This window comes from Lactuca sativa, chromosome 7, assembly GCF_002870075.4.
Source record: "Lactuca sativa cultivar Salinas chromosome 7, Lsat_Salinas_v11, whole genome shotgun sequence".
Taxonomy (NCBI): Eukaryota; Viridiplantae; Streptophyta; class Magnoliopsida; order Asterales; family Asteraceae; genus Lactuca; species Lactuca sativa.
Window position 1 is genome coordinate 163,574,858 of NC_056629.2, and position 72,089 is coordinate 163,646,946.

Consider the following 72,089-nt stretch of genomic DNA (forward strand, 5'->3'; position numbering starts at 1 on the left):
TCATACAAACCCTAATGCTTGGATCTAGGTTTCTCTATTATACATGCAATTCATCCAAGACTATAAACCCAAGATCTAGTGTATGATAATCAATATAACATATAAATAAGGGTTTAGATCATACCTTGATTGTTATGTAGCAATAACAATCTCAAATCCTTCTTGTATTGACTTTAGAAAGCTTAGAGTCACAAATGTCACTCCTCTAATGGTTCACAAACACCAAGAGCAAGAGGATGAAGAGGAGAAGAGAAGAAGGTTGCCCAAAACGTGTGGAAACCCTAGAAGAAAGCTTTTCCACGTTTATGGGGCATAAGGGCTCTATATATAGTGAGGCTATTAGGGTTATCTAACAAGGAAACCCTAATTTGGATGCTTAAGCCCTAAGAAACCCATGGACTCCTTTCCTTAAAGGCCTTGGACGATTTCTAATGGGTTTCCCCATATAATTCGTCCACTCCTTAATATAAGGCAATCCATAGCCCAATTTGCAATTATCTTATAATTACAATTCCAGTCCCTTAAGTTTAATTAATCTCTTTTAGTCACAAACTTAATTCTTATTAATTCTTGACTGATATTAATTAAACAATATGATTTCTCCTTTAATATATTATTCTCATAATATATTAATAAATCATATTTAATCCTTTCTCTCCATAATTCATCCTATCAAGTTGCTTTGGTGAAGGCAACCCAAAAGGACCATGCACCATCGGGTCAAGTACATACCAAAATAGTTATGGACTTAGACACTAATCCAACATCAACTTAGACATTGTGATAGTTTCATTTTATTTACTTCTTTTTATAAATTATTTTAGCAATTGTCATTTGCATTTTAGTTAATTTCTATGCATATTTTCCTTTTTGTTACTTTATGACCATTTCGGGTACTTTCTAGTTTCCTGAGCATAATTGCAGATTTTTTGGAAGATTAGCGGAGCGGAATCTTTGGGAGGCGATTGGACTTTGAGGACAACGAGGATTTTGGGCTTGATGGCTATAGAGGTGATTCATGGATTGGGCATGTCAGTTACTTGAAGGCTTGGATGAATTAAACTTTAAATTTGCAAGGTGCGGGAGAATTTTCGAGTGTGCGGAGATCGATGATCGGGCGTTTGCAGAAGCTATGAGTGATTTGGAGAAGGAAAATTGGGATCAAATTGAGTACATCTTGAAGAAAAATGGGCTAGAAAACTGATCGGGCTCAAACTGGGCCAATGGTTAAGTTATGGAGGCCCAAGACAAGAAGAAGCCAAAATCTTGAAAACCTCACGCAGCCCACGTAAGGTTTCCACGTGGCCTACGTGGATTCCTGCAGGGGCATTTTCAGGATTTTGTTTGGAGCTCTATATTGGGAAGGTTGGTGTGCCACTTTAGCATTATCTTGGACATCCGATTTTGGAGTGTTTTCTTTGGAGTTTGGAAGACTTTTGAAGGCCAAGAACATCATCTTTTCACCTCTTGATTCTTGTTAAATGTTTGGTACAATCTTCTCTAACTTTGTTTCTTTGAGTTTAACCATGCTTGGCTAAACAAAACATTGGTTGACTTTGGTGAAATCTTTTGACTAGTTGTTGAATGTTGAAGAATCCATAAATTGTTCTTGAATCTTTATGGAATGTTTTGTGTTTTAACATATTATCACTACTTATACGTTTTTATTCATGAGTTTAAATGTGTTTGTGGTGATTAGTTGGCTAATTTCTTGATTAAGTAAAAGATCCTCAAATTAGCAAGCAACATATGATTTTTGTGTTAGTTTTGCTTCACACAATCATAAAAACATTTCCTCTAACATGGTAGTGAAAGCATTTGACTCCTTTTGGATTTGGTGACTTTTTAGTTCTTAATGCTAGTTGACTTTCACTAAATACATGCTTAATGGAAATTGTGACTTTGACTAAGGTAATTGTTATGAGCTTCTCTAACAAATTTTAAAACCTAAGAAAAGTCTAGGTAATCTCAAGCTTCTTGGATTACTATAGCCAAATTAAAGGTTTAAAACAAGTATTGCACCATTGGATTCTAATGATATGTTCATCAAAAGTCAAAGTGAGGAAACCTTAAGTCAACCATCTTTCTCTTATTGATTTTACATCAAACTCTTATTTGTGTTGAATTGTCTATTTAAATCAAAGTTTAATCCTAGTTTATTTCAAGTATTTCAAAAGACCAAAACCCCCCATTTTTAATTTATTGTTATTTTTACAAGTATTTTTACAAAGAGATTTTCGTTGAGTTATAAAATTGAACCAATCTCCGTGGATATGATCCCTTTACCGCTATACACTATTTTAGTGTGCAAGATTTAGGGTTATTAATTTTGTTGGCCTCGACAACCACCACATTGGTTCTGTAATTTGGGCTCAGTTCGTTCAAAGCACCAATTCATCCATCCGTCGTACCGAAATTTCATGTTCTCATTTTTGGTTGAATGTTGTCAACAAAGCCCTTTTTCATTACAAGGTTCCTCGGATGAAAGATTCTCTTATTGCTGAAATTCCAACCCTCCAGACCACTACATCTGTCATGTTGGATCCCAAGAATTTTGAATTTGTTGGATCAATTATGGAAGTATTGCTGAAGAGAGTTCCGTTGGACAACGCCATTATTCGGGCTTATCAAAAATTGCCCTCTTCTGGTGTTCGTCCCATCCCTGCGGAATTAAAGAAGGTCATTGATGAAGGTGAAAAAATGAAATGAGGTGGTAAAATGAAAGCCAAGTCTATTCCTTCTAAAAGCATTAAAGTTACAAAGAAATCAAAGAAGTCGGTTCCGAAACCAAGGTCTCCATCACCGGTGCTTCAAGATAAATCTGCAGAAAGGACTGTAACAAAAGTACAGGAGGATAACTCTTTCAAAAGGTATCTTCGGAACTACCCACTATCGATACATTTCTGAAGGTATCTTCTCCTCCATCCTCTACCATTCCAGAATCTGATGTTCTTGAAACTATCATGAAGGAACCATTTTCGAATCTCACCACTCCTCCACCTCCACCTCCACTAAATCCACCAACTTTACCCATGTCAATCTCACCCATTACAAATTCCATTCTGGTTTCCTCCATTCCTTCTCTACCAATGATGAGTTCTGTTGAAACATCTCAACCCTAGATTTCTTAACCCCAGATTTTAATCCCACTTTCGACTCCCTTTTTCACATACTCAATCGTTCCTACAACAACCTCTGTTACAACTTCACCAGAAGTTCCTATTATCAAATCCATTTCGGAGGAGATTAGGACTTCAAGCATCTCAGGTAACACATTTGATGTGGAGCCAAATGCCAATATTGGTGTGTCTTCTGAACCATCCACCTCTATTCCACCAACTTTGCATGAGGATGTTGATATTATGTTTAGGGATGACCAAGAACCTCTTGATGATTTTGTCTTCCACCCATTTACCGTAAATATCGATATTGATAATGATGATTCCCCTATTACTAAAGGTCAATTCAAGGAACTGAAAAAAGCTTGATTCCATTCTGGAAAACTCGAATGCCTTTTCTTTCACCAAATGGGAAAATGTATTGACAACTCATAGAGAAACGGTGGAAATGCTAACATCAACAAATGCTCATGTTCTTGAACAAACAACAAAAACTGCTCAAGCTTCCGAAAAGAAAATTATAGAATCCACTGAAAAGGTTAATAACCTGATAAAGGAATTTCAACAGTTCATGTCTGCCTTTCGAACCTCCTCAGATAAAAATACGGCTGATATGAACATGGTCATTGAAAGTTTTTAGACTTCTCTAGAAGCAGAAAAAGAGGTTCTTTCTGTTCTTAGATTTGGAATTCAAAAAGACAATTTTGATCTTCACACTTCCTTTTTCGAATGAATCCACCAGTTACAAAATGACTTGGCTGTTGAAAACAAGATCGTGGATGCATTGACTGAGCAAAATCAAAAAACGAAGGTTCTTCAAGAAAAATTGAAAAACACATCAATTGATATTGCCAAACTTGAGGAAGAGAAGATTTTAGTTCAAGGGCGTAACTTCGAAATCAATCAACGATGATGCATATTGAAAAACGCATCACTAATTATGTTGGTCAAATTCTCAATGAAAAGTTGAAGCATGTATTTGAGAAGCTCAAAGAAGTTCAGAATGTTATAAAGAGCAAGGCTCCTTCTCAATAGGGGGGAGAAAATGAGGTAAATATAAACAATTTGTATCATACTGGCCCTATGGAAACTAAAGAAGTTGATTCGACCAGGTTGGAAAAGCAAACCTTGTCCAAAAAATACAAGAATATCAAAGAGGTCAAGACTGGTCGGAAGGACCATGTTTATTTGGGGTCAAGGAAAGGGAATGTCAACATCATTTCGGAAAAAGGCACTAAAGAAGATCCAACATTGACTTAGAAAGAAAAAGTTGAAAGAGAGAAGATGGATAAACAACTTGATGAACTCAATGCCCTCAGGCGAAAACTAGATGTTGAAGAGGCTAAGGCTAGGAATTCTGAAGTGATTCTTGAAAATAAGAAAGCCTTATTCCCAGCCTGGACGTTTGAACGAATGCAGAAGGAAGCTATTGATGAGCCAAACACTTTTTGGTTAGAACCAAAAAAAAATTTGATATCAAGAATGAAATATAGTGTCAACTCTATTTTTTTTATCACACCAAGGTCCTTTCTCGTCATATGTTTTGAAAAGATAGAGAAATCTTTAATCTCCAACAACACAACAAACAAAAAGCTCTTCTCATTTTATCTGAAATATGCTAAACCTCAGTATGATTCTTAGAGTCTAAACAGAATCGTAGCTCTGAAGGTTAGGCTACCTGTTCAAACGGAAGAATTTCTGAATATACAATTCAAGGGATTTCGGGGTGACAATCATATTCTTCATGAGTTCACTTTGGTTGATCTGCCTTTTATGAACCCATATGAATGGATTTCGTTATTCTACATTGTTATAAAGGATGTGAAAAAGTTCGAGCCAATTTATAAACATCTGAGAAGGATGATCCAATGTTACATCTAGGAGATGGCGAAGATGGATGTGGAAATTACGTCTGTTCTTAAAAGAAGACCTACATTAACGCCTGCTGAGCATCCCCAAAACATTGAAAAACTGAAGGGAGGATCGATTAACAAGGAACATCGGAGCATTGTCTATAAGAGAAATAAAGGAGAATTGATTAAGAACTGCATGTTCTTTCTGAGAAATAAACACTTGTACTCCATAAATCCCTAGAAAACAGTCTTATCTTCGGCCAAATCAAACAATCCAATTCTACTGCCGATGTCAAATGTGTATCTGATATGATCCGCTAGTATCTTTCTGTTCGGGGATCCATTATGAATATTATGGAGAAGATTTTTGAAGATTCGAAGTAATAAATTCTACATCATCCCGATTTGACACAAAGGGGGAGATTGTTAAGTTATTTTTAATGTTGTGTCAAAGTAGCTATTTTCGAAATTTTGTCTAGTTCCGATTCAGAAATCAGCATGTCTGTTTTCAGAATTATTATCTTTCATGTCTATAATAGCGTACTGTAGTTGTCTTTTTCAGTAGTCTTTCCGAGCATAGACAGAATAGTTCTGAACTTGTAAACAAATTTTGTTCTTATGCTGAGTGAATGAAAAATTGTCGCACTTTAATCATTATCGTTTCAAATCATTAGTTCATTTGTTACTTTGTCATTTAATATAGAATCTATCGATCATTTTAACTCTATCAAACCCTCTACTGGGTGCACTCACCACCCTACGACTCAGTGTGTAGGCCACCACGTTGGCCTTACCCGGGTGTTATAGGATCTCGCAGTCATAATCCTTGACAATGTTAAGCCACCTTCTCTACCTCATATTCAGGTTCGATGGACCTCGTATAGATAATGTCTCCAAATATTTATGGCAAAACCACTGCCCCCAACTCCAAATCATGAGTAGGGTAGTTAGCCTAATGAGGCTTCAACTGACGTAACGCATAAGCAATCACTCTACCCCGCTGCATGAGTACCATGCCCAACCTTGTGATGGAAGCATCACAGTACACCAGCATATCCTCCATACCCTCTATAAGGGTCAACACTGAATCATCATACAATCTTTGCCGCAAAGTCTCAAATGTCACTTGCTGCTCAGGCCCAAAACAAAATCCACACCCTTCTTAGTTAGACGAGTGAAAGGAACAACAATCTTTGATAAATCCTAAATGAATCTCTGATAATACCCGACCAAGCCCAGAAAACTCCTGATCTTTGAGGGAGTTGTCAGGACCTCCCACTGCATCATTGCCTCAATCTTGTCCGAATCGACCAATATCCCATTTTGGTTGACGATGTATCCAAAAAACTGAACCTCACACAAATAGAACTCGCACTTGGAGAACTTGGCATATATCCTCCCCCTCCTCAGAATCTCCAGAAGCTCCCGTAGGTGCTCCTCATGCTGCTCTCTGGTCTTGGAAAAGACCAAGATGTCATCAATGAATACAATAATGGACCGATTGAGCATCGGACACACCTTGTTCATCAGATACATGAATGTTATCGATGCATTAGTAAGCCCAAATGGTATCACCACAAACTCATAATAGCCACAACGAGTACGGAAGGTCATCTTCTCTACATCCTCCTCTCTAACTCTCATTTGATGGTACCCTGACCTCAAATCAATATTGGAGAACCAACATGCACCCTTCAGCTGATCAAAGAGGTCATCGATCCTCGGGAGTGGGTAACGATTCTTCACTGTCAACTTGTTCAGCTCCCGGTAATCAATGCACATCTGACGGGTACCGTCCTTCTTCTTCACAAACAATATCTATTCTCCCCAAGGCGAATTCTCTCGGTCGAATGAACTGCTTGCCCAACAGCTCATGTAGCTGAGAGGACAACTCCTGCATCTCAGGCAGTGCAAGACGATATGGTTCTTTCGCGATCGGGGCTGCACCGGGGATCAGATCGATCCTAAACTCCTCCTATCTCTCTGGTGGTATACCAATAAAATCCTCCAGGAATACATATGGGAAATCACGAACTATCAAAACATCTGCTACTGAACGTATCGGCTCCATATAAGTATCTACCACATACGCCAGGTAAACCGAGCAACCGTGTTGAATAAATCTTCGAGCCCTCACTGCAGAGCAAAATGTTGAACCAACCCTGGTACCCTCACATATATGGTCATATCTCTCCCACTTGGGGCACGAACCACCATTAGTTGTCCCTCACAATCAATATGAGCCCCCAAACCGGCTTAACCAATCCATCCAAAAATACGCTGACATCCACCATGGGAATAGCGACCATGTCGATCGGGTATGACACCCCAAAAATCTCCAAAGTACAATCACAGAAAACACTCAAAACAGGGACTTTATCCTTGCCGACAACGGAAATCCTCATATGATGCTCCAATGCATCAAGAGGAATGTCAAAAATCCTACTAAAGGTTGCAGATACAAATGAACGAATCGCACCCAAGTCGAATAACATTAATGCATGTAAGGGGTTCATGAGAAAAGTACCTAACAGAAGCATGAATCATAAGCATAAAGTAAAATATTCAGACAGAAACATAAATACATACGTACCAGTAACGACGTCCGGCGCCGCTCTAGCCTCCTCAACCGTCATCTGAAAAGCATGTCATCTGGCTCTCGGGGCCTCATCCCTCCCCTAACATTCGTCTATGATCCAAAGCGTAGTCGGGGGTCGGTTCTTGCGCAGGAATAGCAGCAAGCATAGAGCGTTAGGCCATCATATGGCCCACCTAGTCGCAATGGTAAAAAATGCCTGCACCCGATGAGGGGGTCTGTTGTTACGGCTATCAGCAATCCCTCGCAAAATGGCCCTGCCTGCCATAGTTGTGGCATCCTGACGTTGATTGACAAGCTCCCTCATGTGTCTTCCCACACTTACCACATATGCGGCCACTATGCCCTCCAGAGCGTGAATCGGCAGGTTTGACCTGCTTTGTCGCCGACTGCGACTGGACTTGAGCTTGGCACTGCTCCCTAGCCTAAGTCTTTATCTTAATCTCTCTCTCCTCCGAGCAGCAGACTACAGCTCGGAAAGAGTCTGGTACTACTGTGTAGACACAAACTTTCATATCCCAGTCTTGAGCATGCTCAGATATCGCGACATCTGAACTTGCTCGGACAAAGCATACTCAGGGCAGAAAAATGCCCTCTCAGTGAACATCTTGGTGATCTCCGTCACCGACTATGTCGTTTTTCTGAGTGACAGATACTCCTGTGCAAAATGCTCTCTCTCTACTAAAGGCACATACTTTGCACGAAACACCTCTGTAAACTGTCCCCAAGTCACTGCGGCCAACTCTGGAGGTGAGTAAGAACTGGTCATAAGCTTCCAACAATCCTTCACCCCTAAGTGTAGAAGGTTCAGGGCGCACCTGAACTTCTGGTCCTCCGGACAAGAGCACGTGAAGAAGCGACCCTACATGTTAGACAACCATATCTTCGCCAGAATTGGGTCCTTGACCCCTTCAAACTCTAGGGGCTTCATGTTACTAAATTACCGATACTGGAAAGATCCTCCTACTCTCGCCCAGCGGCGGCGACGGTTGGAGTGGTTGCGGCAGCAGAAACCTACATAACGGCAGTGTAGTGTCGTCAAAGAGCTCAATCATAGCGGTTTTCACCGACCCAAACATATTCGGGATAACACCATGTACATCTGTAGCTACTTCAGGAGCGATCAAATCACTAATCTCAACATCAAGCACAATCAACCTCGCTGGCTCACCATCTCCTGAACCACTAGCTCCGGATCCCGAACCTCTAGTGACCGCTATGTTGAAAAAATAACCATAAATTCATTAGATCATCAGAAGATTAACACCCCAAAACTTACATATCTCAAACCTTGGGTCTTGTGGTTTCCTTAACGAACATATAGGTCATGTGCTTTTAGTAGTACGGGTCCATACTACCTTCTACACCTACCCGTATTTGTCTCAATAGTCGCCACAAAGCCCTTGGGCCACTTGCTTGGTGCGCACGCACCCTAAAAACACTCTTAAGAGTGACCATGACTCCTAGTTACACTAGGACTCTACAAATCCCGCTCATGAACCATGAAACATCCACTAACACTGCAGTCACCTCGCATATGCTAATCGTACTTAACGCCAGATCCGATAGACAGTCAAATAAGTGATTTTACCCTAAGCCCACAACCAAACAAGAAATAGGAAGTAAGGCTAAATCAAGAATTCTAAGGCTATAAAATCCTAACCATATACAATTATAACGCATATACTCAGCTAATAGTAGCAAAAATGTCGGTTTCAAACCAGATATTCAAAGCAACGTCCTAGGCTATAAGGCATCATGTATCAAGAACATCTATCATGCGATTCCTGAGAATCCTTAGCCTACATTCTAGCATGCAGTTCTATTACATAACATATCAACATATATACATAACATGTGGCATTATTCTTGGGAACTTTCCTTGAGCTTCGGCTGATTGTACACAACGCATCCTCCTTGTGGGTTACTTTGAAAGCAAATTTGAAAATCTTTTTTCAGATCCTTAGTTTGAGTCTGGAATCACAAGAATGCTCATCCAGTTCGCTCAAACCAAGGCTCTAATACCAACTTGTAATGTCCCAAAAATCAGAGTACAATTTTTCATTTTTAAAACACAATTCCATACATACATAAATTACTCAAACATTGTTTACAAGTCATAATAAGTCAAAGTATTGAATCAGAGTATCAATCAACATAAATTGTGGGGTGATGTGTACAATCATGCCTTTGCTTTTCCCCACTCATCAGTAGTACCTAAAACATTGAAATCCAAATTGTAAGACAAATTTTAGTGAGCTTCCCGTTGGTTTACAGCACAGAGCAGTAAAACCTCAACCCAAACATCTAGGGTTTGTTGGCATGTGGCCTCAACCCAACAAATCAAGTTTGTTGGCATGTGGCGTCAACCTTACCATACCGAGTTTGTTGACCTCCAGTCTCAACCCAACCATATCAGGTTGTTGGCACGTGGCCTCAACCCACCCATCTATATGTCGATATATACACATACAAATCACACATATAACTATCATAGAAATCCTACATTTTAGGATATGTAAACTTAATAAATGGGTCAGCTGTGGTACCTTAGACCCATTGGCATAAGTGAGAGAATTCACCACTCAGTCTGAATAAAGCTGAATAAATCTCAGCTCCGAATACCGGCTCTACCCATCACATATTATTCAAATCATTACCCAACTTAAATTTAATATTAAAATACCCAAAATACCCTTTGGTTAAAATTGGTCAAATTCTGATAAAAGTCAACAAACCAACCGAGTCAACCCAATCGAGTATGTTGGGCGCTCCCAGCTGAACGCAAGGCGTACTCGGATGTTGACTAGATACGGGGGCTTGACTGCATATCTGCAACATACCACTTGGTATGCCCAGCGTATGCAGCTGGATTCCTTTTTAACTTATTAAGTTCTTAATAAGTCCTTACGTCCAAATTACAGATCCATGCCCCAAATGTTGTTCCTGACCATAAAGTTTCCAAAATTATGGTCTTGCATGGCCATTAAGTGCTAAATACTAAAAACCCCAACATCTTAAGCCATTAAGACAACCATACTCGTGCATGAAGAAGAACTAAGAGCCAAGATCATATTTTTATGGCTCTAGACATAGTAAAATGTCAAAAAGGACAGCCCAAAAGTTCTATAGCATGCCATGCACAAGAAAGTCATAACTTGGGGACAAAATCGCATAATATCATCATAAATACAAGATCTATCAATTTAATCACCAAGGTATGAACTTTATACCTTCTGTAGGTTGAGATTGATGCAAGACTTCCAATTCCAAGCTTGCTTCTAGCTTCCAAGCTTCACCGTCACCTTCTTCTTCCTTTGAAATACACAAAAACACACTCTCAAGCTTCAAAATGCAACAATGGGGCTAGGGTTTGCAAGGGGGAACGTTTCTAGTGATGAAGGTTGGAAATGGGATGGGGGAATGGGGTTTAAGGTTCAATATATAAGGTCCAAACCCTAAAGATTGGTGTTTATGTCTAGACATAGTACACCCATCGTACTCTCCAAAACACCATCGTTCCGTCTAATTCCCTTTATGCTCAACATACCGTCCAAGTACTCCCCGCGTAAAAGCCAAAGTTGTAAAGAGTACCAAAAATAAGGGTGGAAAGGGAAACTTACTAGGATTTAGGCGTAACAGGCACCTTACGAACTGGACTTACGCACAGAAAACCTTGCATTTTGAGAGTTGATCCACAACCCTATCCTCCTCTTGAAGCTTCAATAATCCTTTACAGATGCTCAAAACATAGCTCCAATAATCTCAACATATCTATAGACTCTCCTACCCAAAACAGGAACAACTCGACGTCTCCTTAGATACACCTGATCTTCTCAAATCTGCATTACATATTCCACTTGTGACATGGCTTTTACCTTGGCCATCGAACCACAAGAACAATCGAGTCCTGAGTATCTCCTTGGTGCAAAACAGAGACAATATATTGCGAACCAGGCTTCCCTTACTTTGTGACAGCCCAAAAATAGTGATAAATTTTTTCATTGAAAGACTATCAATTTCATTTATTAATTGTTTCCAAAAACCATCACCAAATATAATATCCAAAATATCATAGTACAATTATTCAAAATACAAAAATCATGAGGGGAGGATGATGTGCCATCACGACGGGCCCTTCCCTTTCGAACCAAAAGTACCTAAAACCAAAAACATAAACTATAAGTCCAAAGCGTAGTGAGTTCCCCAAAGTACCACATAACAATAATACAATTGTGCTTTAACCCTGGGGTATATACCAACATAATATACATATATGGGCCCAACCTGGGGTGTATTTCAACCTGATCAGCACATATGGGCCCCGCCCTGGAGTATCTTTCAACCCAAATCATATAGTAGTGTGCCCCGCCGTGTGGTCTATTTCAACCCGAACATATGACAGTGGGCCCCACCCTTGGGTTTATTTCAACCAATCATACAAATTTATATAAGCCACATAACAACTATCATTCTAAATAACATAATAATAGGTCGGTATTGGTGCCTTCGACCCATAGATACAGTGATAAGACTCACCTCACGGACAGATGAAAAAGTTGAAATAAGACGTTGCTCCAAAATTAACTGCCAGTCACCTTTATGAATATAGTGACCAAAACTCAAAATACCCAAAATACCCCTAGGTCAAACTTTGGTCAAAATCTAGGTCAAAGTCAACCGAGTCAAGCGGGTCAACTCGGTGAGTATGTTGGGCGTACTACGTGCTTGACCAAAGTCGAGTGGCTGACCACGTATGTGCAGCATACCCTTTGGTACGCCCAATGTACACGGCTGCAACCCATTCTTCTAATTTAGAGCTTAATCCTTAAGATCTTTCGTACAAAATTCAGATCTACCACTCAATAGGTGTTCTTAACCATAAAGTTTCCAACTTTATAGTTTTACATGGCTATTAAGACCTCAACATCAAAAACCCTAGCCTCTTGACCCATTAAGATAACCTAGATCATGCATGGAAAGAAACTAATGCCCAAGATCATATTTTTATGACTTATGACATCCTGAAATCTCTTAAAGGAAAACTAAAAAGTCCTGGAGTATTTCGTACTCACAAAGATCACGATTTGGGACAAAAATTGCCAACTTTAAGCTAAAACTATATCTTAATGAAATATTCATCAAGGTTAAATCTTTATACCACCAGAAGATGCACTAAAGAGAGTAGTTGATGGATCCAATGTATTGAGTGAAGCACCACAACTCCAAGGTTCTTCCTTCACTACCAAGAGCACCAAAAATGACTCTCCAAGCTTTAAAATACACTCACACACTTTAGGGTTTTGAAATGAGGGCAAAGAGGGATGGAGGCTCGAGTTAAGAGAGAGTATGGGGCTATAATGATGTTTAAATAGGGTCTAAACCCTAAAATTTAGGGTTTGCACCCTAGCCACATATGCCCAGTGTATGCATGCATGGCCTAATATTACTAAAATGCCATTACGGACTAACTTTGCAAACAAATCACAAACGAATGGTCAAACTGGAATACATAGAAATCAAGACGTTACAACTCTCCCCTAATTGAACTAGAATTCGTCCTCGAAGTTTTTTGTCATGAATAAATCGAGGTAGTGCTCTCGCATCACCGTCTTGAGCTCCCACGTCCATTCGTAATGCCTCTGATACTGTCATTGGACCTTGACCAAAGACACTTCTTTGTTGAGTAGGGACTTTGTCTTCCTATCCAAGATCGTCACTGGTCTCTCCACATAACTCAGGCAATCGTCAACCTAAAGGTCAACCAAAAGAACAATCGTGGACTCATGAAAAGTATTGTGGAAGTGAAACGAACATCCCGGTCCGAAACCACCGAAACTGGCATGCCATGTCGAACCACCACCTCCCAAATATAAATGTCAGCTAGCTTCTCAACAGATATACTCTCGGAAATCAGTATGAAATGTGCACTCTTGGTCAATCTATCAATAATGAACCAGATATAATCAACTCCATGTGCCATCCTTGGTAGCTTTGTGATGAAATTAATGGTAATATCTTTCCACTTCCACATGGGAATGGGTAACGGTTGCATCTTTCCGTGGGATCTCTGATGTTCAGCCTTGACTTTCCTGCAAGTCAAGCACCGCTCTATGAACCATGTTATCTCCCTTTTCGTATAGGGCCACCAATAACTCAACTTCAAATCCTGATACATCTTAGTGGCCCCCGTGTGGATTGAGAATTTTGAATTATGAGCTTCCTCCTGAAATGTCTGTCTCACCCTACTAGTAGTCGTAACCCAGTCTCTACCACACTGAGTCAACAACCCCAGATTGTCTCTAACAAATAAAGGAATGTGGCTCTCGGATCGCTCAGCCTTCCAATTCTCCTTTTTCAATCCCTCCACCTTATCCTTTTTGATCAAATCCATCAAAGGCGGAGTAACAACCATCCTCAAACAAATATCCCTGATAGGAGCACTTACTGGCTTATGACTCAAAGCATCGACCATTACATTGTCCTTCCTAGGGTGGTAATGGATCTCATAATCATAGTCCTTTACGACATCCAACCATCTCCGCTGCTGCATATTCAAATCCGGTTGATCCATCAAGTACCACAAACTCTTGTGGTCAGTGTAATAATACACCTAACCCCATACAGATAATGCCTCCAAATCTTGAGGGCAAAACCCACAGCCCCCAACTCCAAATCATGCATAGGGTAATTCGCATCATGATGCTTCAACTGCCTCGAAGCCTAAGAAATCACATGACCCCTCTGTTGGATAAGGTGTCTAAGTACATAGTTATATTTAGTATGTACTTGACCTGATTTGGCATGGTCGATTTGGGTTGCATGGCATCATAACAATTGGATAGACAAAATGAGAAAAGTGACACTTATGGTTTGTTAATATATTATAAGTTCTAATATATTAATCATATTATTTAATTAGTATTGATCAAGAATTAATTTGGAATTAATTTTGTGATAAAAAAGAGACTAATTAAATATATGGGGATTGATTTGTAAATCATTCATTCTTATATAATGGGCTTATGGTCCATGATTCACTAGATTGGGCTAGGACCCATTGGGTGCTCCATGGAGGTAAAACCCATGGATCATGGGGGAAATGAAAAAGCCTTGCACATTAGGGTTTACATTGTGTAACCCTACATGTGGCACACTATATAAAGAGCCCCATGGCAAGTAAAATCGGCACAAAGACAAGAACAAGGAGGGCTAGCCGATTTTTGTGATCAAGTGTTTCTTCTCTCAAGTTAATCCAAGAGTTGTGATGTTGTGTGAAACATTTGACGCATGGGGTGCTAGGCTCACAAGGTCTTGAAGGAATCCAATCTACAAGAAAGGTATGTCATTCTACTAGTTTTATATTACAAGTACCCCATGCCATGCTAGTTAGGATGAGAACCTTGGAAAATGAAATTTGCATGAATATTAGAGAAAACATAGATCAAAGGTTTCTAGGGTTGCATGTACACCAAATGAGTGTTAGAATGCTCAAACCCCATCAGTGGTATCAGAGACTAGGCTTGTTTTCTTTGTGTTTGATGCAAACTGCTTGAAAAATCGAGAATTCTACAATCTGAACAGTGAACTCGCCGAGTCCATGGGGGACTCGACGAGTCCATGAGAAAATGCATCCTACTCGTCGAGTAGGTTCTTGCACATGGCAAGTAGGAGCCCATGTGTGCAGAATTTCGAGTTTTGCTGCTGGAAATGGACTAGAATCATTACCCTAAACTGTTTTCGACTTATAAAACCTGTTTTTGATGGTGTAATGATTATGCTAATCCATTTTAAATGGTTATCATCAAATTTTCAGTTTTTGTATATGTTTATATGATTCTTGAAATAATTGATATGAATTTTTATGCTTATGAGTTTCAGTAAGATCATAGGAATTATTTGAAAATTGTTTGATGATGTAATTCTTGATCTAAATGTTATTGATGGAGTCCATAATTTGTCCTCAAGTCATGGATTACCAAAAGTCACTTCTTTAAAGAGTCATTAAAGAACCATAGGTTACATAAAATGAAGAGTCTTCATTTTAATAAACCATTAAACTCATAAGTTATGAAGTTGAAAAGTTTTGAAGAGTTTCAAAACTTTCCCTCAAGTTTTGGAATTTGTAAAGTCACTTTAGAAAACTTTAATTCCATACCCTAGAATTTTAAAAGTTAAAATTCAACCCTTATACTTTATAATATTATAAGTTTATATATATATATATATATATATATATATATATATATATATATATATATATATATATATATATATATAAGAACAAGTCAGTTTTACCGTTAGTAGGCCTCATTCACGAAGCTGGTCTATAAGGGGGGTATAAGGTTGTTGCTTATAAAATGGCAGCTTAATGGGTGTCCACTCTTACCCACCGCTTCTTTGATTGGTGGGGGGTCGTTAGCCGAACGGGTAAGACAAAGACTATAATTATCGTTAAAAGTATAATGATAAATATAAAGTAACTAAACTTTTTATAAATTCCCATTCTTAGTTACTTTAGGAAAATGTGAAATTGGTGCTAACCCATGAAATTACACTTTGTACCTTACCAAGTCGTTGGTGGAGCGTGTGTGGGTAACCGACACACTAACATGGACTAGTAAGAGTGGCAGAGGGTGACTTAATCTTTATCATAGATCGGTGGAGAGCGTATGGGTAACCGACACATTGATTAGGTGATAAAGATTAAGTGTACCAAGTTAATTTGCATGGTTATTCACACCTTGTTTGTGATCCTCGGCATCCCAGTCACAAACTTGAGAGGGTACAATCGAGATTTAAACATGCCGTTGAAAAGTTCAATGAATCTCAAAAGAATATAGGAGTTTCAATCCAATTAAAACCTAATACCTATTTCATTTTTCATGGTGGAAATTGGTGAATCGTCATTCACCTATCTTCAAATATTTTATAGCTTGGATTACGACATCCTTCTTCCTAGTTATAAAGTATTGTGTCTGGTCTTATCCTTAATATTACATTTGGGTGTCTTATTAAGGATCCTATATCTAATCTAAACTTGTCTTTCTTCTTTTTAGATGTCTTCCAACAATGCTGCTTCTGGCTCAAACCCTACCGGCTCCTTCTCGCTCATGAACCTTTGTGGTAGAGTCATCTTTGATGGTTCAAACTTTAATGATTGGATCAGGAACATCAGGATGGTCACACGTCACGAGGACAAGGAATATGTCTTCGACAAGGAGCTGAAAGAAATTGGTGAGTCTACTACTACTCCAGAGGAGATCGCTGACTTTAGGGGACTTGAGAGAGATGTTACCAAAGTAGCATGTATCATGTTGGCCATAATGACAGCTAAACTCCAGAAGTCCTATGAGGACTTTTACCCTTTTGATATGCACATGGAATTGATGGACCGTTACCATCAAAGTGCTCGTCAAGAGAGGTATGAGATCATCTCTTCCATGATAACAACCCGAATGAAGGATGGTGAATCCATCACGGGCCACATGCAAAAAAATGCAAAGGTTTGTGGATCGTTTGCTGAAGTTGAATGTGAACTTCCTTGAGGAGTTGGCTATTGATATCATATTGCACTCCTTACCTACTTGTTATGATTATTTCTGAATGGCCTATCACATGAACAAGGAGGAGGTCACACTCAGCAAGCTTCAGCAACTTTTGAAGACCGTCGAAACCGGTCTCAAAGATAAATTGATTGTTACTGCTCCTACTCCTTACACCGCCCCTGTTTTGGCAATCGGGCAAAGTAGAGGGAAGAAGAGGAAGAACCCTTCGAAGGGTACCAAGGGAAAGTCTCTTGATGGCTCCTCTTCAAGTGGAACCAAAGGTGGTTCTGTTACTCCTTCTTCCAACCCAAAGGATGCTCACTTCTATTGTCAGGAAAACGGGCACTGGACACAAAACTACCCCAAGTACCTGCAAGATGTTAAGGATGGGAAGGTCAAACCTACCCATGCAGGTATTTACACTATATTGTCTAATAACTCACTGCATACTAATTCTTGGGTCCTTGATACTGGTTGTGGTATTCATATATGTTCTGATTTACAGGGCCTAAGAAGAAGTGAGGATGTGGAGCACGGAAAGATAAACTTGATCATGGGGAATAGGAAAGCTTCATTTGTCACCAAGATTGGAGTTTATTCTTGGTTGCTAAGTAGTGGATTAGTGTTAGATTTGAATAAGTGTTGTTACTCGTCTGAAATGGCGAGAAATATTATTTCCTTTCATGGTATGTATAAACAAGGTTTTACCTTTTCATTTGATAATGAACGTGGTAGTATTAATGCATTTTATAATAATGTTCTTTATTTTAAAGCATTACCTTGTGATGGTGTATATGAAACTGTGTCGGTTGTAGACAACTTAGGAAATAATATGTTGTATATCGATTCTTCCACTAGTTTGGATAAGACATCCTTGTGGCATTGTCGTCTTGGACATATCAACAAGAAACACATAGGCCAACTCCAAAAGGCAGGAGTCTTAGAGTCATTTGACTTAAGGTCGAATGATAGTTGCGAGTCTTGTTTGCTTGGAAAAATGACAAAGTCACCCTTCACTGGTACTTGTGCTAGGGGTGAAGGTTTGTTGGACCTCATACACACAGAGGTGTGTGGACCCTTTAGAACCTCCACAAGGGATGCTAATCACTTCTATGTGACTTTTACTGATGATTACAGTAGATATGGTTATGTCTACTTAATCAAGCATAAGTCAGAAACCTTTGAAAAGTTCAAAGAGTTTAAACAGGAAGTGGAGAATCAGCTGGGCAGAAACATTAAGATGCTCTGATATGATCGAGGAGGAGAGTATCTTAGTACAGAGTTCCTTGACTATCTTAAGGAATGTGGAATTGTTTCACAATTGACACCTCCTAGAACACCACAACTTAATGGTGTGGCTGAGAGTCGCAATCGAACCTTGTTAGACATGGTTCATTCCATGATGAGTCGAGCTTCGTTACCAATCTCATTATGAGGGTATGCCTTAGAGACTGTCGCCCATTTCCTAAATCTAGTCCCTACCAAGAAGATTGTCAAAACACCTCACGAGATGTGGATTGGGAAAGTTCCCAATTTAGACCACATCAAGATTTGGGGTTGCAAGGCTTTAGTGAGACATGAGACTCAGGACAAACTCAAAACTCGTAGTGAGCAGTGTATTTTCATCGGCTACCCACATAAATCCTTTGGTTATCTCTTCTACAGACCCAGCGAGAATGTGGTCTTTGTGGCAAAAAGAGGGGTCTTTCGAGAGAGAGAATTTATAAGCCAAGGAAACAACGGGAGGCTAATTGACCTTAAAGAACTTCAAGAGTCAAGCGGTGGAGGAACCTCAAATCCTAGAAATCAACCTAAGGAGGAAACTCCTATTGATGAGTCCGTACCTCTAAGGCATTCCACAAGAGTTAGGAATCCACTTGAGCATTACTATGCTTTTCATATTACTGCGAAAGGTGATGCATTTATCAGTGATAGTACACTGATAAATTTGGATGAGCCTAACAACTTTAAGGAAGATATGGCATGCCCTGAGTCCGCCAAATGGAAAGAGTCCATGAACAACGAGATTCGGTCCATGTATGACAATCAAGTTTGGAACTTGGTTGACAATGTACCGGGTCGTAAGACGGTCGGGTGCAAATGGATCTTCAAGAAGAAGGCCGACATGGATGGGAATGTACACACTTATAAAGCACGACTGGTTGCGAAGGGATTTACTCAAACTCCAGGAGTTGACTATGATGAGACCTTCTCACCAGTTGCGAAGATTAAGTCTATTAGGATTATGCTAGCCATAGCTGCATTTCATGATTATGAAATATGGCAAATGGATGTCAAAACCGCTTTCCTTAATGGAAAGTTGGATAAAGATGTTTACATGAGTCGGCCAGATGGTTTTGTTGATGCAAATCACCCTAATAGAGTGTGTAAGCTTGAAAAATCCATCTATGGATTGAAACAAGCATCTCGCAGATGGAATCTTTGTTTCGATGAGAAAATCAAAGAGTTTGGTTTTTCGAGGAGCGAAGATGAGTCTTGTTTATATGTTACGGCTAGTGGGAGTATAGTTAGCTTTTTGGTATTGTATGTGGATGGCATATTGCTCATAGGAAACGAAGTCCCAACCTTGCAGGAGGTTAAATCCTGGCTTGGGAAGTGTTTCACTATGAAGGACCTTGGAGAAGCTGCCTATATCATAGGGATAAGGATAATGAGAGAGAGGAGTAAGAGACTAATTGGACTTAGTCAAAGTACCTACTTGGATAAGATGTTGAAAAGGTTCAACACGCAGGATTCCAAGAAAGGTGACTTACCAATCTTGAGTAACGCCAAACTGAGTAAGACTCAGAGCCCGAGTATAGAGGCTGAGATGGCTGAGATGAGTCGAGTACCATATGCTTCTGTTGTAGGCTCGATCATGCATGCTATGACTTGTACTCGCCCTGATGTGGCCTTTGCTTTCAGCATGGTCAGCAGATATCAAGGGAATCCTAGCAAGGCTCACTGGACTGCGGTGAAGAACATTCTCAAGTACCTGCGGAGGACTAAGGATTGGTTCCTTACCCTTGGTGGGAGTGATGACTTGAGAGTAGTAGGGTATAGTGATGCCAACTTTCAGATTGACAGGGATAATTTTGCTCTCAGTCGGGCTGGGTCTTTACCCTAAATGGAGGAGCAGTTACTTGGAAAAGTTTCAAGCAGGAGATAGTAGTTTATTCAACTTTTGAATCAGATTATATAGCAGCAAGCGAGGCGGCGAAGGAGGCAATATGGCTAAAGAACTTCATTGGAGACCTTGGAGTTGTACCAGCTATAAAGGAGTCTATGGAAATTTTCTGTGATAACAAGAGTGCAGTTGCCTTATCCAAGGAACTAAGGGATCACAGCAGATCCAGGCACATTGACATAAAATACCACTTCCTTAGACATCGAATAGAAGAAGGAGTCCTCGTGGAAAAGAGAGTATCATCGGATAGAACCCAACAGATCCCTTCACGAAGGGACTGTGTAGGGTTAAGCATTTACAGCATGCGAGGCGCATTGGGCTGAAGGATGATATTATTTTTAGTAATTAGATAGCTTTCGAAACTTGTAATAGTTGAAATGTAATTGACATTTGATGTTTAAATAAAAGGTGTTTTTATCTACTAGTATGGTACTGTCTTGTGTCAATCATTTAATATTGTTTCATTTTGCATGTTTTGACTTCCGAAATAATTATATTATTCAAACTATCCACAGTCGATCATACTTTGGAAGTAGGTATTGAAATAAGACTGTCATGAATTGGGTTTGTAGATTTGTCTGAATTGTATTATACATAGCAATTGTTGCTGCAACATTCATGAGTGCTCATAAATTTTGAGTATTGGATTCAACCCACACTCACTTGTATCACTTCATGGAATTTATCTCGAGTGATCGTGAGACGATAATATCATATAAGTCTTCAAACCAAGAGATATGAGTTGTTGACTATGAGTTGGTTGTACATTGATAGTACGAAAACGCATTAGTAACTTGATGTTATAAAATGTGTTGTGTACAATTTGATGATTAGTTAGTATAAGAATATGAGTCAAATTTTATCTATTCCTTTTAGTCCTTGGAGGATTAAAAGCGATATCTTGGGCCCCTTGATAATTTTTTTGACTTATATGTCTGACCCAGTCAGAACTGAATTGATGTGTTTGATTAAGTTCTATGTCAAACAAATCGGAAATTGGGAAACAAACTACTAGACAATAAGTACGACGTTGTTCCATGTATTTGTTTGGCTGATATCTTATACAGAGGATTATATGATCACTTATCTAAAATAGCACAACTTAGTTCCACGAGACTTTTAAGAGCTACGATTGCTGGTCGGATCCTGAAGTCGTACTTGCAGCTATAGTTATTAGACTTATCCATGTGGGAGACTGTTGGATAAGGTGTCTAAGTCCATAACTATATTTGGTATGTACTTGACCCAATTTGGCATGGTCCATTTGGTTTGCATGACATCAGAACAATTTGGATAAGTTCTAATATATTAACATGAATTATTTAATTAGTATTGATCAAGAATTAGTTTGGAAATAATTTTGTGATCAAAAGAGGCTAATTAAATAAATGGGGATTGATTTGGTAAATCATTCATTCTTATATAGTGGGCTTATGATCCATAGTTCTTCATGATGGGCTAAACCCATGTGGTTACCCATGGACACTCCATGAAGGTTAAAACCCATGGATCATGAGGAATGTGGAAAGGCATGAGTTACATAGTGTAACCCTAATATGCACACTATATAAAAAAGCCTCATGCTTGTAAAATCGGCACTTAAGAGATACTAGTGAGGGCTAGCCGATTTTGGTGCATAGTAATCTTATCTCAAGTTATTCCAATTGTTGGTGGTGTTGTGTGAAGCATTTGAGGCATCACATTTGGGGTGCTAGGCTCACAAAGTCTTAAGGAATCCAAGCTACAAGAAAGGTATGTCATTCTACTAGTTTTTATATTACATATACCCCAATCATATGCTCAAAACCTTGGGAAAAAAAAAGTTTGCATGTATAATAGAGAAAATATAGATCCAAGGTTTCTAGGGTTGCATACACACCATAGGAGTGTTAGAATGCTCAAAACCCATCACCTTTTTCTCACTCAATAGAATTCCAACAAGCAAAAAGTGCCATAACAATCTATGGAATTCCTCAAACTCAAGAACATCCATAAAAGGGACCAAAAAGCTCTCAAGACAACCCAAAACCTAGATCTAGCATGAAATGAGCATAAAGGTGGAAGCTTTGCATCATAACAAGGTCCATAAATGGTTGGAAGAAGATGAACTCCAGGAAAAAACGACTTTCTAACATAATGTGGTCCTTCTTCTGCTTCTTCAATCTTCACATCTAAGCAGCAAAATCATCAAAACTTGTAAGGAAATTGAGAGGGAGCAATATGGAGGCTAAGGATTGCTCCCAAGGAGCTCTCTAATGTGATGGGGGTTGTAAATGACCTAAAAGACGGAGATAGTGCCATTAAATATTGGATTAAACCCTAAAAATAAAGTGGGCTTGGGCTTCCAGGATTCACGTCGTGATTCCCTATAGGTCGCGTCGTGATTCCCTATAGGTCGCATCGTGATTAGCATGGTCCAACAAGGCCCAATCAGATTAAGCCCACAACGTTCTCAGCCAAACTAACCCTTTAATTCATAATCCTAGCACATTTAGCCCAAATCTCAATCCTTTAAGGTCCAAACAACATCCCTTTAAGCCTGAGACCTTATTTTGATCAAAATAAAGTCTGCAATTCTGAAATAAGAAACATCCCAAAACTGGATGTTACAATTCCCCCCCCCCCCCCCCCCCCCCCACTAAAACAGGGTTTGATTAAAATAAATTCTGCAATTGGCTAGAATTGTAGAAGACAATCCCTTATGCAATCCTTATGGCTCTCCAAACCACTCAAAATCGACAACTTCCAATACCGCAAACACAAACCAAGTCCAACGATGGAGTTTACAAGACTGAGGAGCCACCATTCTAAAGCGTTGGAAATCATACTTTAAGACTGACTAACATCCTTTAGATGTACCCATTCCCTAGTTCCTATGACTGATAACACTACCATACCATTCTGAGACAAACACTTAGAATGTTCTGATCGCAACACTCAAACAATCACAGATCCGGAAAATACATGTTGGAAAGGTCTCAGATGCACACTTGATTCCCTAACAATTCACCACTATCCATTCGTTCCCACGAGTGTACAAATGGTCGAATCATAAACTCATGTCGAATCCAAACTCCCGTTCCAACTCAGACGCAAAACTACCTGATAGGCCTTCCAAGAGCTACCACAGACCCATGGTTCGAAGCTCTAGAACCGTTACCCAATACAAACCCCTAATAAACAACCCTTAAAATAATAGAGATCCAAGGATGCAGACACTTAATCGCTATTTCCGTGAATTATTTAGAGTTTTTATATGAAATAATGAAATCCTAGTGGCAATTCTGCCAAAACTATATTACTCTATTAGTTAAAGGGGTCTATTCTTTCAATCACTATTCTCAGTAAATTATTTGAAGTTTTTTTATACGAGTGATGAAACTTTTTTATGAATGTTGCTATCAAAATGAATAATTAATTAAGACCATTTTTAATTTATTATCAAATGTTCTTTTAATAAAAGCTAGAATCTACTCACAAAAAGAAACACACGCAAATTATAAACTAAATCAGCATATTTGCCATGAGTAGACCATTTAACCGAGTAGGTTCAAATGGCTTGGGACTGATATATAATTAATATTTTGGTGTCTCATAAATAAAATAAAAATGGATAATAAATGAAGCATCACTATCCGTATGATGAATATAGTGGACGCTCCACGCCCAGGGGAGGTCCCTATTAAGCCTTGGTACCCCACTCGTTACAAATAATGTAAGATATTTAAGAGTGTTTTTATTTTATTTTTTATGATTTTATATTTTTTATGGTTTTTTTTAATCACAATATCTCCATGCAAAATGCTATTGTACGATAGTATTCATAAATATTACTATTGATAGGATCTAAACTCAATTATTTTGTTCAAAAATTCTTAAATTGCGAGCCAAACCTGAAACCAATTTCTAAAATATACAATTAAAACCTGAATATAGCTAGTTTTAGTTTGATTTTTCTATTTTAAATCCAGACCGATTTTTGTTAACCTTAGAATTCTAACATAGATAGTTACATGGGAATGATAGTATACATTTATCCAAATAAAAATTGTTATTTTCAAATTTAACATATAAAAAAAAGTTGTTTGTACATAATAATTTTTTGTCATACGCAATAAATCTATGTTTTAGAGAGGTTGTATATATTATGTGTGTCACACACTCAAACCTAAACAAATAAAGTTCACTGCTTGATTGCATGGGGAAACATGGTCAATTCGACATGACCATAACCTAAAAATCAATATCTTTTTGTATAAGATATATACTAGTCAAAACATAAAAATTTATAGAGATTTTTAATTTTTTAAAATAAAATTATAGTGAATAAAAATGCATAAAAATAAACAAAAAAAAAAATCAATATTAAAAGACTTTTCAATTCTGTTGTGACTCACCTAATTGTGCAATTAATCCATATATTGTTATTTAATAAGTGTTCTTTCTAAGCTGGTACTAAAACTATTAACCATCTAGCAAGTCTTTTTAACCAAATTATTAAACTAAAACAAGTTCTTTAAGTTAAACCTAACATTTTACTAACTTAATCAAATAAGCTCTTAATTAAATCAGAAAAACAAGATTATCAGTGTAAAATTCCAAGCAATATGCAATATTTCTCACAAGCTCGGAAGCATAAAAATATGTGATTTTCAATTTATAACATAATAAAATTTCAACACGGAACCAATATGATATTTGATCATTATTATCAATCGATTAAAACAATTATGAATTTTAACAACCGATTAAGTAGATTGACTTAATCGTAATTCAGGTGATCAGTCTAAATCGAACTAAAATCAAACATTCGGTTAGACCAAAACTGAAAACACTAGATAGAAACACGGATTAAAAACAAAATCTAACGATTAATCACATAAAACGTTGAAATCTTTGCAGAACTAAAAACTAAGGTGTTTACCCAAACGTGGCTCAAAACTGATTAAAACAATAAAATCTAATAACTGAAAAGTAAATATGAATAAGATAAACTAATTGGTCGTGTCATGTTCTTTAGATCTTCATAAATGACCAAAAACGCCATAAATGACTAGGAATTTGTCTAGATAAAGGTTTGGAACAAGTCTTGTGTGGTGAACACCCTTTAGGTCAAAGAATCGGCTCTATTTATAGATTTTTCAAAACCTATGTGTCATGCCAATTGTAATTAAGATGAACAAGACACGTAAATTAATGCGAAAAATTCTCCATGATCATATTTAAAGAAGAACGTTGCCATTTTTGGGGCCTTGGGAAAGTTACACGACCATGTAACATAAAAACACAATCGTGTAAACTTCATATGATTGTGTTTTTAGTCATGGTCCTCCGGAAGTATTTTTTAAGCTATGAAAATGTTGTGGAACAAAAACACGATCACGTAAGCACTACACGGTTTTATTTGAATATGTTGACCTAATGAATTTAATTTTGGTTTAATTTGTTGTTATTTTGAACTAGTCACTTTGGTATATTTAGAGTGAACAACCTACGATTGTTCATGGTATCACTAAATGCTAGAAGTTGTAATCAATTTAGTATATACCCGTGTATTTTGTAGTGTTTTTTTTTTTTCTTCTTTTATCAAAACCGTCAATATTTATCGAGTAAATTCTACAAATGGTTATGTACTTTCCTGTTTTTCTTTGTTACATTAAGTGTGTTTGGGGGTGTTCGAGATAGTACAAAGGTAATATAATAATCTGTGAGCGGCCTCTACGTCATCTTGAGTAGTAACAACCTTGAAATAAAAAGCATAGGTAGTTTTTTTTTATAAAGAAAGCTATCTAAAATTCTAGTGGCATATATTCGTAAACAATGACATTCTCTTCTCTTTAGTTACAATAAACCAACAACAATGGTAAGTTACATCACCTCATTTTAAAATCAATTCACTTTGGAGGCTCTTGAGACGAATTGGCATGCAATCGTCTTTATAACACATCTCAAACCCACCACTACCAATGACTAACTATTCATCAAAGTCCTTGGTCGTTATTTGAATTTCTTAAAGCGAACAATGGTGATATGCTTGTGTCTATAATAGTTGATTATGGTTCTCATTATGTTTTTGGTAAACAATATGTTGCCTAAGAAAATGAAAGGGTAATAACAACGTCTTGTGATCAACGTAATTGCCTTAATACCACATGTAATTATTTTTGAGTTGATTTAATTTTCATGGATGAAATTATTCAATAAATTGATGGCCAAATCAGAAATGTCATTAAGTAACTAATAAGGTAGTTCATGGCTATGAAGTCGATTCAACTTATGTGTCTTGACCTTAGTGTACGAGAAAAGCACTTGGGGTGTTAGAATAATGTCATAAAGAATGTGATACAAAAACCAACCATAGGTTGTTCAATCTAAAGATATCAAAGTAATTAATTAGAAATAACAACAAATTAAACAAAAAAATCATTAGGTAAAATACATTCAAGTAAAATGGTTGAAAAACATGGTTATTTAAAAATTAACTTAAAATTCTTAAATACTTAACATAGAATGGTTTTGGGATACACGATATGTAAACATAAAATACCTAAAATATAACTACAAATATAAACTATATGTTATAAAGATAATAACATATAAACTATATGAAAAGGAAAATATTATCTAAATAAATTACAGATACCTTGGGAGTACCTCGAGACTATATATGTACAATAGAAATAGAGCATTTTAAGAAAATTGTATATGGTGAAGTAGAAACATTTTTTATTTACAGTATTCTAAATCCCATTCTAGATTTTGAAATTTCGCCCTATGTTTTATCTTGGTGCACGACAATGCCACATTTGTTATCTTTTAGGACATTATTTGATCTTGTTAAAAATCGCGTTGTTATGTGCTTACCATAGAGTAGCCGAAAGAGTAGCTGTTATGTTGGTACTTGTTGACGCGATCGCGTTCTTTAAATAAGAAAATATGATCGTACATATTGATTGAGTTACATGATTCAGAAACGCGTGATATCAAAGTTGAATTGTTTTATGTTTCGACATCATGATTCATGCACAATTTGTCATTCTTATTTAAGTTGTTAGACCTAACAACTTAATACACGACATAACTGACATGACACTGGTTTAAAAATTCATGTTTCGTGTCTATAAGTGTCGACATGAAATGTAAAATTGTGTCTCGTGACTTACACGTGTGAAGCACGAATTTACTCGTTTAAACACATAGAAGACAATAATTAAATTTGTGTGACACGCGATACATATAAACACGTTAAAACAAAAATTAGGTGCATATTTTCTTAGCATAAAAAATGGTATTATACAATGACCGCTAGATTTATGTAAATCTGTGTTTTTATGTAACATGGTTAAAAACATATATATTCATGCCGGATTAATTACATAACGTGTTCATGTTTGATACCTAAAACATATTTTTATAGTTTGTGTCGTGTTCATATTTCACAAATCCGTGTTGTATAAATTCGTGTCTGACACATATACACAACACGAAAACACGAATTATCAGGCCTAACTGCCATAAATCCTTCGTTTGATGTTAGAATGACATGATTTTTTTCAACATGTAGTTTATTGCTTGTACTTCAACTTAGTCTAATTAGTTCTCGTCCGGTTATTTGTTCTTATTATTGGTCTAAACTAGTTTTGATCGTCCTAGTTCCAATTAAGCATCATTGGCTTACTCAGACTTTATCTAACCAACTATCTAATAATGTACAGACTATCAAACAACAATAGCAGACTCAGAAAAACCAAACCATTTTGAGACCAACCGGAACCTTTCCAGAACCGCTAATTAGTTTAGGTTTTGTTCAGATTTAGTGTCTTAATTTTTTTGTCCATATATTACCATTAAACCGGCTAAAACCTATATCAACCGGTCATAAGAATGTAAAGTTAACAGTCCAAACAAGTTCAATAATAACATGTGAACAAAAAAAAAGACTTAATAGACTAAATGTGTACAAAACCAAAACAACGTTACCCTTATAAGTTATTAATCTTTAAAAAAAAGTATGTTACTATATATATAGAAGTCATCATAAAAAATACTAAAAATACAGTTAAGCAAAAAAAAAAAAAAGTACATTATTTTTTTTGGTATTTTGACCACCTACAAAACCATATAAAACGGAATCCTTAATAAGTTTCAAAAATATACAACGATTTAATAACTACAAAAACACTTAAATGGCCAAATCAATAATATCCCTCTTATTTGCTCTAATAAACAAGCAAAAAAAAAATCAAACACCAATAAACTATCTTTACAAAATTTATTGAGAAGAATGAGCATAGAAGGACAAGGACAATGAACAAATCTTGTAATTAAAATACAAAAAAGTTTTAAGTACCACTTATAACATATTTGGTACAATTTGCAAGGTCCAAAATTGATTAAAATTTCCTAAAGCTCATTCTTGTATCAATCTTGCAAATCTTATCACAATGATGTTCCAAGACCTATGGAAGCAAAACTCAAGTTAGAAAATAGACATGTATACAACACAATGTGCAACTTTAAGGGTATTTATGTAATTTTATATTTGCTCTTTAGAATCTAATTATTCTGGTCCTAAAAAACCACAATCTGCATAAAATTCCCCAAAACTGTAATAGAAAGAAACAAAAGTATGATGCTTTTATATACATATTAATGAAAGTACATTGTAGTTTCTTGCATTTAGCCCTAAAAACAAGAACTCAACAAGTGACACAAAATACAATTTCTTACTCAAAACCTAAACCACCATTTCTACTTCCTTAATTACTACCCTCAAATTATGGTTCGCATTATGAATCATCAAGAACTAAATCTTGAGCTCATTATAAACACTAAAAAGGTTCAATTTAATGCGAAAATATATCAAATTAGTTGTCGTTACTCTTTATAAGCTACTCTAATAATAACCCCTAAAGAAATGGAAGCAAAATTTTTAATTCTGCCTATAAATTTATAACCAATTTGTCAATTTACGCAAGAATCAATCCCAGAAATTCAAGCACAAATTGAAATTATCGCATAAAACAGGAACGAGAAGTACCTTGTGAAAGCCAGCTCCAGCAGGCGGAATCAACTGCAAGGCTCGATTTGAGACGAGCAGATGCAATTGCGCTGTGAAGAGGCATCATGGATTCAACCATTCCCAATGCCCCAACAATCCTGAAGAATAACACCACAAAGTTTAAATCGATTTCGTAGAATTTAGAAATAGGGTTGATTGTAGTGCGCGTTGCAGTGTGTTTTTGTATGTGTAATCGGTAAAGCATCTACCTTGAAGCTGCACGAGGGAGTGTTCTTGTAGATGAAGAAAATGGAGAAATGGGTACATGTTTTTGGGCTAGGGTTCTTGATATTACGGTGGTTTGAGATGCGATTGTTCGCAAACCAGACATTAACGCTGATCTGCTTGCCGATGCCATTTTTTCCCTCTCCCTCTTTCTTTCTTTCCCTCTTTCGTAAGGGGTTCTATATACCCTAAACATGATCTACACGGGTTATACTTCATGCTATGTTTGTTGTACTCTAGCGTAAGACAAAAGTATTTGGGTCTTGATATGGTATTTAGGTAAAAAGATCTATAGTTTCATCTATTTATACACGTACGATTTTAGTCCATTAAACAAATTAATTTCAGTTATATCTCTATTATAGATGTGTTCTATTTGTGAGTGTTTCTTCTTGAGGGTGGACATACGGACACGTTAGACTTGATTCATGATTGGACCGGTTTGTATTTATCAAGCTCGTATTGGTTCTCGTTAATCTATAATTCTGGTGTTTTATCAGTTTTGGGTAAAAATCGGTTTTGTATTAGAAATTTTATGAAATTCTTTAAACTGTCATAGTTCTTTCTTTTGAAATTAGAATGACATAGTATTTTTCCCAACATCTAATTTTCAGTTTGTACTTTATTCTATATTATAATTTCACATTATTTGGTTACATGTTCCCCGATAACAGGTATTCTTTAAAAATATTATCTTATGATTGTATGATAAACATTAGAAACATCATTTTAAGTATATTATATATTTCTTTAATCATTAAATATATTCAAGACGACAATTCAACTAACTATCTAAACTTGTGAATATTCAAATAACTCAAATAAGCCATCTAAACCATTGGATAGCAATTGCGTCATCAGCTTTTACCTTCTGTCTTGCATGATGTATCGGTTCCAACCAACCGATTCAAAAATCAGGACTGACACCAATACCGGTATATACTTGATGCCCGGTTATTAGTCCATTCATCCCCCGAAACAAATTCCGCTTCTAGTCTGGGTCTGGCTTATTCAATTGCTAACCCCTAGTTTGTTCCACAAGATCTATTGATCTAGGTGGAGTTTATATCTCATTTTTTAAATGGTAAACAACACCATCTAAGTGGTCTATGCCAACACTACCTAAAGTCTATATGAGTAGTCAATCCTTGAATATTAACAATATTTTAAGTATGTTAGGATTTGAACCTTGAACCTTATGTGCAGAATTTTGCATCTCAATCACTAGACTTTTATCATGGAGACTAAAGAAGGATGCAAAAATGGTATAACAAACCATGAATTGCCTAATATTTTTTTTACATCTCTAATATTGGTTTGATTGATAAAAACTCTCATAAATAACATTTATTTTTAATTTAGGAGATCATTCATATTAACAAGATTCATTATTTTATATTATTTTATATGACTTATAAATCGAGCAACTCGTGAATACTTTTTCATATTATAGTTTTCATAATACTTTTTTTCTTTTTATAAATAGAAATATAGCTCACCTTAAATTCTTTCAATGGATTAAAATCGTCCATGTATATATAAAATGCCTATTCCACAAAAATGTTCGACAAAAAGTTTGGGGTAGAATTGTAATACAATATAATACAGGGGTCTAAGTGAAATTACTCCTGTTTGTAGCTAACTGAAGCGTGGGAGCACCTGAGAGAGGGAGAGAGCTCATCAATTATCATCGAGATCATCTCATCAGGGAAATGGCCGCCATCTTAGCTCGCAAGTCGATCTCCGCTATCCGTAATCGACAGCTTGTAAGCTCCATCTTTCTCTCTCAGACTTTCATACGGTTGCAATTTCTGTATAAACTATGCGGGTTGAACTTTTAGGGTTTCGATTTCACCCTACATGTTTCTCGATTAAATGGAGTTTGGGATGATCCACAAATCATGGATTGATTTTGATCTTTTTAGAATTCAGAAGTGACTTTTCTTACTAATTGATAATGACATATTGACGATATAGAATGCTAGCATAGTTTCTTTCGTGCCCTAATTTTGGTTTGAGTCTGTTGCCCATGTAGTCTAATATGGGTGCATCACATGTTTTCACTATATGAAAATAACACAATCTTACTCCCTATGTCCAATTCATCCTTGTTCCCGATAAGAAATGATAAATTTTTACTCCCATATTCCAGTCGACCTAACTTTCATCTTTGAAACCGATATGAATTTCTTAAATATCGTGAGAAATTTGCTTAGATCTAAACATATGCTCTTATCTCTTCATGTAAAGGACACTCCAATTAGTCTCTTGATGATATGATACTAATAAATCTTCATTTTTACCAGATTGTCACAGGACAAGCATTGCATGCCCATAACACTGGAACAATTTCTGGCGCACGCTCATTTGCAACCAAACACTCATTTTCAACTGATAAAGGTAAAGTTTCTTTCTTGATTACGTCTAAGATTCATGAATCTCCTGCTTTATTTTTGTATTTCACAAATACTTTTTTGCACAAATGCAGATGATGAAGAAAGAGAAAAGCTTGCAAGAGAAATATCAAAAGACTGGAGTTCTGGTACTTATGATCTGAGCTCATTTCACCATTTCTTTAGCCTTTTTATCCTATTCTTTTTATGTTCATTTCACTTCATGGTGCTTAATTTATTCACTATGCAGTGTTTGAAAGGAGCATTAATACGTTGTTTCTAACTGAATTGGTTCGAGGTCTCTCTCTGACACTCAAATACTTCTTTGAGCCAAAAGTTACTGTAAGTATTCAACATAAACTTTTTTTTTTACTTCAATCTTTTTCTCCATTATCCTATATGATCTAAATAAGAAGTGGATTTCAGATCAATTATCCATTTGAGAAAGGTCCATTAAGCCCTCGTTTTCGAGGAGAACATGCCCTCAGACGTTATCCAACAGGAGAGGAGCGTTGTATTGCTTGTAAACTTTGTGAAGCTGTAAGTTTCACTTTCATGATTTAATTCACAATCTCTTAAATCCTAATAATATTAATAATAAATAAATAAAAGTGAAAATGCTAATGCCTTATAAGAAAGTAGAATGTTGTAATAGAAAGAAATGAAAAGTGGGATACTTTAATAAATAAATAAATAAATAAATCAAAGTACATTGCTATTTCTTTGGTGTAACGTATAAAATTTGTGGTTGTGTATCAGATATGCCCTGCTCAAGCTATCACCATAGAAGCAGAGGAACGAGAAGATGGAAGCCGCAGAACAACAAGGTAAAGATAATTTTTTGCTTTTGTTATACAGTACATGACATGACAGAACAGATTGTATTGTTCTGCATTTTACATGACATGACAGACATTTTACATGTCATGAAAAATAGCGGTGATTGAATGAAATGATTTGTAATGTAGGTATGATATTGATATGACAAAATGTATATACTGTGGATTCTGCCAAGAAGCATGTCCTGTTGATGCGATTGTAGAGGGGCCCAACTTTGAGTTTGCTACAGAAACACATGAGGTTTATAATTATAATTTATTTATTTGTTCTTTCATTATATTAATATATATGATTTTGCATTCGTGACTAAATTTTAAAAGATGATAATTGATATGTTTTTATTTTTGTTTTTGTAGGAACTTTTGTATGATAAGGAGAAGCTTCTAGAAAATGGGGATAGATGGGAAACTGAGATTGCTGAGAATCTTAGATCCGAGAGCCTTTATCGGTAAAATGGTTTTTGGTTCATAAATCATATCATAATCTTGAATCTCTTTTGTTTTGGTTTTGGGACGATGAGATGAATAAAGTGATGGGTGTTTTGTTGTGAAATCATATCATATGCACTTGTTTTTTTTTTTTATCGATTATTCGATGGAAATTGATGTATTCTTTTTATAACGTGAAAATGTAAGCTGGATTTGTTTTATTTTATTATTATTTTTTTTTGTTATGTGGAAGTGTTAACAAATATAAAGATGGTATTTTTAACTAATGTATTTTGCAAATGAGTTGGTGTTGATGTTTAACAAATATACTATGTAAATGGTTTAATATTTATTGAATGAAAATATAGATAATGACTAACCATTATGTACGACAAGAAGCTTTAAAGAGAAAAAAACTCAAATTAAAGAAAAACCTTTGTTTGGGGTATGACCTTAAATCTTTATTTTAAACCAAAAACATATAATTCAAAAGTTATTTTAAGTAGTTTTTGGGAGGTTTTTAATTTCTATTTTTTTTTAATTTTGTTTTTGCACCTTTAAAAGCTTTCGGCTAAACCCTAAACCCTAATTTATCGCAACACTTCTATACAAATAAAAGAAAAAACTTTTATACCAACCTCCAATATATCGCAACATTTCTATACAAATAAAAGAAATTTTTTTTAGCTTTCAGCTACCAACCTCCAATATATCAGTTAGTTTTGTAAAACATGCCCAAGAAAGTTGAAGTTTTTAATTATTTATTTATTGTATGACTTGAGAGCATCATGGTGATGGTTGCTCGAGTTTAAGGTTATTAAAACTAAAATCGTGGTTCTAAAAGGTGTGTCATAACATCAAGGCACACAAATACACGTGATGGTGTGAGTTGTTTTCGAGACATATTTTTTTTTGTCGGCTATGAAACCATTCAGTTTTTGTTAACTTTTTGTTATTAGATGTTTAAAGAAGTCGGTATTATCATTGTTATCATCAAGGATAATTACTAGAAGCTACCATTCTTATCTCTTTATTTTTATGATTATCTTTTCCTTAAGATACGCTAGTCTAGTTTTATATATATATATATATATATATATATATATATATATATATATATATATATATATATATATATATATATATATATGTTTGTTTATTGCCCTGTAACTTGAGTATTACGAATCCTAATGATCAATTAATAAAACCCATGGTGGCTTCTGTTATGAATTTATTTATGGGATCAGAGCCTACGATCCATTAAGAAAATGAACATCAAAATTTCCAACGACTATGGCAGGAGAAAAAGGATAAGGAACCAAAAAGACCGAAGAGACGATTGATGTCAATTCACCATATTACATTCACCCATCTGATTATCCAAAACAGATGCAGGTGAATGATATTCTAACCGACAACAACTTCAATGAATGGAAACAGGAGATGATGAACTTATTGTTTGCAAGGAACAAGATGAGCATAATGGACGGATCGATCAAGAAACCAGAAACCACAGATCCCATATACATGGCATGGGTAAGAGTCGACGCCATGATCAAAGGTTGGCTAACAATTGTAATGGAAAAAGAAATCCGTACGAGTGTAAGGTATGCCAACACCTCAGCAGAGATTTGGAAGGACCTTGAGGAGAGATTCGAGAAAGAAGGAGCTCCTCGTGCCTACGAACTAAAACAGTCTCTAAATATTACAAGACAAGACGGTAACTCTGTGTCCTCTTACTATACAAAACTGAAATCCATTTGGGATGAGTTGCAGATTGTCCTCCCCACGCCACAATGCACCTGCAATGGATATGATTGTGCCATAAGGAAGCGTCTGAACGAAGTGAAAGAAAAGGAAACGACCTACGAGTTCCTTATGGGACTTGATGAGGAATTTGCTATCATACGAACCCAAATTTTAGCTATGAAGCCTACACCCACTTTGGGGATAAGCTATCACCTAGTTGTTGAAGATGAGCAGTAATGTGCCAAAACAGGGAACACCAAGAAAACGGGAAGTGAAGTCGCTGCCTTTCAGGTCAATTACACAGGCAAAAAAGGATCTCGCCAAACACAAGGGGCACAGACTACACAAGCAGTAAGCAAGGTACCATAGAAAAAACCTCAAACCAAGCAACGAAAAGGCAGAAAATTGCACTTTTGTGGAAGAGACGGGCACAAAAAAGACGGTTGCTTCAAAAGGATCGGGTATCCAGATTGGTGGCCCGGAAAGAAGGATAATCCAAATCCCAAGGCAGCATGCGTGGAAGTTAACACTAGTCCTATACCAGGGCTATCGGATGAACAATATTGTTTGTTCATTGAGCACTTCAAGGAGGAAACAAAGAATGAGACCAATCCAAGGGCCAACTTCACAGGTAGAGACAACACACAATGTGAATGGGTGGTTGACTCAGGTGCAACCGAGCACATCACACATAGAGGTGATTTTCTAGATAATGAAGTCACAAAGTTAAAATGAGCACTCGTCATCATTCCTAATGGGGATAAAATTCATGTTGAGGGTGAAGGAGAACATACCTTACCAGGAGGAGTAACAATAAAAGGAGTTTTGCATGTGCCAAACTTTAATTACAATCTCTATCTGTTAGCAAACTTACAAACAATCTTAATTGTGCTATAACATTCTTTCCTGATTTCTTTGTAATGCAGAAACTAGTGACGAGGGACTTGATTGGATCGTGTAATTGCATTGGAGGGCTGTATCAGATGGGGACAATGGAAAGAAGAGAAGCTTTAGCCACGACATTTGAAGTTTGGCATAAGAGACTTGGTCATCCATCACCAGAAAAGATTTCACGTTTAGATTTTATTAAAGATTTTTCTATAAATAATAAAACTCAAGTGTGTGATGCCTGCTTTAAGGCAAAGCACACTAGACTTCCCTTTCCAATTAGTGAAATAAAGACAACGAATTGTTTTGATTTAGTGCATTGTGATGTTTAGGGCAAATATAGAACTCCTTTGTCAAAAGCTTTTTATTTTTTTAACAATAATGGATGATTTTAGTCGATTTGTATGGACGTTTCTTGTTAAACATAAACACGAGGCGAGTGATTGTCTCATTGTCTTTCATAAAATGGTCAAAACTCAGTTTGGAAAACAAATTAAACGGATTAGGTACGACAACAGAGGGGAATTCGTTTCAAATAAAATGCATGAATTTTATGCACATGAAGGAATATTGCTTGAAACATCTTGCCCATACACCCCACAACAAAATGGGGTGGTAGAACGCAAGCATAGACACCTGTTGGAGACATCACGAGACCTAAGATTTCAAGCTAATTTGCCAAAATCTTTTTGGGGGGAATGCATTTTAATAGCCACTTATATGATCAACCGTCTACCCTTTAAATTTCTTCATGGTGCAACACCCTACGAGATTCTTTTCAATCAAAAACCAAGTTATGATCATATGCGTGTTTTTGGGTGTTTAACCTACTACCAAAGCACAGAAACAAATGGAGATAAATTTGAACCACGGGATAGACCGGGGATTTTCGTTGGGTATCCCCAAGGCATAAAGGGATATAAGATCTATGACATGGAGCACAAGAAACTGGTGGTTTCAAGAGATGTCAGGTTCCTTGAAAATGAATTCCCCATGAAGCGTATACACACTAATGAAGGGGTACAGGAAGAAGAAGAGATATTTCAATTTGTCAACAAGGATGTACCACCAGCCACTCAAACATCATCCCCCACTCACCACCAGCCTACAGTCGAGAATCTCACTCACAAAAATTACACAGGTGAAGAAACAATCATGTCAGAATTAGAATCTCCCATACACAACGATGAAACTCCCATGCAAACCGATAATGACATTACACATGAAGATCAAAGAAGAAAACGAGTCGAAAATCAACCCACACGATTCACGGACTATGAGGTTGAATTGCCCCCGTCGATACATCATCCACAACCCGAATCCAGTCACGTCGCCTCAACGGTACATCCTCTTGCTAACTATATTTCTTAAAATAAATTTTCTAATGCTCACAAAGCATTTCTAGCTGCCATTGTTACACACAATGAGCCAAAGTGTTTTAGTGAAGTAGTACAGGATGAACGATGGAGAGAGGCGATGAAAAAGGAAGTTGATGCACTTGAACAAAATGGAACATGGCAACTTCAACATTTGCCAAAAGGAAAAAGGGCAATCGACTCCAAATGGGTGTACAAAATAAAGTACAAACCAAATGTTGACGTGGAGAGATTCAAGGCACGACTTGTAGCAAAGGGATACACTCAAATGGAAGGTGTGGATTTCCATGACACATTTGCACCGGTGGCCAAACTCGTGACTGTTCGTGTATTGCTGATGATAGCCATAAAAAATAACTGGATCATACACCAGTTGGATGCAAATAACGCATTTTTACACGGTGATTTGGAAGAAGAAATATATACGAAGGTCCCGAAAGGTTTTTGAAAAGATGATGATACACGAGTTTGCAAACTTAAGAAATCCTTGTATGGATTAAAACAAGCCTCCAGGAATTGGTATCATAAGTTCACGACTACTCTTTGTAGTCTTGATTTTCGACAGTCACACGCGGATCAATCTCTTTTCATCCACAAAAATGGGAACACTTTCGTGGCAACCTTGATCTATTTTGATGATGTGATCATAGTTGGAAATGACTTGAGAAAGATTGAAAGCACAAAATCCAATCTTGATGAAAGTTTCAGCATTAAAGACCTTGGTAATTTAAAGTATTTATTGGGAATTGAGGTAGCACGTGTTGAAGAAGGTCTCGTGTTGATCCAAAGGAAATACACTTTAGACATTCTTAAGGATTCTGGTTTACTTGGTTGCAGACCTAGTCGTTTTCCCATGGAACAGAACCTAAGGCTTGATAAGGGAGGCGAACATAAACCGGTTGATGCTAACATGTATCGACGTTTAGTTGGCAGACTTTTATACCTTCAAGCAACCAGACCCGATATCACTTACGTGGTTAGTGTCTTAAGCCAGTTTGTCTCTGATCCTAGACAAAATCATTGGGAAGCAGTTGTAAGAGTCCTTAGATACCTTAAGGCTACTTTAGGCCAAGGAATTCTATTACCAAAAGAAAGAGGGACATAATTAACTGCCTATAGTGATTCTGACTGGTTGGGTTGTCCTTTCTCTAGAAGATCACGAACTGGATACTTGTTAATTTTAGGTGGTGCACCAATATCCTGGAAGTCCAAGAGACAATCGGTTGTTTCTCGATCATTAGCCGAGGCGGAGTATAGAGCAATGGCTACCACCGTCAACGAAATACTTTAGACTCGTTGGTTATTAACAGATTTTGGTGTGAATCTGATTCACCCAACACCTCTCTTATGTGACAATGAGTCAGCACGTCATATTGCTCATAATCATGTCTTCCATGAGCGAACCAAGCATGTGGAGATGGATTGCTACTTTGTAAGAGAACGAGTTGAATCAAAAGAAATCACTCCAATTTGTATTCACACTCATGATCAGTTAGCAGATTTGTTGACCAAACCTTTGAGCTCAGAACGCTTGCAATCTTTATCTATCAAGCTAGGCATTCGTAATCTTCATGCCGGGGGAATAAAGGAGTCGATATTATCATTGTTATCATCAAGGATAATTACTAGAAGCTACCATTCTTATCTCTTTGTTTTTATGATTATCTTTTCCTTAAGAAACGCTAGTCTAGATTTTTTTATATACGTTTTTGTTTATTGCCATGTAACTTGAGTGTTACGAATCCTAATGATCAATCAATAAAACTCATGGTTGCTTCTTTTATGAATTTCTTTATGTGATTTTTTTTATTTATGCACTTGTTATTAGTAGGGGTGTGTATGGGGCGGTTTGGTTCGGTTATTGGTCAAAACCGAACCATAACCATTATGATTGGTTAATGTATTTTGGTAGCCATTGGGTATGGTTAATATTGGTTATGGTTAATGGTTTTTTTTTGGTTAATGGTTAATATTGGTTAACCATAATGTTCAAAATAATATAAATGGCGAAACTGTAGTGGCATAAAAATGAAAAGAGAATACAAAAAGTCATCGATACTAATGTTTGTAACCTAGCTTATGGTAATAGAATGAAATGTGTACCTTTGATACTAGAGTGAGATAACACATAGTCACATTCAAAATAAAAAACATTCAATAAAAAGTATAAAAAATTAAAAGAATTGACATTAATAACTTCATATATTGATAATTGATATTAACATTAAAATAAAGTCAAACATTCATACATGTTAAATGCAATTAAATCAAAAACTATAAAATAAAATAGCTAAACATTTATATTACGTGTTATCTGGATAAAAAATAAAACAATCACTCATATACATTCAATGTGATTAAGTCAAAAACAGTAAATAAAAAAACAATTTTTTTTAGAAAAAATACATTCTTAATATATCATAAAGTGAAGAAGAACTAAAAACATAACTTACCTAGAAGTTTTGATTATAAATTGAAAAAAAAAACCTTCGAATAGAACTATAAAGTCAAAACAATCTTTGATTAGGATTAACGGTGTGAGAAACCTCCGATTAGGATTATGAGTGTGAAGATTAAACTAATTGTGAATAATGTTTACAAATTATAGAATTAGCCGATTAAGAATTACAACATTAATCAATAATCTAACTCAATGCATGATTGAAAAATTGTATGTGTCTGCATGATCTATGTGATCATTCTTTGATAGTTTGATTACACGTTCCTCTCCTAATAAGTGAGAATTACTGAATTATATTTTGGAAATTTAATGGGTCTTAAATAAGTTTGACTATATTATTATATATATAATCCGTACTTTTTATGAATTAAAACATAAAGTTAGCGGTTCGGTTAATAATGGTTCGGTTAACCTATAAAACCATAACCGAACCGTTTATTATCGGTTAATAAAAATTAGAAATCGAACCAACGGTTTTTAAAATGATTCGATTAATATGGTTCGGTTATATCGGTTAATTTGATTATGGTTCGGTTTTTCGATTATTATACTCACCCCTAGTTATTAGATGTTGATATAAATCTATAACTATGTGATTTTTTTTATATATATGCATGTGGCCTTAAATCATGTCGTGAAAAACATAATGAGTCGTAATACTTAAGTTTAATCTTACCTTCACACTATGCCACTGTCTTATTACAAAATAACGTTTATTTTGTAATCATCACATGCCAATCAATCAATGAAACCAAATAAAATAATATAATATACTTAAAAATCAAAGTTGGAAAAAGTACATGATAATGATAGTTGATTTCAATAAAAAAAATCAACTAGTAGATTTATAATATTAAAACCAAATTCGAGGATGGTTATGGCTTATATAATTCCAAGTTTGACTATTCTTTCTCCAATATAATCGCAATTTTGGCTACGTTCCTCATAATCGTAGTTTCTTGTTTTGGATCGATAATTGGCTTTAGAAATTGAGGCATTTTTTTTTTTTTTTTTTTTTTTTTTTTTTTTTTTTTTTTATGGCTAGCATATTCACAAAAATGGCTATTAGAAATGTTTGTATATGAGTAATCATTTTTGTAGACATTTACCAAATAGCGTAAATTTTGGGATGTTAATTTCATACTAGGATTTCATGTTCCAAACAACTCTCATTTTGGATATTGCATTATTATTTTCTTTCGTATTCTAAATGTTCAAATGTGGTTGTACAAATCTAACTATCATGTTTTATATTTTCAGAGATAAAATAGTTGACAAGAATACAACAACACCTAACACTATTATTAATACATCAACTCTTACTTAACTCGTCTATATTTATAAATTCGTTTATAAGTTATAACCCGTGGAAACCACGGTTACAAAATTAATTAAATTTTCATAGTAAAAACTCAAAATTATTAATAAATTATTAATTAAAAGATATTTTTTAGTTATATAAAATTATAATCGTTGATTTAAATAAATAGGTAACCTTATAATTTGTATTAATTTTATTTAAATTTATTATAATATTATTAATTTAATGTTATTAGAGTCAGAAATTTAAATTTTGAAATTTAAAATGAAGAATCAATAGGTTGACAAATGACATGACATTAATTAGGAGATCATTATAAGGTGACACATAGCTAAAGAAAAATAAACCTATTCTTTTATTAGAATAGGGAGATTCACATAAATTCTCACATACCACCTTATTCAACCACTATAAATTTATGTTAAAACCACAACATTGTTCATACAAATGCAACATTGAGTCATTTCACTCTACATATTAACTAAAAGAAACTTAATTTTTTTGTTCTCTCCTAAAATGTCTTCAACTTGTGTTAAAAATAATAAAGTTTAATTATTTGGTCAAACTTATAGGTGACTTGTATCTTTTGTCCTGGTTTATTCGTTTGGGTATTTTATGTTGTTTTGTTGTTTCTTAAGGGGTTGCAGGTATATTGATCGCAGGTCTTTTCCGGGTTTGGATAGTTGGTGGGTGATCCAGTCGGGTCAGGTATATATTTCTTGTGCAGGTAGTGGAGGCTTGGTATGTGCATGAGATATCTTTGTATTCTCTCTATGTTCTTCAATTCTTCTTCAAGATTTAGGGTTTCATATATTTTGATTTTTTTGTTCTTATTTTGATTCTTGATCAAGTTTTGTATGTGATAAACTTTTGGGAGTAGTATAAGAAGATGCAAGGAGGGTTTTCCTTTGTAGGTACATGTCAAACGATCTAGTTTATTAATAATATAGAGTGATCATGTTGGGATATACTTGGATTGTTATTTTGCACAACTTGTCTAAAATTTCCCCAAAATTAAACCACCCTTTAAGCTCCATCAATGAGCCCGAGCCTTGGATGATGCATAAGGTGATGAAGAATGTTGTACTGACCAGGAAAGTAAAGTATGAAAAGACGAAAGCCATAGTCACTGCAAGTATGGCTACATTCTTCATAATCATGTTTTTCTCTTTTTTGATCGATATGTTGCTTTAAAATTTATGGCATGTTTATTAATGGGCTAGCAAAAAAATGAGTATTTATTTAACTTTTTACAAGGTGGTAGTTAATTGTAACATCGACATTCGAGCTGAGTAGTTTTGACCATTTAATGGAAACATACACACACACACACACACACACACATATATATATATATATATATATTTGAAAATTAACATAAGCTAAAAACAAATAAACTAAATTCAAATAAATAAACTAAAATGAGAAATAAAATAAATTAACATTAGATGTTTAAAGTTATCAAGATGTTTAGAAGACCAAATATAGGGTTAGAAAAGTTGTTATAGGACTAAAAGAGTCAAATTTGAGAAACGTATACGTAGTTACAGTTTAACTAGGTTTTGAGACTTAAATGTTATGGAATAATAATTAAAAGTTTAAGATGAAATCCTATAGTTAGGAATGATTATAAATGCCATTTTGAGAGATTATAGAATGAATGGTCAAACGTGTCAATCCCCAAAACTTATGGACTCCCTAAGATTTAGGATTAATTTGGTATCAGATTTTTATGAATAGGTTTAAGTTGAAACTTCTAGTGGGAATATTTAAAGAAGGGATAAAAGTGTCAAATTAATGAAACTTGAGTTGACATAGTTTTCACTTGGTTTAAGGACTAAAATGACTAGGAAATCAATTATATATGATAAGTATAATAATAATAGAGGTTGGATACGATTTGAGAGCTTATAGTGGGTCATATGTAAAGAAAATGGAAGTTAGAGCTTCTCCAACAATATAACACTAAAATGATGGTTGTTTAACACCAAAATGGTGATTCAACTACAACCAACCTTTAAATGGTGTTTTTTTAGAGGCCCTCATATTTAAACATCATATTTGGCGTTAAAAGAGAGTCAACACAAAAATGGTGTTAAATTTAAAGGTCGATTGGAGGATTCTTGGCATTCATAATATAAAAATGGTGATTTTTTGTTGGATGTTGGAGTTAATCATAGGGACCATAACTTGAGTTGACATAGTCTTCACTTGGTTTAAGGACTAAAATGACTAGGAAATCAATTATATATGATAAGTATAATAATATTAGAGGTTAGATAAGATTTAAGAGCTTATAGTGGGTCATATGTAAAGAAAATGGAAGTTAGAGCTTCTCCAACAATATAACACTAAAAGGATGGTTATTTAACACCAAAATTGTGATTTAACTACAACTAACCTTTAAATGGTGTTTTTTAAAGGCCTTCATATTTGAACTTCATATTTGGTGTTAAAAGAGAGTCAACACAAAAATGGTGTTAAATTTAAAGGACGATTGAAGGATTCTTGGCATCCATAACACAAAAATGGTGATTTTTTGTTAGATGTTGGAGTTGATCATAGGGACCATAAGTACAAAGAGTTAAAAATTTAAAGCATAAAAATCATTTGCCTCATCTTTTCATTGAGAACGGATTCAAATCCAAGAGAGGTTGTAGATGGCAGTTTTTAAGGATCAAATGATGGATAAGAATTTTTTGGAATAACTATTTACTGTTTTGAGCTTAAATCTAAACTATAGCTTGGAAATGTATATATTATCCCTTTAAAACTCCCAAGTTTTCATAGTTAGGGTTTGAGCTTGAGCTTAAATACATTTTTCATTCTTTTCAATTAGTGAATTAATGGAGTTCCTAGTTGCTAATCCTTCCTTACAACATCACTTCATTAATAACTTTCTCTATAAGGTTTGAGTGAGATTTTGGGGGTTTTTCTAAACTTAGCTTTTATGAGCTCGAATTTGAGACATTATCAATGATTTGAATATGTTTTGGATAGTAGAATTATACTCTAGAACACCAAGGCATCACCATTTTGTCCAATGGAATGGTTCATTCTATCTTCAATGATGGAATTAGGGATTTAGAATTGTAGCTTGATGCAAAATTGTACTATGAGCTTGAATGAGTTGTACTTGTAACATCCCAAAAATCATGACCAAAAATTTCACTTTTAATTATTAAATAAACCATAGTTATCAAATCATTTCATCCAAAAACATAAGTTATCGTATCAAATCAGAGTATCATATCAAAACACATGTCAATATATCAGAGTAAAACATCTCAGACTAAACAAATGGTGTGTACAATGCAAGAGATAAATGAGAAGTTTATAAATGATTATGATTTTTGGTAATGTATGCTCGTATGAGAAGTAGTGACCATATTTGTTGTCCCGGATTACCAATATTTATTATGCGAAGTTTATATTAGCTAGAGTTCTTATGTAACTTGATGATATGTCAGAAAGACGAATGAGTTTATGACTTGTATGAGATGTCATTCCAAGAACGACTCATTGTCCCTAAAAAGGAAACACAAAAGGTCAAGGGTATTTTCATGATGTAGCCCAAAAGTACTCGTTGATGCTTAGTTAGTTTGATGAGATAGTAAAAAATTATAGAGAAGTAGCTACAATATTTTTGTGTTATTCTTGCGGGTACTTATATATATTGAGAAGTTGATAAATGATTATGATTTATAGAATTGTTGGTGGTGTTGGTCGGAGCTACTTTGTGTAAAATTACTTGGATTAAGATGGTGAATTGTTTATTGTTATTAAAAGTTTGCTTTGTCCTTTAGTTAGATTCGGGTAATCTAACTATTGCACGTGTGTACTTGTTTGTCTATTGGGCCAAAGCCAAACGCCAAACCGTTTCTTCGATCATTCACAAGTACGGGTGGGACCCACCATCAAGGCCTCGATACAAATGCTTATAGAAATTCATTGATATTGGTGTTTAGACTTTAATCGTTAACATGTATGTTTGTAAGCCCATACGTCTTCATTGCGTCTACCATAATTTTATTGTATTTATTTTAGTTGTATCGCATCAAATACAACTTGACACCCTTGTCACTATCTCTCCACTTCGATTCATTCTTTCCCCTTTCTTAATAAATTTCCTTTCTTGCTCTTTTTCTTTATTATGATGCCTTGCAAGGGTTTAGGCGAAGTACTTCTTTAATGTCAATTATGGTGTTGGATTGGAGGTCGTGGAGGAGTTTAATACTACTCATAACAATTGTGCAACATACAACCATTAGCAAACCTCCTCTTAGTTTTTAATCACCCGATTTTGTACCAAAAAGTAAACCAATAAATAAGAAACTTGTAAAGCATGTAATAACATTTTGGAAAATTTGCGTCGATCCACAAATATATACAAAGTTACAAAAATAAAAAAACAGTTAATTGAAAATCGAAACTACTTTAAGAAAGGTAATTCAACAACTAACATCAATTAAATATGTTTTAACAACTTAGAAATATCAAAATTTAGTCGAGCACTGTCTTATTCCTTACAAATAAGACATTGTATTGTTTTAAAAGAGGAAATACAATTTGTACTTATATCAAAAACTTATTCTAAAGTTAGATTATAACTGGTTAATCATGCCAATGCACTTCACTGAGGCTATGGAGAATGGATTGGCATATGGCTTGGTAAAGCTTCGTTTGTTTGGGGTGTTATGAAATCATAATTTAAGATAATCCAAAAAAAATCAATTTGAATTTACATGCCTAATTCAAATTCAGTCAGTGACACCCTTAGTTAGGGCTCAACCTCGTGGACCTCGTTAGGAGAGCTACCTCTAGACCCCACCAAGGGTAATGTCCTTTGGAATCTTACAAGGGGCATTGTCCCTAGACCCCATGTTTCTGAAACCTATTTAGTTATTTGAATGTGCACTCATAATAAAACTAAATGAAACTCAATTTGTCTCAAATAGGATCATGACTACACTAAATATATTAATGACAGTAAAATCACCAACAATGTCTCGGCGCATGCCACCCCTTGAATTCGACATGCCAAGCTTGTCGCCCCAACTTATTCTCAAATAAACACACTCTCTCTTTCTCACACACATTCACACACCATACACAGAAACTTTTTATATGGCAAAACTCTGACAAAGTAATTTGGAGCTCTACTTCTTCTACCACCAATCCTTTGAACCTAATTCACAATTTAGTGAAAATCGACAAGAAATTTAACATAAAATATATTTAGCAAATAAATACATCTCTCCAATATCCGGTAAAAGCTATTTATTATTTTATGGATTTACTTACTGCTAGGTATTTTAATTGAAGTAATCAATCATATTTTAAACATAAGAGAAATTGAAAACATACTTTTCTAGCCTCCAAGATCCAAATATGTTTCATTTTAGTGAAAAGCTTCATACCATAAAGCTCAAATTTTGAACATAATAAATTGATTTAGGAATTAAGATTTACAAACAGGAATTTTCCGTTGGATTTCTTTACAAAACACAGCGTCGGAAAGTGAAGAACAGTCATCGCCGGCGATGATACGAGCGGTGATAATAATGAACGACGAAGGCAAGCCTCGCCTCGTCAAATTCTACGACCATCAGGTTTTGTAATTTCCCTTGGTCTCCATACATAAAAACAAAAAAAAAAACTGCAACTAATCGATTGATTTTACCAATTGTTTGATCATTGATTGTGATGTCAAATGCAAGGTTAGCCTATGGAGAAACAACAAGAAATCATTCGTAGCATCTATGGAGGTTTGTATTTTCTTCAACGAGTAACTATTTTATTATATCTAATTAGTTGAGCTGTGAATGTGAATTGGAAAATAATCAGAATATGATATTTAGGCTGATCCAATTCTGTTCACGCTAAAATGATCCAAATCATATTACTTCGAGTTTCATTTTCATGATTGCATGAATGAACATGCGATAATGCAATCAGTGAACAATCTATCTCATGGACTTTGTAAACCTAGAAGTTGCTACCTTCTAATTAGGGAAATATCAATACCTTGGTTTCTTTGATTAGCTTCTTCGATCTAGATTTCACAAATCATATGAATTTGATCTTTCAACTTTGTGCCCTAATGACCAAGTTGTTTAATTGAATTGGTGTATAGAAGGGGTTTAATTTGTTTGAAAATTGAATACAGTTCTATGCAGTAGAGCAGAGAATGTGAGCAATTTTGTTCAAGCAGATTCTACTTTTGGAAAGGTATGTTGTGCTTCTTTTGGATTCACAATTAAGTTTTAAATTTCAGTATATAAGGAATGTATTTGATCATATTATTCTTAGGTGAAATCTTTATCATATAATCAAATAATAATCCTTTCTTCTTGCAGGATACGCGACTTGTATACAAGACTTTTGCTACGTTGTATTTCATTGTCATATTTGATGATTCTGAAAATGAGCTTGCAATTCTTGATCTTATGCAAGGTATATATATCTTAAATTACTAGCCCCTTTCAAATTAAAAAAAAAAAAAGACAACATTATCCTTTTTAGTTTTTAATATACTTATAGTGTTTCTTCAATGTCTTGAATTTCAGTATTTGTGGAGACATTAGACAAATGTTTCAGTAATGTTTGTGAACTCGATATAGTCTTCAATTTCAACAAGGTTAAATCTTTTTTCCTTCATTCATACCTTGAGAATGAGTGTTATTATCATTTATTAAAAGTTTAAAACCAAAAACAATATAAAAAATAATAATGAAATTTAATTTCAGGTACATACTATTCTTGATGAAATTATTTTGGGAGGTCAAGTTGTTGAAATGAACTCTTCTGAAATTGTCAAAGCAGTCAATGACATATCTGGGTCATCTCTCTTTCTCTTTCTCTCTCTCTAGTATGTGTATACATATATACATATATACATATACTAACACATACTGAAACCAGATTGGAGAAGAGCCAGAATTCAATCCTTCGAGTTTCAAAGTCGATATCTGGTTGGCAAGGGCGATAATGGAAAGATTTGTGTTTTTTTATTTATGTATGGAAAGTAATAAATTTGTTGTGTTTCTCTTCTGTAAGCTTATAGGAGACTAGTTCAATGTTAAAGATGAAAAATGGTATTTATGTCTTTAGCACACAAATCAAGAACGAGATCCCAAATCCCATCTCAAAATTCAATTTTTTGCTATTTAAAATCAGTTTCAGTCCGATGCATGTCTAAAACCTGTTATGTCATGTACTAGTCTCAATCCCATGCATGTCATGTTATGTGTCAAACTTCGATGCATATCAGATACACAGTAAAACCTATTATGTCATGTATCAGTCTCATTTCGATGCATATTAGATACAAATACAACTAGTCATGTCATATATATGACATATATCAGTCTCAGTTCGATGCATGTCACATGTTATGTCATATACTAGTCTCAATTCCGTGCATATCAAATATAGGTATAATACAATCTGTATATCAGTCTCAGTTGGATGCATGTCATTAAATACCTGCTATGTCATGAAATATGTAGCAAACAAGGAAGAAAGAAAAGAAAAACCGGTAATTATGTCAATTTGTTTCTCACCAAAAAATGGCTCAAAACAAAATCCATTACAATTTACAATTCCACAAGATCCCAACCAAAACCACCAATTACAAACAAAAATCGCTTGCTTCCTTCCACCCATAAACAACAAAACAAGCCCCCCTTGACCCTTCAACAACAAACAAAACCAAAAAAAAAAAAAAAAAACCAAAAACAAATGTTATAACTTCTATCTCTTGTATACCCAATTTAAAAAAAGAAAAAAAGAAAAAACAAATCATCTCTTTTCTATATAATCATCCACATCAATACCCACCGTTGGATCTCTCCTCATCTTGCACATCCAACGGCTCAGGAAACACATCCTTCGACCTCTTCGAATCACCACCACCACCACCACCACCATTATAACCGCCGCCGCTTCCCTGAGACTGAGACCCGGTGGTCCCGGACTGTTTCAAACTACTCGGCCCCGCCACGACTGCCGCCGCCATCTCGGTGGAGCTATTCCGCCAGCTACTAAACAAAGCGGCATTCCACGATCCTCTAGAAGAGGGTGTCCTCAACCTAGCGGAGCTTCCACTTTCTTCTCTCACCACCTTCAATGGATTCTCCAAAGCTTTCAAAATGTATCTCATTAGCGGCCGTCTGGCAGGCTTAGGGTTGAGGCAAGATCGAGCCACCACCGCCATGGCCCACACTTCTTCGAGTAAATCTTCATCTATAATCAACGAGGGGTCCACAATGTTGGTCACAAGTTCTTTATCGTATATATTGATGTATGGAAGGATTGTTTCTAGTAAATCTTTTGTGTTTGTTGTTGGATCATTTGTTGCACTAATTCCCATTTTGCCCGTTACTAGCTCAAGTAATACTTTCCCAAAACAGTACACGTCATACGCACATGTCGCGGTCCCCACACCTAAACACACACACACACACAACTTTTTTAGATTTTTTTATTTTTTTCTTATTATAAAATCTACCAATTATAGAATTGTACTTTCAATGATGTAGTAAAAATAAAAATAAAAGTAGGTTGTTATTTCTTGCTAAGAAAATATTGCAAAATGAAAAAAAAAAAAAGAAAAAATCAAGAAACTTACCGGAAGCACCTTGTTCGGATGTCCTGCATGAATCGAAGAGAAAATTTTCGGTTAAAATCTAAAATTAAATAATTATTGCAATAAAAAAAAACGTTTCATTTTTTATATTCAACAAGTTATTGCAAAAACCTCAACCTTAAAACATTAGGGCAAGGAGATGAGAATTCATATATAAAACGCGTACAAAAAATAATATAATCGTATAATCAAACTTTGTGTATAAATTATAATCGTGAATTTATGATATAAAAATGCGATATCTAGTTTTCTACTCTAGAATGAAAGTTCTCTTAAAGTTGCATACTTTACTTTTATACGTATTATATGTTTCCTTAAACGATACATAAACATAAACATAAACAAAGAAGTTTCTAAATAAAGATCTTGATATCAAATCATACCCTAAACATAAAAAAACTTCATTTGGCATATAAAAAGATACTTTTCTAGATTCTAAAACAAGAAATATCATAATTAGGATAATGAGATTTAAAAAAAAAAAGAAAAAAAAAACTTACTGTGGTAATCTTAGCATCCTTGTGAAACGATTTGAATGACTTTCTCCTTCTTGAGGACAAACTTCACTTAAACTCCCTAATCTCACCTCATATTTATCATCAAGAAGTATACTACTTGCTTGAACATCTCTTCAATCACCAAAAAAACAAAAATTAAAATTAAAATCAACACACCATTACATGTAACCTTGTATATATAAAACACATTAAAAGGTCAAATATATGATCTTTACTTTTTATGATTGAAATATATATATATATATATATATATATATATATATATATATATATATATATATATATATATATATATATATATATATATATTTTTGGTTATACCTGTGAACAAGAGGTGGAGTACATTCATGATGAAGGTAAGAAAGTCCTTCAGCTGCCCCTAATGCAATCTTCAATCTTGTGATCCAATCCAACGACTGTAAACTATCATCATCTGAATCACTTTTTCTATACAAAGCACCCGATAAGTCGCCATTTGGCATGTATTTATATATCAAAAACTTTCCATTTTCGCCCTCCAAACAATGCCCCAAAAGTGGCACTAATCGGGGATGCGAAATCTTGCTAAATAAATCCAATTCCATCATATATCCATCTTTTGTTGACTCTAAGTCAAATCTTTTCACAATTATTTGTATCCCACCTTCAAGAACACCCCTAAAAAGATCACCCGAATGTCCATTTTTTATCAAATTCTCATCACTGAAATCACCAGTGGCTGCAACAATCTGCTGGTAAGTGAAAGATTCTCCCAGACTGGAAAAATCCACCCCGGAAGGCGGCGGTGCGGCGGTGGTGGCAGCGGCTGGAGCGGGTCCCACCCCGGTTCTTCTCGGACTAGCGGCGCGTCTTTTCCGGCAACATACAACCACCAGTATCATGATGATTGCAAGGAGGACGAGGATGCCAACACCGCCCAAAACCGCCGCCAGTATGATCCACCGTTTGTTGGATTTACTGGCGGTTTCCGGTGGCGGTAGGGTGCCGTTCGGGAGGCCGAAATTGTCAAATGGAAGTCCGATGAGAGAATAGAATGTTGCACATTCTCGAACAGTTCGCTGAGTTGTCGCGTTTCTTAAACAGTTTTTTGTTAAAATTGTGAATCTTTCATAATTTGGAACTGTTCCCATGAAGTAATTGTATGAAAGGTCCACTGAATTGAATTTTCTCAAAATGGAAGTGATCCCACCATAAAACATGTTATGGGAAAGATTTAACATCCCGGATGTGACATTAGGGTTGAAATCAAGATTAGGTAAAGAACCAGTGAGATTGTTGTCAGAAACATCGAGGAAAATCAATCTAGGAAGTGAAAGCAAATTGCTTGATAAGTTACCCGAAAGTAAATTGTTCCCGAGTGATAATCTCTGCAAGTTGTTTAATCTTGTGAGCTCTAATGGTAGTTCTCCGGAGAATGTATTGGAGCTCAGATCAAGAACAGTTAAGGTGGTGATGTTGGAAAATTGTGTGGGGATTGGAGACGAAAGGCTGTTACCAGAAAGATTTAGGAAGGAAAGATTTGGGAGGTTGCCGAAAGCTTCTGGGATGATTCCTGATAAGTAGTTTAGAGACATGTCGAGTGAAGAGAGATTGGATAATGATCCGAATGATGAAGGGATTAATCCGGTGAGGGAGTTTCTGGATAGATCGAGAACTGAAAGATTCGATAATTGACCTAAAGTTGATGGAATGGTGCCTGTGAGAGAGTTATCTGATAGATATAATTCATGAAGATTAGATAAGTTCCCGAGAGTAGAAGGAATTGCACCGGAGATTTGACAGAATCTAAGATCAAGAACTTGAAGCGTTTGAAGCTGAAGCCCTAATCCGTTAGGGATTGAACCAGGTAGGGTGAATCGAGAAGCGTTGAAGGACACCAAATTGGTTAAATTCGCAAGTGAATCGACTGCAAATTGAGGGTTTTTTCTTCCAGCTCGTGTTCGCTTAAACCCTGAAATGTTGATTCCGGTAACACTGCCGTTCTGACATGAGATTCCGACCCAATTGAAACACGGAATAGATTTTATCGGCCATTGTTGTGATCTTAACCCTAATGATGATCTGAGTTGAAGCAGAGCAGCTCGTTCTGCCCTAAATCTGGTTGCAACTGATGGTGGTTGTTGCTGTTGTTCAAATGTACTGTGGAACAACAACGACAGCACCAATAATACAACAAAATTACTTCCCATGACTACGATCTTTCAAGACGAAAAACCTCTTTCTTCATGCGCATTGACATTTTCATCGATTGTAAACAAAAATGGCAATGCAAAATTGAGAAGTAAAATTAGGGATTCACCAAGATTTATGATGCGAAACACATTGGTCATACCTTGAATTGATCACAAAACCTCTGAAATCTCGATTCTGAGAAACGAAAGAAAGGAGCAGCAATCGTTTTCACTCTCTCTCTCTCTCTCTCTAGCCTTTCTTTCAGTTCCTACGGTTGACGAAAGGGAGAGAGAAAAAGTTTTTAAGAATAAAAAAATGGAGGTAAAAAGGAGAGACAATTAGACAAAGAGCTACTCCATAAAGCTTTTCCTAGAGAGAAAAGACGATGAATCTAGAGACAGAAAGGTCTCGCAGAGTATCAAAACCCTCTGACATTCATGAATGCCGGAGGAAATTGAAAACAAAGATGTGATCTTCTCCGGCGGTGGAGATCGTCGGAAAATGAGATTTCCGGTGGTTTATCGAGCGGTTCGCCGAGAGTGAAGAGGGTTGTCAAAGATCCGGTACGGTGGGGCACGTTGACTGTAGCTAAGCTCAAAATCTCTGCTGCTACTTTCTCTCTCTTCTCTCTCTCTCTCTCTCACTCATCAATCACTCCAACAATTTTCTCTTTCTACATATACATACAGATGGCCGTGTGTATAGCCGATCAGCATCCGTCCAAAAAAATATTTGATTTGGTGAATTTAACCTATTATTGTCTAAATCCTTATTATATTATTTTTATTTTTATGTGTATATATTGTTATATTACATCATTTAATGTTTTTATTTAAAATTTATATGCTATTGAACAATTTGTTTTGTTTTGAATAAATGTGATATATGATTGAAAATATATTTAATTAAGGTGTTAGATTATAGATTACATTTTGTAATTGAAATGTTATTGTGGATAAAAGTCAAATATATTGTTCATAATGACTTATTTATTATTTATTATTTTTTTAGAACGATAAATTTAATTTATTTCTATATTATATTTAATTGTATTTATATGAGATTTGAATGTTAGACCTAAATAAAAAATACAACACATGATACAAGTTGGCTAAAAACCATACAAATAAATATATAATTATGATTTTAGATATTTATGACAAAACTGATTGCATAGCAAAAATTAGATGTTGTATTTATTTTTATTTTTATTGTATGGAAATTTTTTAAAAACTAATTGTAGGTTTTTAAAATCTATAGAATTATATAATAAAAACATGAATAAAGATCAAAAATCATTTTGTAGTTTAAAAATTAAACTAATAAAAGGTTTAATTTTGAATTTTCTTAAAAAACTTTTCTATTTCTATGTTTTAAAAAAATTTAACATCTAAAAGGTATAAAAAACACTACATGCATATTTGACATTGAGCGTTTTAAAGCTTCTAGTTTATAGTTTTTGACAAAACACTCTGGTTTAAACAAAAAGCTTCATTTGACAATACGAAAGTTAGTTTTTAGTTTAAATAAAACGCTTCAAATTTAAAAGCTACTTCATGTAGTGTTTAACAAAACGTTACTAAGTTTTTTAAGCCAATTTTCAGAATTACCCTATATATATATATATATATATATATATATATATATATATATATATATATATATATATATATATATATATATATAACAATTTTTTTTTATGTATTATACATATTTAAAAGCTTCTAACTATTTTTGACAAACACTTATATAATAAATAAAAGTTACAACTTCCTGCTACCAGCTACCAGCTATTTGTTATCAGGGTCTCGCTAATAACAACTTTTTCCAAACACCCCTATACATCATTGTTAAAAATTGTAACTTTACTATATATATTTTATGATGAGAAGTTAATAATTAGAGTGTTAAATACACATACTTATGAGAAATTAAATATCATCCCATTTATTCTTTCTATATATTTTCCTATCATTTTTAGATGAAGTCAAATGTAAAAAATTTATTAATTTTATTAAATATAATAAATAGCATAATAAATGTGTAAAAAAATAAGTAAAAAAGTATTTAATTTCACAATTGAAAAGTATACGAATACAAGAATCCAATAAGATATTAAAACATATCAAGATAAATAGTTGTGATCAATATATTTGTAGGTTTGTAAAAGATTAACCTTTTAAAATTTATCACGTCATGTTATTATAATACTTAGTAATATAGTTACTGGAATTTCATTATTATATGAAACACATATTATGTATTTTTTTTTATATCAATATTTATATATTTTTATTAGAACAGTGAACACTTTCTACTCATTTTTAAACTATCTTTTTGCACACTTGACTTGCAACCATTTTTGTACAAGTACTTTCTAAATTTTATAAATAATTATTATACAATATATAATCATTATAACTTATTATTATAATAAAATCTAATTATTCTAAATGAAACTATTTAGGATGTTATATAAATTCTGATATACTTTTAATAACTTTTCCTTGTTTAACTCATGTGTATCTTTTTATTTAAGAGTAACTATTTTTATTTATACGTTTGAACCCTTTATATATATATATATATATATATATATATATATATATATATATATATATATATATATATATATATATATATATATATATATATATATATATATATATATATATATATATATATATATACAGTACAAATTGGTTGATTTATAAGTAAATATCTTTAATGCTCTTAACATCTTTTTTACCATACCAAGGATGCAGATGTGGTTACAAAATCTAAGTTAGATAGTTAGCAAAAGGGATTGAAAATGGTGGCAGTATAATGGTCCACAACTTTGATTATTCAAAGCAGATCCTTTAAACTCCTTTTTTAAATATCTAAAAGTGGTTCTCACTTTTACTAATGTCACTCTCACAATTGCTAAAGTACAAGTTATATAAGATAGTGTTTAAATACGTTTTATTATTATTTAATGTTGGGCTCTTTATATAATTAGTAATAAATTGATTGTATGGTAAGTTGTAAAGATTTTAGTTGTCGTTAGATAAATTGGTGGTGATTTTTTTATTTATTTATATAAGATATAATATTATTGTAGTTATCATATAAATCTAAAATATACATTTTATGAGAAATTAAATATTTTTGTATTTTTGATTCTATTTTTCTTCTTAACTATTTAAGATGATGACAAGTATACAAGATTAACATGTCAATCAAATTTAAATTAAATTGAATTAAATTAAATGACAATTGTAGAAAAATATTTAATTTCTAATATTTTTTTATATAAATTGGTTTTTTATAATAGTAAGAACCATATCACTAAATAAATAGTCTAAAAACAAGAATGTTGTAAAAAAAATATGTTTTCATGAAATAAAGACTTCTTATTACAATTTTAGATTGTAAATAATTAGTATAAATTCATTTTCAAAACAATTTAAGCATCCTCTTAATCACGAGTAATATACATAAGCATACTTTAATAATATCATTACATAAATCATACATAACAATGATATAAAATATTGTTTAGTAAGTCATAAAACAAATAATGATCTGTACATCCTTGATATAACTGACACCATCAATGTATAAAAAATAACAATAAAAAAAGCCTTTTTAAAACATTAAGTGGAAAAAGTTAGTTAGGGTGTAATAAATTGGTTTTAATGGGATTCGTCATTGTTTTGGCTTTGTTGACCACCTCCAAATTTACAAACACGGTTGTCTAAAAAGGTAATTATAACACAATTATTTATGGTCTTTATAGATGTACTTTACAATTGTCACTAGTCACTACAATATTTAAATATTACACGAGATAAATGTAATAAGATAATTAGATATATAACTAGCAATATGTTACAAAGTAGAGCATGTTAACATGGGCAAAACAGTGAAACACCACAATGACCACATCAATATCAATGAATCCCCTGATTCCACCATCGTTGGTTAGAGACATGATCGTTTATATACATAAAGCGGCTGCTTTCATATATCTACTTGTGACATAAGAGAAATATGAACCTCTAATGGAACAATACCATTTGTGTCCAATCTAAGCTAGACATATTTGCTCTATGTATCCAAATAAACATATTAAGTTAAATTTCATCTATCATTTTTATCGAAAAAATCTTGACCTTTTTTAGTAGTAGTGTATTCCTCATTTATCAAACAACCAAAAAACTGAGTAGACGAAGGCATGAAGAAACCTGACTTTTTAGTTGTGTGAGGGGACGACAAGGTTAAAGAATAGTTGTTGGAGCGAAAATGATAGCCCTAAATCCAATCGCACCAGGAAAGAACACAATTCCAAATTTCAAAGACGTTCAAACAACTAATGAAAACATGGTCAACGGTCTCCTTCAACGATATATAAAACAAAATAAATTGATCGTATAGTGACTCCTTTGTGCCTTAAAATTGGAGACAAAGTAATATGATTATTGAACACTCTTCAAGTGAAGCAACTTACTTTAGTCAAGCTCTAACTAAACCAAGAAAGAACTATTTCAAACCTAATTCTTGGATGAATTAATAGAAAGTGAAACTTTATGAGAGATGTATACCAAAAGAAAGAGTTTGATTTCCATTTATTAAGTATAACATTTAATTGGTCGATAATGTGAGATCGATTAAGGGCAACTTCATGTTAGATTTGACTAGAAGACCAATATATGTAAATGGAACATAAGTGGCTTCATAATTAAGAAGATTGATTGATCGAGAAATCTCTTGGTTATCAACACAAATACAAAATAATTTGTTTTTGAAAAAATTTAACTTTAAAGTGGATGCAAGATGGAAACATCAAAGGATCCTAATATGGTTAATAATCTTAATCGGGAACCAATCGCCAATAAACATCACATCATTAGGAAAGGAAACATGAAGGTTGATCATGTTTGAATTTGGAATATCCTTTATTTGATTTCATTAGCTTTTCTTTTGCTCATTAGTGGTGGTTTTCATATACGACTAGTGGTTGTTGCTGAAGGCGAATGAGGATGTCAGTCGTGGTAGTCGGATCTTTAAACATTGAATGGTGGAGTGAGGGTAATAGTGGTGTTACCGATAAATTAAATAATAAATAAACGATATAAACACATAAGGGTATAAAAGTATTTCCGACATTGTACGGCCAAAACTCAAAACCAAACCAAACCAAACCAAACCATATGAGTAGTCCTAGTTAAAAAGGAGTTAAAGACCAAATAGTAGATTACCCCAAACCAAATGACCATTCATGTAATTTACTCTAACTTTAATAAATGACATACTTCAAATTAGTCGATATGTTTTAGATATTTTCCTATGTCTTTTATTATGAATTTTGTCGATCCATCTAATTTTTCTAATCTTAATGACATGAATGTAACCAATGATACCATGATCTCCAAATGAATATAAAAAAACATTCATGGAAAACATTTGAATTGCTTGAACTTCAATGTTTAATCCTGATTCCAAATATGTATTTGTATGTAACATCTTGATTTTGGGGAAAAAATAATTTTTTTATTAAATAGTAAAATAATAAATAATAATAATAATAATAAAGGAGTTAGTAATTTGGTTAAGTTTAAATAATAAATTTTTTGAATATTTAATTGTTGAAAGTTTATTTGATTAAAAATGGAAAAATAAAGATAAAGGACTCTAGTTGACATAGTTAAGGACCTAAAAGTTAAATAATGGTAGAGTGCAACAAGAGTCTTAATATTTAAACTTCAAAAGTCAGCTACCTCATCGTGGCCATCCATGACCACGTCGTGGCCCACAAAAGACAAAATAGACGATAAATCCTCAATTGTCATGTCGTGGCAACCTAAGGCCATGTTGTGGCCTTCAGTCTGAAAATATTTTCTTCAATAAGAGTTTAAACCATAAAGAGCAAAACTCATAACATAAGATCTTGGTTCCTAATAGCTTTATAATGGATAAAGTTTCAAACTTTATCCATTTTGACGGTCCAAACAAACATGGTCTAGTTTTTAAGTCCCAAAAGGGACCAAAAATGCATCTTTCTTAACTTAATCTATTAAGTCCAGGTCTCCAACATTCATATCTGAATCAATATGATGTTTAGATGGATAAAGTTTTCAACTTTATCCATAACAAGGTCACAAACTTTCAAGATCTAAACTTTATGCACTAAAGTGACCAAAAAGTGACAAATATGAAAATTAACAAGATCTATGAAACTAATGAGCAAGTTTGAAGCTTTTTATTCACAATGGTCCAGAAATGTTGTGATCTTGCTGGGTCTATGCTTGAATCCTTCTTCCATACACTTTGCCACCACCTTATTCTTGAAGATTCCACCTTCTAATGGAGAAATAAGCTCATAAATGATGTCAATGATCAAAATAAGTGAGAGGAGGCTAGGGTTTCGAGTTAGAGGCTCAAGAGGGTGGAAGCTAATGTTAGGAAAGACCCCCAAGGGGTTACAGACCTTAAATCAGACTCAAAATCCGAAAATTAGAGTTTTTACACAGCAGAATTACGCCCTGTGTAAATTTGGGTATGCCCTGCGTAATCCACTAAAAACGTGTCCCACCCTCAGCATGTACACCCTGCCTACTCCCTTGTGTACGCCCTATGTACTACCAGACTCCCTTTGCCTAACTTCAAAAAATTATAACTTCTTAGTTTCAACTCCATTTTCGATGATCTTTATATATATCCATAGAAAAGTATCGACGAGCCCCACCACTCTATTTAGTTACTTATAATTAAAAACATCTCGAACTAAAATCATTAATTTATGCAAGAAGCCCCAAACATTACCTTTCCTATTTTATCCCTCAACTTCCAATGAACAATCCAAGGTTTGAATTAATTATACAACACCATCAACATCCAATAGAGTCTAAACTCCATTCTCTTCAAACCCAATGACTTACGTGTTTGAATTATGGTCCACAAACCCTGAACTAAGAAACGTCCCAAAACAGGATGTTACATTTTGTCTTCCATTTGATATATAGATAAACAAGTGAGTATGAGAGAACTCTATTGTGTCAATTCCAAGCATTTATAAATAGAATTTGAGTTATGTTTGGAAGCTCAAGTGGAAGGTTGAACCTAGGGATAAACTATTGACGCATTGATGTATAATCTCTCTAGTCTTATGCTCGAATTCGATCTACGGTTTGGCTCCAATACAAAATCTGAATTCATCAAATCATTTGATGTTTTTAGTTAATTCAAATTCTTTAAATACACTCTAGATCATCATGAGGTTTCCATTCATTCAACTGAGGGTTAAATTTCATCTCTAATGATGAAATTGGGTTATTTGAACCCAAATCACATGAATGACTTGTACATAGGCATACTTGACTTATACATTGAGCTATGGATATATTTTTGGATTATAATTTAGATTGATTAATGTATTTATGGATTCCAATATACATTTTAGTTATAATTCCATGAGATTCATTGATATTATGATTGAAATTAGTGATTCCAATGGTGATCTACCGTTGGAATGATTTTAAATAATTTTGAAAACAAACATTAAATTGAATTTTCAAATGAATTGTCTTAAGTAACTAGAATGAATTATGAAAGAACTATAACATGATTTTAAAGTATAATTAACCATATAACCTTAATGGACTAGAATTAACTCATATTTAAGGTTGAGATTGGGATCATCTAACTATGGAGTGGAATTATGACTTAAGAATGAAATTGAGATGGATATGATGATTAAGTCATGGTTTAGAAGATCATTAGTGATCAAAATATCATATGACAATATTTTAGTAACACTTAGAAGTCATTATACGCTTAAGATATAAAGTGAAAGGTTAGTGTTGTATGTTAATGTCTTCTAAATCTTGAAAAAATAAGTACTTAATCCCCTAAGTCATTTTTAAAATATAAATAATTTTAATTCAAATATTCATATTAAGACTTAGTTTAGTTATAAATATGTATTGGTTAAGTTTGTTAATGATTGGAAACACTAAAAACAAGTGCAAAGGCGAAATGTGAAAATTGTTGATTTTGGGTGTGAATCATAAATCCATACAGGGAGCTTGGTAGTATGTGAGGATTTCATGTTGTGACATCCCCATATTTTTACGGCCAGAAAAGACCGATTTCGTTTATGCTTTTTAATAAAAATCAAAATAACTTTTTAAGAAAAGTATTGCGGAATTTGTTCCCAAAACAAAATATGATATAAATTTTTATCAAAGCATTTCTTAAAGAAACGTATTTCCATTACATTACAAAAACTCGGGATGTCAATCATCGATACAGGCCATAAGCATAAACTAAAAAGAAATAAACATCTTAGGCCACAAAACACTATCTGGCCTCAAATCCATAATCTCTCGTCAAATCATCCAACTATGCTTTTGCCACTACCTGTAATACAAGAAACTGAGTGGGTCAGGCTGGGAGCCTGGTGAGCATATAGGGTTTTCAACCCATAATAATAAGTTCACTATTTATTTTCATCAAATCACTAGCCCGATTACCCGTTCCCATTATCCTCACTTTACGTCCCTGAAGCATCTATTGTAAGGGACCTATCCTAAGGAATTTCACCGGGATGGGCACTACTACTAAGGGGATTCCTCAGCCATATGTGTCCGTAAGGCAACCATTGGGGGGGGGGGGTGGAGTACATCTTTAAAACACCTACAGGTTGTGAGTCTGTCAGCGTTCCACTGGACTGCCTAGAAAAGTCTGTGGTCGTCATCTATACTCCACTGGACGACTGGATCATCTTAAACATCGTAAACATCAAGGCCTCTCATCTTTTTAACACACATCATCTATTTCATCTATCCATTGTTGTACCCAACATATTTGTAGATATAAAATACATACACAGTCCAGATCTACAAAGAAACAATGTTTACATCTTTCACCCAACATAACTTTTAAAGCATAAAATATTTATACAGTCTAGATCTGAAAAATAATGTTTACATCTTTCATTCAATATAAATTTCAAAGCATAAAATACATATATGGTCTAGATCTGAAGAAAAGTTCAGATCTGAAGGAAAGAAGTTCAGATCTTTCATCCAACATAGATTTCAAAGCATAAAATACATATACAGTCTAGATCTGAAGAAAAAGTTCATATATGAAGGAAAGAAGTTCAAATCTTTCATCCAACATAGATCTCAAAGCATACAGATTAGTTCTCAATAAAAAGTTTAGACCTGAGATGAGAAAGTGTAGATTTGAAGGAAAAAGCTTCAGATCTGAAAGAAAGAAGTATAGATCTTCTCATCCAACAAACATATCAGGTAAACAGATAACATATACATGCACATAGCACATAATTTATATAAAATACTTCATATCTATGTGTCAGATGAAAGTGACTATACACTCACCTGATACAGAGTGATTCAGACAACACCTCACTTCTAAAAATAATATTCTTTGATGAAACTGGGAAGTTTGCTTGAAAATCGGGCTCTGCACGGGTAGAGATTCAAACCAAAAAACTCTTTTTCTTGGAGACTCTGGGAGCCTTGGAGCTTTCTTCGGGTGCTAGGGGGTTTACCTAGGCTTAGGAGGGGTTTAGAAACCCTAGAGAAGGAAAGTAGTGAGAGAAAGATAGGAGAAATGGTGTGAGAAATTGGAACACTTTACACCTCTATTTATAGTGCCAACCTCGGACGTACGCTGGGCGTAATGCTCGGATAAGGATGCCAGCTCGCATCCAGCTGTCTCGCATGTGCCAGTCTCGGAAGTGGATAAGAACTGAAGTACGTTGGGCGTACTCGGCCTCGGAATCGGGCGTAATTGCGAAGGCAACATGTCTTCATCCGGTGCAAGCTTATCGGACGGCTGGGATTCAGCCACATCATCGATCTTGTCACAGCTTCGCAAATTCACACTCCGACTTCTCAAAATCATAACTCTCGCATACGAGCTCCGTTGTTGACGTTATTTATATCCACACGCAGGTGGGAACGTACTCTACAATTTTTGTTTAGACTTCGTCGGCTAATTTTGACTTTATTTTAAAAGTTATATTATTAACAGGCTGGGACAGGATTGGTCCGTTAAAAATTCATAACTTCTTCATCCGACGTCCGTTTTCGTCTATCTTTTTATTGTTACGCTACTATTAACGAGATCTTCGATTCACTTTTAGGTTGTGTCGTCTAAAAACTGCTCGATCTAATATTCGAACTTCGGGTTGTACATTGCTAAGCCGAAACTTTGAAAAATCATAACTTCCTCATACGGAGTTAGATTTGGGCGTTCTCTTTGTGGACGCTCTCTGTTTAACATATTCTATGACTTTTGTTTAGATCGCTAAGGCTAAAAATCGCTCTATCGTAATTTCACTATTTACGCTTCCCGATGTCGTGCTGGTTCCGTTGCAAAACTTCGACGGGTCATAACTTCTTCGTTATAACTCAGATTTCGGCGTTCTTTATATCCTCGGAATCCTTGTTTCGACCACTACAACTTTATGTAAAGATATCGGGGTTATTTCATGTAAGTCCCTAAAATCTGCCTATGTATCAATCATATCCGTTTGATGGTGCGGAATCCCAATCAAACGGATGATGTCAGATCAAATAGAAGAGAAGGAGAAGAAGAATAATATGAATCTCAATGTATTGATAAATAGAATGATGATCCAGATACAAGAGATTCATACACACTAACACACACTTGTTCTTCTCTCTCTCTCTCTCTCTCTCTCTCTCTCTCTCTCTCTCTCTCTCTCTTTCTCTAGGCCGTACACTCCTTCGTGTTCATCAATCTCTACTCCTCAACCTAACACGTATATATATACTAGGGAATATGGGCTTGGTGAACATGGGCCGTATATGGGTTTACGGCTGTAAACCTGTTTACGGCCGTAAACACAGCCGTAAACACGTATACGGCCGTAAAAATCTAGTTGTTTACGGTCCAAGACACAAAAATACGTTTTCCTAAAAAAGTAAAGTATAAACCATATTTTTGACCCAACATTCCCCCCTTGGTTTATAACTTTCTTTTCTAATTGACCCAACAAGCCCCCCCCCCCCCCCCCTAAAAACTAGCTGGCTTTTCATGTTAATCTTCATTGGGAGATTGGCTTCAACATTTATCTTCAAATTCTTCACAACTTCAAGATGTACTTGATGAATCTTCAATGAATGACTTCATATTGAGCACTTGAGCTTTTCTTCAAGATTTGAATCTAAACGCACATTGGGTGAGGAGGCTTCTTGTACTGATTCTTGAAAGATGGCGCTTTCAGCTTGAGAATCTTCAGAGAGAACATCAGAGAGAACAAATCTTCTAGATCACTTCAGCAGGTACAACAATAGCAGCAGACTGATTGAGGAGGCTTCAATGCAATCTGTCACATAATCTTCAATTTCTGCTTCACCTTGCTTCTGGGGTTGAAGGATTGAATGTTGAAAGAATAATCTTCATTTCTTGCTCCTTCGAATGAGAATTCTTCGATGCTCACAGACGAGGCTTTGGCTCAGAAATCTTCGACACAAAAACTCCATGAGTTTCATCTTCACCTGAATTCACTTTTCAAGACAAAACAAAACTAGAAGAAAACTTAGAACAAAAAGTAAAACAGAAATAACACTATTTTTTATTTTGAATTTTTTGATTTTTGTTTGTTTTTTTAATTTCTCCCCCTTTTATTTAAATTAGAAGAACACTATGAACAAGCTTAACAAAAACAAAAATAATAGCTAACTTTAAGAGTGATTTGGGATCAAATTTTTTAGACAGTCTTTATCCGTTTATCAGTACCTCTCCCTTCATGAATATATCTGGTTAATCGCCGGTATTGTGATCCACTTAAATTGAGAGATTGTGAAAAAATTAGGACATACTATAAGTGACAAGACAATATGATCCTAAGTTCCTAGATAATATTCCTTAAGGACCATTCAGCCGACGACGACCAAAGATATTGTTGTCCACCTAAATTGAGCAGCGAGATCTACAGACAAACTGTATGTGTTCAATTTTAATTGTACTAGAACGTGTTTCCCGCTTCCTGATATGCTCCAGCCATCAAGTACTTCCAGAATACTCCTTACACTGGGTGAGCAGACAATTATTAAGAGAGAAGATAGATTTAGAATGCATATGCTGTACATCCAGGTCGGATCTCTTCCAATCATGCAAAGGATGAAACATATGACTAACTGAGGTTTTTAGAGGGATTGAGAAGAGAATGGTGCATATACTATGTACCAGGTCGCATTTTGAGTCACGCAGAGGAGACAATATATGACTAACAGATAGAAAGAATTGCATAGAGAGATGCAGAGAGATAGAATTGCATATGTTACAGTCCAGGTCAGATCTCTCGATTATGTAGAGGAGGCAACATATGACTAACTGATAGAAAGAAAGAAAATAACTTTCTACATACCTAATTTATCGGAATTCCCCGGTCACCCCATGAAACCGGAATTAAGGACAAAATCCGCACATCGAGGAAAAGTTAATCCACAGTTCTAGATACGGGTTCATTTAATGTGATCAGTGGATTCTCATGTATATCTCTCTGCTCAACCTATCCGAGCATCGTATTGTCAAGCTAAATAGATCTATCTAGGTCAAGATTTTTCAAGTCTCTAGATTCCTTAAGTTCATCTATGCCTAGTCAAGTCCATTTTAAATCTTTCGTGCCTACCTGCGCATCGAACACAGAGCCTAGACAATTCAGATTCAGTCCCTTACATAGATTCAGATTGCCTGTTATCACATGATTATATCACCTCCCAAAACATCTCCTACAAGCACATTTCATTAACACCATATTTTTGATTTTCTAATTTTCTAATGTTTTTGGATTTTTTTTATATTAAAATTTTCTAATTTTTGTTTAGTTTTTATTTCTCACCCTAAATTTGTGCATAGGAGAGAAACGAAAGTAAATGCGCAAATTTAAACTATCCTAAAACAAAAATTACTCTTTAAAGCGAATCAGCTGAAGAAAAACTTAGGAGTATAGAGAAGAAAACGCAAACCGTAATTCACCAATTGAATCTGCATTCTGAACGTCTGAGAACAGCAAGCATAATCTTAGAACAGATCCAAAAATTCTTCATATCATTAAGCACTAACCCCATTTGTGATCTCTTCCTTTCTTCCTTTCCCGCAAGAGGACGCATACTCTCAACAAAGGTCTTAATGTTGTACAGTTGAGAGATGTCCCCAATCATATGCCAGGAGCAGCCACTACCAATAAACCGAAGTCTGATGATATGCCTCCATAGTTGCTCCAACACAGAGTGGGATCAGTTGGTCTTTGGAACCCAGTCCATTTTGAAACTGGGTCGACCTTTGTCATCAATGCAAGGTACTCTCTCCTATGACATATCCTGCTTATCACAAACAGAAGATGATGAAATATTAGAGTCATTAGAAGATTTGGGAGTTTTCACCTTTGGTACCCATCTATATTCGAGTTTAACCGATTTCTTGTTCGATCCGATGGGTGCCTCAGCACTTGATTTGGAACTTGAAGCTGGCTGCCGAGATGACTTTGACTTAACAAATCTCTACGATCATAGAGACGGAAGCATCCATCCTTGAGCTTGATGATAGCAGCTGATGTAATCTCATCGAAAACCCAACACTCCATTGAGCTTAGAGATCCATCTTGATAGTTGGGTTCAGCCAGGGAAAGCTGCGGTGTTTCAACTGCCACGAGCCAGGGCATTTTGCTCGTGATTGTCCACAGCCAGACAGAAGATTGAATAACAACAAGAAAATAGTTGCAGTTTGGAACAATCGAAGCGGTGCTCAAGTAAACAACGAGAAGGCTATGGTTGCACAATCGTTCGACTGGGAGGATCAGATGCAGGCCCTGAACTTATCCGGACCTGAAAATGCCCACCTGGCACAGGTCAGTGATGACGCTCCGGCAGAGATTGTTGCAGTTGAAGATAAAATGATGGAGTTGCAGTTTGCGTTGATGGTATCTTCTTCTCATGAAACTAATACAACCGAGGTAAGTCAACCCTCATGCTCTCAAGATTGTATTGATTATGTTAAAGCTCTGCATGGGAAAATTGAGACATTAGGTAGTGAAGTAGAGAACCTTAAAATTCTCCGTGAACTTAATGATTCACTAAAAAGGGAAGTAGAAGACCTTAGATATGAAGGCTACCAACTCAGAAAAGGTCAAAAACCTCTTAAAGCCCAATTAGAATCTAAAATAAAGGACTTTAGGATACTTCAAGAGGAATACAGTAATAAATGCGAGAACTATGATTATATAATGAAACAGAACGCTGAACTAGTGGCTGAAATTGAATCTTTAAAGGGCACATTTGAAACCGCTGATTTTGATTTTAGAAAATTTGATGTATCGAGTAAGGTAGTTGTAAATATGATAGACCACTACATGCAATTTAAACGAAATCAATCAACGGGTCTAGGGTATAATCAAGCGCCTCCTCCATTCAATCATACATATCAGTTTCAACCTTTGTCCAAAGAAGAGATTGCCAATGAATCATTTATGGTTTATGGCAAGCCGTCTGGTTTTGTTTTGGGATGATTTATTAATGTTGAAAATACTAACATTTCTACTTCTCCTGCAGATCAATCCTTGAATCAGTCAAAGCACTAAGTTGAAGAATCTATTTTTGAAAATAAAACTGAGTCTGAACCTGAAGTTTTAGTTTTTAATAAAGACAATAATTTTTCTGATGTTTTAAGTGAAAATGGTTTTTGTGGTGTTTCTGTTTCTTCTGATACTATTTTGAATGTTTTTCAAGTGTCCGATACTGTTTTAAATAATGTGGTTGGCAATTTTGATGTTTGTGATGAAAAAGTTGAAAAACCACCAGTTTCACAATCTTCTCCATCTAATGTACCCTCACTTGCCTCACAACCTAATTCTTGTAGATGTTCTTGTGAGAGAAGCAAGGGTGTTAGTATGGAAAACAAATCTGATCAATGTAGTAAAAGTTATAACAATAACAAACAAATTTGTATCAATTGTGGTGTTGGTGGCCATATAGCTAGAAATTGTCAAAATCGTATGTTTGTACATTTCAAATTTCCAAGAGGAGAGAACGAATTCAGAGGAAGGTCTTTAACTAGAAAGTCCTCTAGAAATCATTCCCGGAATGATGATTGGAAAGATGATCGGGGTAGAAAACGGGCCATTTTTCAAAAACATAACAAGGTTTTTCATCACAAAGTCCCAGGTAGTTTGCCAAAACCGAGCATGGCCAAGCCAAGGTTTCGTCAAGAAGCAGCGATGGGTCTTCAATAGACTCTAGTAGAAAACCCACATGCTTCAAGCAAACTAATAATCATTTAACTTCAAAAACACCCGGGACTATTAGAAAACCTAATTATCAATGGTTGCCCAAACTAGCTTCCAAATTATCATCCGTGTCCATTGAAAAACCTTTAAATGATAATGAATCTGAGAAGGCATCGGGCCCACCCAAGAAAATTATGGCCTGGGTTCCCAAATCTAATTAAACCCGCGCATCCTACAGGGACAGTTGCGAGGGAATGTCGTCAGACCCTGGTTCGTCGACAGCGGCTGCTCCCGGCATATGACAGGAGATATCGCCCAACTGCACAACATTCAATCATTTAATGGGGGATACATCTCCTTTGCGGGTGGAGAAGGTGGCAAGATCACTCAAAGAGGAACTGTCACAAATGGGGTTTTAAGTTTCGAGAATGTTAATTTCGCTCCCGAACTGAAGCATAGTTTGTTAAGTGTATCTCAAATCTGTGACAAGGGCTATTCTACGTATTTCACTGATAAGGAATGCATGATTCTCAAGCCATACTTGTAAAATCTAAAAGGGATGGGAATGCTTATATCATTGATATGAATAGCAATCTTCCAGAACTAGTTACGTGCCTTTTCACCAACATCTCCGAACAAACTGCAATGCTGTGGCACAGAAGACTTGGTCATGCTAACGCCAAGAACTTGAATCGTCTTGCGAAAAATGAGATGGTCCATGGATTGCCTGTCAAAGACTTCGTTACGTTCGAAAAGTGTGTGTCATGTGCCCAAGGAAAGCATCATAGAAAACCACACCTGCTAAAACAGGTAAACTCAATTAGCCAGGTGCTTCAATTGCTACATATGGATTTGTTTGGACCAGTAAGTGTTCTCAGCATCAACAAAAATTCTTATTGTCGTGTTGTGATTGATGATTTCTTTCGATTTACGTGGGTTTTCTTTCTATCCAACAAAGTTGGAGTTGTTGATTTGATTAAGAAATTCATTGTATTAATTGAGAACCAAACTAACAATCGGGTGAAGGCGCTTCGTACCGACAACGGAATAGAGTTCAAGAATTCTATACTCGATCACTTTTGCACAGAAAAGGGTATCATGCGTCAATACAGCTTTGCTCACACACCCCAACAAAATGGTGTTGTTGAAAGGAGAAACAGAACATTAAAAGACGCCGCAAGGACGATGCTGTGTGATTCAAAACTGCTAGTTTTCTTTTGGGCCGAGGCGATAAAAACTGTCTGCTACGTTTAGAATCGCGTGTTGATCAACAAAGCTCAGATGAAGACCCCGTATGAGATTTTATATGGTCACAAGCCATCTGTCAGTCATTTCCGTGTATATGGATGCCCTTGCACCCTTCTTCACTTAGAGACCAACCCGAAGTTTAATGCCAAGGCAGATGACTGTTACTTCGTGGGGTATGCAGCTCGCACCGCCTATAGGGTCTACAATAAGAAGACAAAGTAGATTGTGGAATCTTATGACATGCATTGGTTGGAAGAAAATGAGACGGACGCTAGAGTGGGTCCGGATTGGTTGTTTGATTACACATCGCTGTTCAAATCAATAAATGTGTCTTCGAGTGGCTCATCTGGATCTGTTTCTGGTTTGAAGAATATTTCTGAAGATGAAGACGAAGAAGTTGTCTACAGATCTCCATCTGCATCCTCTTCATTACCTGAGGGGGAGTCCTCTGCTATACCTGAGGGGGAGTCCTCTGCTATACCTGAGGAGGAGTCATCTATGCAATATGATAGTCCTAAATCTCCAGTCCAAAATGATACTCTTGGTGCTGAAACTACGCCACTTACTCGTATAGAAAGGGAGTTCATGCCTAATGATGCTTCCGTTGCCTCTTCAACTTTTATGGAACTACTCTTTCCTGAACTTCAATCTGACAATTCAAAGCTCGGTGTGCAAGTAGCTAATCTTCTTGAAGACAAAGCTTTAAAGTTAAAGCAGATTTATGATCTTCAAGACCATTTCAATCTTTTGACTTCAAGTTATTTTGAGCTAAAGAAGAAGCTTGAAGAAGACCTTGGTGAAAAATCTCAAACGTCTGCTAATGAATATAAAATTAATCTACATACTCAAGCCTTTCCGGTTACCATGCCGACTGCTTAGACATCAAGGGTTGTTAATCGCATTGAGGGGGAGCCTCCCAAGCTCCTCATGTTTCAGCAATAATACGTGATGTACAGGAGGAAGCTGCTAAGAGGGGTCAACTGTTGTTTAAAAGAAACCTTAACCAGAATGCTTCTTGGGATGAACCAACAATTACTGTTACTGATCTTGAGGTTGTTCGGTTTAGAGATACATTTGGTGATAGATCTGGAATTGTTTCTTAGGGATTTCATGATCCTCTTAAGATGTGGATTGTACTAAGAAAGAGTGGCAATTCTGAGCTTTACAAAGATAGTCATGATTTCAACTCATGGAATAGGATAGATTTGACACAATTGTCATGAGCTCCCTTCTCGAATCTCACAGATAATCCACAGGCAACCCAGTTCAAGCACTTCCTTGAGGATCAGGTTAAAAAGGGATTTCCTTCCATGAAAACTGTTGAATCCGTTATGTTGGAGCATCCTGATATTATTGATCCTAAGCCTGACAAACCTCTGCAAGTTGTTATGTGGCCTGCCACTAAACAGGTTAAACAGTTCCCTGTGCTTCAGAACTATCAAGATGGATCTCTAAGCTCAATGGAGTGTTGGGTTTTCGATGAGATTACATCAGCTGTTGTCATCAAGCTCAAGGATGGATGCATCCGTCTCTATGATCATAGAGATTTGTTACAATTTCGAAAGTGGGACATTCATCACCTGAGCAATTTTCAGATATTGGTTACGAAGGATATTTTTGTGGATGATGCGAAAGTATATACGACCATGGTTGTTGAGATTCTTAATAAGCGTATGTGGAATGGGGTGATGGGGCAGGCAGATGTTATGGTAGTCAATAAAGGTTAACTTCAAGCTAGCACCAAACCAAGGGGGAGATTGAAGGGCCCAATTAGTGGTTTGGTCTAGGCTTTGCATTGTAATAGTGTTTTTGGGTTGATAGAGTATTTTGGTAGGTTTACTGTTTGTTTACGAGTCTGTAATGAGTTTACGGTCGTAAACTGATTCCGGTCGTGGTTCCCTATATATAGAAGGTTAGTCAGTCGTGTTTTAGTTGTTGATGCCTAGTAGTTCACGGTCGTATATCGAGTTGTATCAGACGTTTTCAGTAATAGAACGTGTGGAAGCTTGATTTATTTTCTTTTCTGCTCTTATTCTCTTTTATTCAATTGTGTTTGTTGTTGATCACTGGTAAGATCCTTTCCCAGGACCTTACAATGGGTATCAAAGCTTGGTTGTACCAGTCAATTTTGTCAGATTTGGAGCATTATTTGATCTTATTTTCGAAAGAGTTTTGCGTTTTTGGATAGATCTCTGAAAAATAAGGGGGGTTTGTTCTTCGTGTTTTTCATAAAAAAGGGTTTTTGATCGAGTTTTGGAGCTTCAAAGTCGAAAAATCGGTGTTTTTGGTCGAAACCTGCGAGGGTGTGGCGGAGTTTGCGGCCGGCGGCTAGGGTTTCGGAGTTCACGGCCCGAGGTCTGCGGCTCGGAGTTTGCGGCCTCGGCCTCGGTGGTTTACGGCCTCGCACCTCGCACCAGGTCCTCGCAGCGCTAGTTCCTCGCCTCGCTTCGCACATATAAAAAATTGGAAGCGCACTTGTAGGTGCTGGGTTTCGAACCCGCGACCTCCAGATCAAGAACACTCGCGCCTTACCAACTCAACTACCTGATCACTTATTACAATCTTTCAAAATTTAAGCTATAACCCGTTATTCTCGGTTTCAACTTTCAAAATTTGACACTTTTAACCCAAAATTCAATTCCTTTTAATTTTAAATTCATTTTTTTATCCAAAATAAAAAAAAAATAATAAAAAAATAATAATAAATAAATAAAAAATAAATTAAATTAAAATTAATAAATAAAATTATATTTTAATTTTTGACTTTTATTTTTTAACTTTGGACCTTAAATTTTGACTTTGACTTCGAAGTTTGATCTTTAACTTTAAACTTTGACTTTTTCGTTTAACTTTTAAATTTTCAAATTTAGCTTTTCGGTTTGACTTTAAAGTTTGACTTTTCAAGTTTGACTTTTGAGTTTGACTTTTTAAATTTGACTTTTAAGGTTGACTTTTGAGGTTTATAATCAAAGGGTTTGACTTTTAAGTTTGGTTTTGGCTTCTAGTTGTGCTTTTTAATTAATTTTAAGGTCTACGAGGGAGTTGAAAACATGAAAGAGAGTCGTCAGGATATGTTAAGACAAAATTTCAACATTTTCGATTATATCCCTGGAGAAACCCTCGAAACTCAGTTGCAGCGATTTACTACACTTACTACTGAGATGGATATAGCTGGGATCTTCTTGTCT

The 72,089-nt window shown here is 35.2% G+C and overlaps 6 protein-coding genes across 6 annotated transcripts; 4 read left to right on the top strand and 2 right to left on the bottom strand.

Annotated features, from left to right (window-relative positions):
• The first annotated feature begins 2,718 nt into the window (after positions 1-2,718).
• Positions 2,719-3,488, top strand: LOC111895653 (uncharacterized). The gene is made up of 3 exons (XM_023891729.1): positions 2,719-2,835; positions 2,910-3,065; positions 3,138-3,488. The coding sequence occupies exons 1-3, from the start codon at positions 2,719-2,721 to the stop codon at positions 3,486-3,488; spliced, it is 624 nt and encodes a 207-aa protein (XP_023747497.1).
• Positions 3,489-28,550: 25,062 nt separating this feature from the next.
• Positions 28,551-29,764, bottom strand: LOC111895740 (uncharacterized). Its single transcript, XM_023891818.3, has 3 exons — positions 29,574-29,764; positions 29,344-29,462; positions 28,551-28,762 (listed from the first exon to the last, which is right to left on the bottom strand). Exons 1-3 carry the CDS (start codon positions 29,720-29,722, stop codon positions 28,743-28,745), a joined length of 288 nt encoding a protein of 95 aa, XP_023747586.1. The 5' UTR covers positions 29,723-29,764; the 3' UTR covers positions 28,551-28,742.
• A 1,432-nt stretch (positions 29,765-31,196) lies between these two features.
• On the top strand, positions 31,197-33,471 carry LOC111895704 (NADH dehydrogenase [ubiquinone] iron-sulfur protein 8, mitochondrial). The gene is made up of 8 exons (XM_023891778.3): positions 31,197-31,355; positions 31,896-31,989; positions 32,078-32,131; positions 32,233-32,324; positions 32,409-32,522; positions 32,742-32,809; positions 32,951-33,062; positions 33,179-33,471. Exons 1-8 carry the CDS (start codon positions 31,302-31,304, stop codon positions 33,272-33,274), a joined length of 684 nt encoding a protein of 227 aa, XP_023747546.1. The 5' UTR covers positions 31,197-31,301; the 3' UTR covers positions 33,275-33,471.
• Positions 33,472-34,639: 1,168 nt separating this feature from the next.
• Positions 34,640-35,236, top strand: LOC111895654 (uncharacterized). Its single transcript, XM_023891731.1, has one exon. The coding sequence runs from the start codon at positions 34,640-34,642 to the stop codon at positions 35,234-35,236; it is 597 nt and encodes a 198-aa protein (XP_023747499.1).
• An 11,126-nt stretch (positions 35,237-46,362) lies between these two features.
• On the top strand, positions 46,363-48,789 carry LOC111895649 (AP-3 complex subunit sigma). Its single transcript, XM_023891726.3, has 7 exons — positions 46,363-46,657; positions 46,771-46,813; positions 47,215-47,276; positions 47,405-47,501; positions 47,615-47,685; positions 47,795-47,886; positions 47,970-48,789. Exons 1-7 carry the CDS (start codon positions 46,589-46,591, stop codon positions 48,034-48,036), a joined length of 501 nt encoding a protein of 166 aa, XP_023747494.1. The 5' UTR covers positions 46,363-46,588; the 3' UTR covers positions 48,037-48,789.
• Positions 48,572-53,097, bottom strand: LOC111895697 (probable LRR receptor-like serine/threonine-protein kinase At2g16250). Its single transcript, XM_023891772.2, has 4 exons — positions 50,535-53,097; positions 50,196-50,324; positions 49,678-49,700; positions 48,572-49,493 (listed from the first exon to the last, which is right to left on the bottom strand). The coding sequence occupies exons 1-4, from the start codon at positions 52,400-52,402 to the stop codon at positions 48,877-48,879; spliced, it is 2,637 nt and encodes an 878-aa protein (XP_023747540.2). The 5' UTR covers positions 52,403-53,097; the 3' UTR covers positions 48,572-48,876.
• Between the last annotated feature and the right edge of the window lie 18,992 nt (positions 53,098-72,089).

Excerpts from the sequence above, each read along its gene's own strand:
- LOC111895649 (XM_023891726.3), top strand. The coding sequence starts at position 46,589 with ATGATACGAGCGGTGATAATAATGAACGACGAAGGCAAGCCTCGCCTC. Across the intron at positions 46,814-47,214 it reads CATTCGTAGCATCTATGGAG|TTCTATGCAGTAGAGCAGAG; the intron begins GTTTGTATTTTC and ends AATTGAATACAG. Across the intron at positions 47,277-47,404 it reads CAGATTCTACTTTTGGAAAG|GATACGCGACTTGTATACAA; the intron begins GTATGTTGTGCT and ends TTCTTCTTGCAG.
- LOC111895653 (XM_023891729.1), top strand. The coding sequence starts at position 2,719 with ATGAAAGCCAAGTCTATTCCTTCTAAAAGCATTAAAGTTACAAAGAAA. Across the intron at positions 2,836-2,909 it reads ATAAATCTGCAGAAAGGACT|GTATCTTCTCCTCCATCCTC; the intron begins GTAACAAAAGTA and ends ACATTTCTGAAG. Across the intron at positions 3,066-3,137 it reads CCATTACAAATTCCATTCTG|ATTTTAATCCCACTTTCGAC; the intron begins GTTTCCTCCATT and ends TCTTAACCCCAG.
- LOC111895704 (XM_023891778.3), top strand. The coding sequence starts at position 31,302 with ATGGCCGCCATCTTAGCTCGCAAGTCGATCTCCGCTATCCGTAATCGA. Across the intron at positions 31,356-31,895 it reads CTATCCGTAATCGACAGCTT|ATTGTCACAGGACAAGCATT; the intron begins GTAAGCTCCATC and ends CATTTTTACCAG. Across the intron at positions 33,063-33,178 it reads TTGCTACAGAAACACATGAG|GAACTTTTGTATGATAAGGA; the intron begins GTTTATAATTAT and ends TTGTTTTTGTAG.
- LOC111895697 (XM_023891772.2), bottom strand. The coding sequence starts at position 52,402 with ATGGGAAGTAATTTTGTTGTATTATTGGTGCTGTCGTTGTTGTTCCAC. Across the intron at positions 50,325-50,534 it reads ACTCCACCTCTTGTTCACAG|AGATGTTCAAGCAAGTAGTA; the intron begins GTATAACCAAAA and ends TGGTGATTGAAG. Across the intron at positions 49,701-50,195 it reads AGGATGCTAAGATTACCACA|GACATCCGAACAAGGTGCTT; the intron begins GTAAGTTTTTTT and ends CGATTCATGCAG.
- LOC111895654 (XM_023891731.1), top strand. The coding sequence starts at position 34,640 with ATGCAGGTGAATGATATTCTAACCGACAACAACTTCAATGAATGGAAA.
- LOC111895740 (XM_023891818.3), bottom strand. The coding sequence starts at position 29,722 with ATGGCATCGGCAAGCAGATCAGCGTTAATGTCTGGTTTGCGAACAATC. Across the intron at positions 29,463-29,573 it reads CTCCCTCGTGCAGCTTCAAG|GATTGTTGGGGCATTGGGAA; the intron begins GTAGATGCTTTA and ends GTTATTCTTCAG. Across the intron at positions 28,763-29,343 it reads CTGGAGCTGGCTTTCACAAG|GTCTTGGAACATCATTGTGA; the intron begins GTACTTCTCGTT and ends TTGCTTCCATAG.